Source organism: Monodelphis domestica, chromosome 1 (genome assembly GCF_027887165.1).
Source record: "Monodelphis domestica isolate mMonDom1 chromosome 1, mMonDom1.pri, whole genome shotgun sequence".
NCBI lineage: Eukaryota > Metazoa > Chordata > Mammalia > Didelphimorphia > Didelphidae > Monodelphis > Monodelphis domestica.
The window spans coordinates 717413151-717482611 of record NC_077227.1 but is presented as its reverse complement, the minus strand read 5'-3'; the positions used below and the strand labels follow the sequence as shown (position 1 = coordinate 717482611).

At 47.9% G+C, this 69461-nt stretch overlaps 3 protein-coding genes across 10 annotated transcripts; 2 read left to right on the top strand and 1 right to left on the bottom strand.

The window, feature by feature from the left end:
• The first annotated feature begins 11789 nt into the window (after window positions 1-11789).
• SPMIP8 (sperm microtubule inner protein 8) lies at window positions 11790-22693 on the top strand. 3 transcript variants are annotated; one of them, XM_007477496.3, is made up of 9 exons: window positions 11790-12091; window positions 12654-12912; window positions 14927-15160; window positions 16185-16246; window positions 17137-17311; window positions 19689-19750; window positions 21007-21071; window positions 21159-21191; window positions 22444-22693. In XM_007477496.3, the coding sequence occupies exons 3-9, from the start codon at window positions 14938-14940 to the stop codon at window positions 22475-22477; spliced, it is 654 nt and encodes a 217-aa protein (XP_007477558.1). In that variant the 5' UTR covers window positions 11790-12091; window positions 12654-12912; window positions 14927-14937; the 3' UTR covers window positions 22478-22693.
• A 13207-nt stretch (window positions 22694-35900) lies between these two features.
• ZNF319 (zinc finger protein 319) lies at window positions 35901-43181 on the bottom strand. 3 transcript variants are annotated; one of them, XM_007477556.3, is made up of 2 exons: window positions 42761-43181; window positions 35901-39702 (listed from the first exon to the last, which is right to left on the bottom strand). In XM_007477556.3, exon 2 carries the CDS (start codon window positions 39398-39400, stop codon window positions 37661-37663), a length of 1740 nt encoding a protein of 579 aa, XP_007477618.1. In that variant the 5' UTR covers window positions 39401-39702; window positions 42761-43181; the 3' UTR covers window positions 35901-37660. The 3 variants fall into 3 exon arrangements, with proteins under 3 accessions (XP_007477618.1, XP_056667775.1, XP_007477619.1); XM_056811797.1 differs by lacking the exon at window positions 42761-43181 and adding an exon at window positions 41846-42706; XM_007477557.3 differs by lacking the exon at window positions 42761-43181 and adding an exon at window positions 40862-41188.
• A 6098-nt stretch (window positions 43182-49279) lies between these two features.
• USB1 (U6 snRNA biogenesis phosphodiesterase 1) lies at window positions 49280-60689 on the top strand. 4 transcript variants are annotated; one of them, XM_001376285.4, is made up of 7 exons: window positions 49280-49482; window positions 50991-51151; window positions 51694-51877; window positions 53980-54033; window positions 54749-54854; window positions 55823-55906; window positions 56075-57179. In XM_001376285.4, the coding sequence occupies exons 1-7, from the start codon at window positions 49370-49372 to the stop codon at window positions 56177-56179; spliced, it is 807 nt and encodes a 268-aa protein (XP_001376322.1). In that variant the 5' UTR covers window positions 49280-49369; the 3' UTR covers window positions 56180-57179. The 4 variants fall into 4 exon arrangements, with proteins under 4 accessions (XP_001376322.1, XP_056667755.1, XP_007477617.1 ...); XM_007477555.3 differs by lacking the exon at window positions 56075-57179 and adding an exon at window positions 60260-60689 and having other exon boundaries at window positions 49287-49482; XM_016428071.2 differs by having other exon boundaries at window positions 49287-49482; window positions 56040-57179.
• Window positions 60690-69461: the final 8772 nt, after the last annotated feature.

The following is a 69461-nucleotide window of genomic DNA, read 5'->3' as shown; positions in this document are numbered from 1 at the left end:
GAAGTGACTCATCTACAGTCATATTGCGAGCAGCCAAGTCAGCTTTACTCGTTTAAAGCCCAGAATCCAACACACTGACACTAGTGTCCCAAGTTTTAACAGAGCTTTATCTAACTGGACCTCCACTGCCATGCCTGTCTCTCAATTCTGCTAAGATTCCCATTAGGGAAGAGGACTATCATAAATAATGATAACCATTCCCCCATCTGAAATTTCACTTTCAGCATTCCTGCCCACTCTCCCAAGGTAGGCTGGTAATGGCCTACCGTAGTGGATAACTTGTCAGAGAGAATTGGGGTTTAATTTCCACCAGAAATCCTGAACAACTTGGCAGGTCTCTCATCCTCTTGTAGCATCCACTCCCTCTTCTACAAAATACATTAATAGTCCTTTAGTGTTTACATAAAATATCACAAGCTCTCATAGCTTAAAACTGTACTAAAACTTTGGGAACATCCTATGTATCTGGAACAAATATAGTAAATAGAAAATGGGCTGAGTCCAAAGCTGGAGAAAGGAAGCAGACTGAGTGGCCTTTGGGAAATTACACAGTTTTGATCACAACCAATCATGACTCAGGATGAAACATGCCACAGAGAGATAATGGACTCCGTGTGCAGACCAAACACAATTAATGAATAGAGAATTGGGCTTGGAGTCAAGAAAACATGAGTTCATATCACCTCAGATACTTGCTAGCTTTGTGACCTTGGGCAAGTCACTTAATCCTCATTTGCCTCAGTTTCTCCAAATTTAAATATTAACACCTAACCTCAGAGAGTCATCGTGAAGATGAAATATAATAGTATTTGTAAAATGCTTAGCACCATACTTGGCACATAGTAGGTGTCATATAAATGCTTATTCCTTCCCTTAACCCCATTCTGAGACCTATATTTTGGGGGATGTGTGTTTTGCTTGACTGTATATGTGTTCCAAGAATGTTTTTTCTTTCTTTTTCAATGGGTAAGGATGAGAGAGAAAAAATAGATTTGTTTATTAAATAAAATTAAGTTTCCAAAAACAAAGGCCCATCTTTTCAACTCTAGTATTGTATCCTCCATCCTGGTGATGTGTATGTATTGTGCATGCATGTGCATGTGTTTGTACATATATACACGTGTATACCAAATAACACGTGTCTGTGTATATACATGTATGCACACATGTACATGTGTGCATGTGCTTATGTCTGTGAGTCATGGATAGCTATCTTCCATACAGAATTTAAAGTTGAAGATGTCCCATGGAGCAATGGAAAAGTGTTGGGGAGGGCTGAGAGGGATTCGGCAGATTGCAACTGAAAGAATTACCCAGAAGTCTCAGAGAGAGAAGAAAGGGTATCTGCTGGACAGTCCTCTCCCTCTGTTGGCATCCAAGGAAGGCTTATGTAAACTCAAGTTTGTCATGATTTGGGGTGAGCAGGTACAAATGGAATGTGATACTCAATCTCCTCTTCCCCCCCCCCACCCATCCCCTGGTTATTGTGAGGCCCAAATTTGGTCATGTATGTGAACAGTTTGACAAATTTTATCCTAAATTTCAGTTATTTTTATTTTAGGATTTAAGAAAATTACTTCTTGTCAATAGGCTGAAGACCCGAGACCCGGGAGTAGACTCCATCTCCCTACCTCCCCTAAGCAAGTCAAAACCCTGTTCCCTAAATCTCCCTCAAGTCTCTCTCCTGAGCTCCTCTTTAAAAAAAAAAAAAAAACACCCTTTACCTTCTGTCTTAGAATCAATACAGAAGAGTGGTAAGGGCTAGGTTAAGTTAAGTGACTTGCCCAGGGTCACACAGCTAGGAAGTGTCTGAGACTAATTTGAACCCAGGACCTCTCTCATCTCTAGACCTGGCTCTCTGCCCACTGAGACACCTTGCTGCCTCCCAGAGCTCCTCATTTGAGAAACCTTGCCCTGGGCCATACCTCCAGGCTCAGATAGCAGCGATTCTGAGGATGTGGTCAGGGTCTGTATCCCAGAGACAAAGGGCTGAATCCAGTGGAATCTTTCCCCAAAGTATCCAAACCCCCCAAGCAGAGTAATTACTCCTCTCTGTGCCCCTCTCCTCCAGGAGGTGTATTCTGCCCTGCCTGGCTTTGCCTGAGGGGATGGGGGTTCCCCTGGGTTCCTCTGTCTGTTCCCCCTTTGGCATTCTCTCCCACTCTCTGAGGGTTCCATCTCAGAGAACAGCAGCTCCCCATTCTCTGACTCTTGTTACAAGGGAATCACTTTAAAAGACTGATATATATTAATTTAAGGTCGCCAAGGAATCAGCTATGTAATTCCTAAATGAAAAACTCAAGTCAGCCGTCAGCCTTTTTTTGGAGTTTAATTACAATAGGAGCAAGAAAGGAATTAGAGATATATATAGAGAGAGAAAGGGGAGAGAAGGGAATAGGGCTTAAATACCCCTTCTGTTTAGGCTGGGCCAAAAGGCCCAAGCCCTTAGATAGCTGGGGCAAAGAAAAGAGATCAGTCCCTTTCACTCACGTGTCCAAAATGGAGAAACAGTCTCAGAGGCCCCCCACCTTCAGCTTCCTTCAGAGCAAGCTTCCTCAGAGTCCAGGAACCACACCGACCAAAAACTCAATCCTCTCCCCCAGTCTCCAGACCCTCCTATCTTTAAGGACACCATCCAAGTTGCCTCCCCTCAGTCCTCACATCTACCAATCACTCTTCATCAATTTCCCTGTCAATGGAGGCTCTCGCTTAACCCAGGACCGCCCAGAGGTTTCTGGCTTTTGCACATGTCTGTTGAAGGTCATATTTTTCAAATGATTAAATCTTTACTCTTTTGTTACAGCCCTTTCTAAATCCTGTTAACTTGAGTATGGTAGAGATTGGAATAATTAAATTTTTGATCTAGGCTGCAGCCCTTACTCAATCCTATTAGGACTGAATAGGGTGGAGTATCTCCATTGTATCAATTCTAAAATCAATCAAGACTCAAAGAAATTCCTGTTCTATGCTCAAGCATAGGTCAAAGTCCTTTCCATTGTTCAGCAAAAGGTTTCTGTCCTAAAGTAATCTTAAGAAGGGAAGAGAAGGAACCTCCCATGCCAATGGAGTTCCCATTCCAATAGACTATCAGTAAGAAATTTTCCAAGTATGAAATATCCCAATGGTGAAATTTTCAACAATTATAAGTCTAAGGAAATTTGAGGTTTACAATCCCCCCTGATGATCATTGGGAGACTAGTCTCCCCATTGATCATTTAACATAATCATTTTGTAGTTCTAAATTCACTTCTAACTAAAGATATACACAATATTCAATTTTCTAAGAGAAATTAGAATAGTGAGAGAGGAAATAGAAAAGAAAAGAAAGCAAAACCAATGTTTGCTAGGCGCATTGACAGAAAGCCAAATTAGGGGCAGTCCCTTTTGGCATAAATGTTACAATAAATGTTCAATCAAAAGTTCAGTCCAATCAATCACATCCAAAGTTCATTCTTGATCTTCTTGATGAAGTGTAGGTTTTTGGCATCTTTCTGCAACAGTTCATTCTCTGGATATAAAAGTTTCAAGCTTCTTTCTTGAAGATCTTTTCTTGAACAAAATCAAAATCTTTGAATTTTTTATAAAAGTAAAATCTTAAACAAAAGTCTTGGATTTTTATAAAAATAAAATCTCAAACAAAAAAAATTCAAAAATTCTTAGATTTTAAATTAAAATACAATCCCCCCTGAAGTAAGTATTTAAAAAAAAATATATCAAGTTTAGCTCAGAATGCAATGTTCAGTTATGGGGGTGTATGTGTCAATTATCAAAAGGATTGAAGAATAATCAAAAACATAAGAAAAATTCAAAATAGACCTTGTATAGGTCCAGTTTAAAGTAATTTCTATCCCACAAGTATGTAGGACAGAATGCAGTAATATTTCACTTAGCCATTTGTAGCCAAGACTACAGGAAGTTGCCATAATATAAGAAGAAAATAATTAGAATTCTGTTTTGATGGGGAAATGTCATTCCCTTGTCTGATTTTTTTCCTTCAGAGATATAGGGAGCCAGCATGATAGTCAAGCTTTGTACTTGTTTGAGTACTTCAAAAAGAGTGTAGATACAAGGAAGTCCTACAACTTAAACATAAGTTAAGCGTCGCAACCTCGAGTCTCACTTTAATATTTCTAGTGTGCTCTATTGGCACTATTCAGGTTTAGTCTGTGCTCCTTGTTTTTATCCCTTTTCCTGGAATCAGACACAAACATTAATCACAGTCCTATAATATTTTATCAATAAATGGCAGGTTCCGATAGTTTAAAGCTTTTAGGCATATATTGATATTATAGCAAGAGTATATATATTAACTTGTATTACTGCAGGGAAAAAAATATTAATATTAATTATGTGTACCTTCAGTACAAAAAATGAGAAAAAAAATCAGTAATTCAATATATTCTTGAAAGAAAAAAGAAGCATCCATTTGTCTATGGATTATTATCTCCAATTTATATGATAAGATAGAGTCACAATTCATATGATAAGATAGAGTCAATCAGTCTCAGCAGAAGATGCTTTCTTCACATGTGAGCAGTGAATCCAAGAGTCTCTTTCTCCAATCTTTATAGATGTTGGAGTAGTTAATAATATTTGGAATGGTCCTTCCCAGGAAGGTTCAGTTGCTCCAGTTCGCTTGAAATTCTTGATATAAACTTTATCTCCTGGGTTCAGGTCATGCAGAGAAAAGTCTAATGGTCCAGCTTGTACTGCAGCTCCAGATTCATGAAGTTCACGTAGTTTGTGCTGTAACTCCTGTATATAGGAAGCAATAGTAATATCTCCCCCTAATAGCAATGTATAAGCCGGGGAGAAAGGCTTAGCCTGTATAGGCGGATGTCCAAAAAGCATCTCAAATGGTGAAATATGTAAGTCTCCTCTAGGCCTGCTTCTAAGATAAAATAGGGCCAGAGGGAGAATTTCAGGCCATTTTAAATGGGTCTCAGTGCATAATTTGCCAATCATAGTCTTAAGTTCTTTATTCATCCTCTCCACTTGGCCTGAGCTCTGGGGGTGATATGGAACATGGAATTTTGGAGTTATCCCCAAGCAAGAATATATTTGATTTAAGACAGAATCGGTAAAATGACTCCCTCTATCGGAGTCAATACGTGCTGGTAGGCCAAAACGAGGGATAATTTCTTTTAAAAGTATCTTTGCAACAAAATCTGCTGTGGCTCGGGTTGTAGGAAATGCTTCCGGCCATCTGGTTAGTTGATCTACAATTACTAGACAAAATTTATAACGTCCAGCCTTTGGCATTGTTATGAAATCTATCTGTAGGTGTTCAAAAGGTGTGTAAGCCAGAGGACGTCCCCCAAAGGCTTTTCCACGATATGCATGTTGGTTATATGCCTGGCAAATAGGGCAGGCTGAACATACTTTAGAGGCTACAGTAGTTATACCAGGGGCTATCCATACTCTCTTGACAGAGTCCACGATGCCCTGGGTGCCAAAATGACCATTTTTATGAATAGATTGGCAAATTTGGTTATAGAAACTTCTAGGGAGCAGGGGTTTTCCTTCAGATGACACCCATACTCCATTAATTTGTTTTGCTTTAAATTTTTGTTTCCATTTTTCCACTTCCTTTTCATTATAGGAGAGTGATAAATTTAAATTATCAGTGGTTGTTAATGTTAAAATTAATCCAGGTCCTTCTATGGCTGCTAGTTTTGCAGCGGCATCTGCTCGGTCATTTCCTCTAGAGACAGGGTCAGAGCCACCTGTATGGGCAGAGCAATGAACTACAGCTAGGGCTTTAGGCAGTTTGAGAGCAGAAAGAACTTCATTAATAATTTCTGCATTAGCTATGGATTTTCCAGCTGAGGTTAAAAATCCTCTTTGGAGCCATAGCATCCCGACTGAGTGACAAATGCCGAAAGCATATCTAGAATCTGTATAAATTGTTGCCTTTTTATCCTTGGCAATTATACAAGCTTGTTTTAGAGCTATGAGTTCTGCTCCTTGAGCGCTAATGTTAGAAGGTAGTGAAGCTGACCATTCAGTGGCAAATTCTGAGACTACGGCAGCTCCAGTGTAACGTATGCCATCCCTCATAAAAGAGGAACCATCGGTAAATAAAATCAGATCTGCATTGTCTAAGGGAGTGTCCAAGAGATTATCTCGAGGCTTTTCTGCCATGGACACTAATGTTTCACAGTTATGTAGTGGTTCTCCTGAAGTGGGTAAATCTGGAAGCAAGGTGGCAGGGTTAAGAGTTGAACAGCGTTTCAAGGTAATATTTTCACTATTTAATAAGGTTATTTCATACCTTGTAATTCTCTGATCCGAGAATGCCTGTGTTCTATGTTTTACCAATAATGCTTCAATCTCATGTGGGCACATTATTGTTAATGGACATCCCAATACTAAATCAACGGTTTTTGTTACTAGTAAGGCTGTAGCAGCTACTCCTCTAAGGCATGGTGGTGCTCCTGCTGCTACTGGGTCTAGTTGGGCAGAATAATAAGCAATTGGGCGCTGAGAAGGTCCCAAAGTCTGAGTTAACACACCAGAGGCTACTCCTCTTCGCTCATGCACATATAAAGTAAATGGCTTGTTGTAATCTGGGATGCCTAGAGCAGGGGCAGACATGATAGCCTTTTTCAGATCTGTTAGAGCTGACAAGTGTTCAGGCTCTAATTTGAGGGGTTCAGGAACTGAATCCTTTGTTAATGCTATAAGGGGTTTAGTGATTTCCCCATAGCAAGGAATCCATTGTCTACAAAACCCTGTTGCTCCTAAAATTGCTCTCAGCTGTTTCTTAGTGGTAGGAGCACTCAATTTTTGAATGTTCTCAATTCGTTTTGGAGAAATATAACGAGCACCCGCAGTCAAGATGAATCCCAAATATTCTACTTTTTGGAGACACCATTGAACTTTATCCTTAGAGATTTTATGTCCTCTTTTGTGCAATTCCAAAAGAAGGTGTTTGCTATCTTCTTGACATGTTTCTGCATCTGTTGAAGCCAAGAGTAGATCATCTACATATTTGATTAATTTGCTATTTTTAAATGTTATATTGTCTGTGTCTTGGCTCAAAATTTGCTCAAATAAGCTCGGACTTTCGACATAACCCTGTGGCAGCCGACACCAGGTGTATTGTGAGCCCTTCCAGGTGAAAGCAAAAATATGCCTGGAGTTTTCATGTATTGGTATGGAAAAGAAAGCTGAACACAAGTCTACTACTGTAAAGTATGTAGCTGTGCTAGGAATAGATGAAATAATAGTATGTATGTTAGAAACTACGGAGTGTCTCTTTATAACGTGATTATTCACTGCCCTTAGATCCTGTACGAATCTATAGATGTGTTTGCCATCGGGTCCTTTTTTTGGTTTTTTAATTGGCAGGATGGGCGTGTTGTATTCAGATTTGCAAGGGATTATTATTCCCTGTTCTATTAATGAGTTAATAACTGGTGTAATACCCTCAATTGCCTCCTTTGAGAGGGGATACTGAGGGATAGAAGGAGGTGGGCTAGATTTAGTTTTTATCTGCACAGGAACAGCAGATTTAAGTAAGCCTACATCAGAAGAAGATGTGGCCCAAAGAGACTCTGGTATATCTTTAGGTATTTCAAAAATGGAAGGTTCTTTTGCCTCCTGGTTTTCCGAGAGAAGTACAGGGAGTAATTTTAAAGATTCCTCTGGTACTTCTAATGATAATGAGCCATCTGGGGAGCAGGTTATTGTGGCTCTGAGTTTGCATAGAAGGTCCCTCCCCAGCAAATTTAAAGGGGAGTCAGGCATCAAAAGGAAGGAGTGTTGGACCTCTAGGGGTCCTACAGACACCATTCTAGGAGGAAGTCTTTTAACTCTTTGGGTTATTCCTGATACTCCCATTACATTCTCTGAGCCAATAGAATAACATTGTAAATCAGGTGTTCTCTTTAATACAGACCAGGAAGCTCCGGTGTCTAATAGACAATCATAATAAGTGTTACCCACTTTTAAGGTAACATGGGGTTCATTAGTATGGGGAGGGCAGTGGATAGGGACAACGGGTAGTAGGACATCAGGGTCTGGGAAATCAAAGGTTGTATCCTCTGATTCCTGTGCCCCAGCCCCCCCCGGGCACCATCATTGTGTTTGGGATATTCCTTGGGCACCCCCCTGAAGGGCACCTCTCTGAGGGTCATTAGTACCTCGAGTAATTTTTGGACGAGCGCCATTTCTCATATATTGTTGAGTATTATCATTAAAATTTTCTTCAATTTGAGCATTGTCATTAAATTCCCAATTCCTATTTCTATAATTCTGGTTTCTAAAGTTCTTATTTCTATATTCATTATAGTTATGTCCATAGTCATTATTATAATTTCTAGAATTCTGGTTTCTATAACCATTATCATAATTTCTATAGTTATTATTTCTAAAACCATTATTAAACTGTGTATTCCTTCCAAACATCTTAAGAAAGGTTCTACATTCCATCATTTTGTGGCCCTTCTTCTCACAGAAGTGGCAAGTAATGGATTGATAATTGGATTTCTGGAGAGGGGCAATTGTCGTTGGTTCATTATCATGCCCACTTTCTAATTTAGTTATCCTATCTATTACACATCTCATTTTTTTCTTCATTTCCTCCATGTCATCATTATTCTCTTTCTCCTTTTCTTCGTTTCCCTTAAAAACATATATAGCTGTTTTTCGCAATTCTTCAAGGTCCATATCTGACCATCTTGGGCATTGTGTTTTGAAATAATTTTTAATTACTTTGCAACAATTGTTTACAAAGATTCTTCTAACTTGTCTTAAACTATTCTCTTTATTTAAGTCCCAATCTAAGTATCTGTCCCCAAACTCGATAATTCTGTCCATAAATCTGGAGGGTGTTTCGTTTTCCTTTTGCTTAATTTTTTCCAGTTCCATCCACTTATCTGTACTGTCCGCACATTCCTTCATGGCCGTGAGGATGGCCTCTCTACAACGGTATAGTTGTAGATAGTCCTCAGGATTATTATAGTCCCATTCGGGATCCTGAGATGGCCAATGTGCTGCATTACGCCCCCGGGTTTTGTTGACATGAGCAATTATTTTATTTTTTTCACGTTCACTTAAAAAAGCCTGTAGTAAGCTCTCAACGTCCTTGTAAGACGGATTATATTGAAAAAATATGTCTCCCATCTTTTTTGTTACTAGAAAAGGATCTTGTTCATATGTGGGGATATTTCGTGTAAATTCATTTATTTCTTGGGGAGTAAACGGTATCCTATGTCTTAAAGTCACCACATCCCCATTTCGTCCTATTTCAGGTACTTCTCTTAGAGGAAACAGGCCTCTAGTTGAATTTTGCACCTGTGGGTCAGTTTGACAAGGACAGGTTTCTCTAGGAGGACAAGATCTCCCTTGCATTGGAATTTGGTTTTCTGTAGGAGAAGGAACATGAGAAGCTGGGATTGCAGGGGAAGGGTTTTGGGGATTAAATTCAGACAAGATTTGCACTGCACGAGAGAAGCAGTCTGTTAACTGGGCTATAGGGAAGGTGTTTTCCATCTCTATTTCAGGGAAGGAAATTTCCTCATTCAAAGGTTCAGAAACAGGTCTGTTTCTGGTAGAGTGGGTGTTTTCCCATTGATCCTGTAAGAAACATTTTAGATCTTCTAATTGGGCTTGCATTTTATCCTCAATTTTTCCTATTTTATCTTCCATATCTCCCATTTTATCCTCAATATTTCCTATTTTATTCTCAATATTTCCTATTTTATCCTCAAGTTTTTCTATTTTATTCTCAATATTTCCTATTTTATCCTCAATTTTTTCTATTGTATCCTCAATTTTTTCTATTGTATCCTCAATTTTTTCTATTTTATCCTCAATATTTTCTATTTTATCCTCAATATTTTCTATTTTATCCTCATTTTTTTCTATTTTATCCTCAATATTTTCTATTTTATCCTCATTTTGTTTTATTTTATCCTCATTTTGTTTTATTTTATCCTCATTTTGTTTTATTTTATCCTCATTTTGTTTTATTTTATCCTCAATATTTTTTATTTTTTCATCTCTAAATATAGTATTGAGGAGTACAAAAATGACAGTACCTATTAATATAAAAATTTGGAGGTATCCTTCATTCCTCAATGCCCCTACTTCTTCAGCTGCCATATAATTGTCAAAGAATGTAGTACTCATTTTTATATGTATATTTTGTAATTTCACAAAACACGTGGGGAGCAGGGCAAAGCAACAAACTTTCCACAGGGTTTTTTTTTTTTAAATCCAGGAAGTTGTTCCTTAAGGGAAAGGATATTTAGAAACAGTTCTTCCAGCCAGGACTTTAGAGTCCTGTTGCTGAGATTTAAAAACAGCTGTTTTCTGTCTATCAGAGTCACACAGCTGGGAAGTATCTGAGGTCCGATTTGAACCCAGGACCTTCTGCCTCTAGGGCTGGCTCTCAATCCGCTGAGCTACCCAGCTGTCCCTTAAGATTAAAGGGAAGAAAAAGAAAAAACTGCTGATTCCAATTTAACTTAAGGAGAAAAGAGAAAAAGTTTTTTATACTCACGTGTTCTAGCAGCTGTGTCTTTAAGCCAAGTTTTTTTTTTTTTTTTAAAAAGGACTAAGTGGTGAAACAGTATAGTAAAAAGGCAAGGAAAAAGTTTTATTGAGAGGATTCTTTAGACTCCCGTGTGGTCAGCCACAATGTTACAAGGGAATCACTTTAAAAGACTGATATATATTAATTTAAGGTCGCCAAGGAATCAGCTATGTAATTCCTAAATGAAAAACTCAAGTCAGCCGTCAGCCTTTTTTTGGAGTTTAATTACAATAGGAGCAAGAAAGGAATTAGAGATATATATAGAGAGAGAAAGGGGAGAGAAGGGAATAGGGCTTAAATACCCCTTCTGTTTAGGCTGGGCCAAAAGGCCCAAGCCCTTAGATAGCTGGGGCAAAGAAAAGAGATCAGTCCCTTTCACTCACGTGTCCAAAATGGAGAAACAGTCTCAGAGGCCCCCCACCTTCAGCTTCCTTCAGAGCAAGCTTCCTCAGAGTCCAGGAACCACACCGACCAAAAACTCAATCCTCTCCCCCAGTCTCCAGACCCTCCTATCTTTAAGGACACCATCCAAGTTGCCTCCCCTCAGTCCTCACATCTACCAATCACTCTTCATCAATTTCCCTGTCAATGGAGGCTCTCGCTTAACCCAGGACCGCCCAGAGGTTTCTGGCTTTTGCACATGTCTGTTGAAGGTCATATTTTTCAAATGATTAAATCTTTACTCTTTTGTTACAGCCCTTTCTAAATCCTGTTAACTTGAGTATGGTAGAGATTGGAATAATTAAATTTTGATCTAGGCTGCAGCCCTTACTCAATCCTATTAGGACTGAATAGGGTGGAGTATCTCCATTGTATCAATTCTAAAATCAATCAAGACTCAAAGAAATTCCTGTTCTATGCTCAAGCATAGGTCAAAGTCCTTTCCATTGTTCAGCAAAAGGTTTCTGTCCTAAAGTAATCTTAAGAAGGGAAGAGAAGGAACCTCCCATGCCAATGGAGTTCCCATTCCAATAGACTATCAGTAAGAAATTTTCCAAGTATGAAATATCCCAATGGTGAAATTTTCAACAATTATAAGTCTAAGGAAAATTTGAGGTTTACACTCTCCTTCCCTGAAGAACAGCTTCTCTTATCCTCAGTAGCAGCTGGCCAGAGTCCTCCCCAACTGGGACGGTTTCCTTTCAGCTGGGCTGAATAGGGGTCACCAGTTTCCAGGTAACTTTGGTGACACATCTCCAGTCACCTAGCAACCCTGCCTTTCCTGGCCAGGAAAGACTTGGGATCAGAGCTGTCCGTTGCCCTGGTGAATAAGGAGATCAGTAAACAGAAGGGCCAGGGATGGAGACCTCACAATAGGAGGAACTGAGAAAGGAGAGTTATTGTCTCTTCAGAGTATTTATTTGTTTTAATCAGGTTTTCTGAAGCACTGATCTTTCTTCCCTTCCTACTTCTGGGCTTCTCCCTCGGAAGACATATGGTGACCTGGATCCACGAGAAAACCCAACTCACAAGTGCAGCAGAACTAGTCCCCGGATGTGATCTCCCACTTTAGAATCAAGAGAAGCCAGCCTTTCTGAGGATTTCAAAGTAGGCAAGATTTGTTACTGGCAAACAACTCCCTTCTGAGTCCTTCTCTCGCCTCCCTTTCTGTAAAAGAGCTAGCTTCAGAAATAATGGAAAAGTGGGCAGCTGGGCAGCTCAGTGGATTGAGAGCCAGGCCTAGACATGGGAAGTCCTGGGTTCAAACCTAGCCTCAGACACTTCTAAGCTGTGTGACCCTGGACAAGTCACTTAACCCCCATTGCCCAGCCCTCACCGCTCTTCTGCCTTGGAACCCAATACATTGCATTGATTCTAAGGTGGAAGGTAAGGGTTTTAAAAAAAATAGTGGAAAGAACACTAGATTTGGAGTCTGCTATCAAATTCTAGCTTAGCCAGATTGGATCACTTTTTAACCCCTTAGACTTTATTCTCCCCCATTTTAAAACAAAGTTTAATGCTCCTTCCAGTCTCTCCCAGTTCTAATCCCATCATCCATTTTTTTCTTTTACTGATCACTTCCTCTGCCTCCTAGAAACTTCCCTTTCCTTGGCACCCTGGTCCCCTCAGTACCCTTTGTGATGCTCACTCACTTCCCAAAACCTTCCAGGAGAACACTCTGCCTCAAGACTTCTTCCCATGTTCACCTTCTCCCCCGGGGCCTCATGATCTGGATTTTGCTCTTCCTCCTTCCTCCTGCTTCAAGATTCCCATGTTTTTGAGTGCATATCCATCTCAGGTGGGATGGCAGAAGACTTCCGATGGAGAAGGACTTAGGAGATTCTCTATCATACTACACTGAGGGAAAGAACACTCAACTGGAACCAGGAGAAATGGATTCTGATTCAAATTCTGCTATCACTCCTGAAGTATTGCTCTGGTTTACTCTCTTGTTTTTAGAATTTGGGTGCTTGCCCTCTGCTGATTATCTCCTGTTTGTCTCGTGTATATAACATATAAGTGTTTGGATATTGTCTCCCTCATTAGAGTGGAAGCTCCTTGAGGGCAGGAATTGGTTTTTGCCTTCCTTCTGATCTCTGGTACTTAGTCGATAAATTGACTGCTCATACTAATGCCATGGTAACTGACACATAAAAAGCACTTAATAAGTTACTGATTCATTGACTGACTGACTGATAAAATATGTGTTGATAAATCCTAGTTAAGAATTTCTTCTTGCTGTTGTCTTATATTTTCTCTCATTTTAGAGCTGGAGATTTTTTCTCAATTCCCTAATTTCTTTTCAGTATCTTCCTCAACCTTAATTAATCTAATATTTGTACTTCTTTCTCTGCTTTCCAAATTTATTATTCTTCCAAATTAGTTTCTTCTATGCATCCCTCCACCATTTTTTCCCAAGTCTGTTGCTGCCTGTTTTCTCTTTCATTTTGTTTCCCCATCTACTCTACTGGTCTCTGCTTTATTTCATTAACTCTCTTATTTGTCTCCTGTATCAAAGTTTTCAGATCTTAACTACCATTTTGTAGTTTTCCCAGTTGGTGCTTTGTGTGTGTTTTTAAAAACTGAATGGAGTGCTCCTTGAGTTTCTTCAATATACTTATTATCCAATTTAATTTTTCCCCTGTTGTCTCTTCTGACTCATTGACTGATACTTCAAATTGGACTTCAGGAGGCCTTGTTTCCCTTAGGTCTTTTATGTTGCAGAAGCTCTTAATTGAGCTGAGTTTCCTTTTCTTTTTGAATTCACTGCTCATTTTTCTGATCACAGAGTGGTGCCTTAAATGTAAGCAGAAGTCCCAGTGCCAAGCAGGAGGCTTTAGTCCATCTTGGGCATGGGAGAGCCCAAGTGGAGCATTGGATAGAGCTCTGGACTTGGAGTCAGAAAGACTAGAGTTCAAATCCTGTATCAAATACTTAGTAGTTGTGGGACTCAGGCCTTAGATTCTCTGTGCCTCAACTTACTCATCTGTAAAAATTGGGAAAGTAATAGCACCTACCTTAAAGATCAAATGAGATAACTAATGTAAAGAGCTTCCTAAGCCTTGTTTTATATACTCCCAGTTTTCGGATGGCAGTAAAAAAAAAAGGAGAGAGGTAGCCTTGGAAAGAGAAGAGAGGAGTTGGAGAGGGAAGCACTGAGGAAGAGAAGCAAAGAATAAATAAGGATGGTCTCGGTCAGTCCTACTTGGCCTTCCTGGAGATCATGGCTAAGCCTATACTTAGGCTTCGATCTCCTCTCTCTTAGCTCCAATCAATGTTCCTGGCCAAGAGAGAAGTAAAAGTGAGGCTAGTGGGGCAGAAGGAGGCTTAGTCATTTTCAGGCCCTGGCCTTTGGAAGAGCAGAGATGTCCTACTACCCTCAGGACAAGCTGGCCAGTGAGACAGATGCTATCAATCTCCTCAGGCCTGGCTGCTCCATTTGGGCATCATGGAGCTCCTCAGGCATCCATTCCAATGTCCTGGTCCTGCAGAAGAGTCTGGATGTAGCTTGGGCTAGATGCCAGAATCTTAAAACCAGATTCCCAGATTCTAGTGTCTGGTCCTGTTCACAAGACTTTCTGCAAGACCTGAAGAACTCAGGTTAGCATGACATAGTAATGGAAAAGGGTCCTAGAAAACCACATTCCCCTACCCCCCTCTATCAAACCAAATCCGACAGAGATGGGAATTGATGGATAGAGTTGGGTGGATGGGGGAGCAATCAGCCAGGTCTACCCCAGTGCTGGCTCTGAAATTTCAAGGCTTCTGGACTGTTCTTCCTTCTCTCCAAGCACTTCTCCGTCCTTTTTCACTTCTTTCTGTTTCTCCTCTTGCTCCTCAGTTCTTGGCGGGAGGGAAGGGGCCAAGACCTTGTGGATCCATGGTCTCACAACCCTGCCTTCTTTACTACATATCTGTCATCTGGTTTTATCCATCTCGCAGGGTTTCTAGCCATGGCTCGGATAATTGACTTGGTACCTTGGAATGATAAATGTGTAGAAACTTTCGTATCTCCAGCCATCATGTTCCCCGTGATACCACAGAAGAACATGCTCTCAGGGGTGAAGCAGCAACTCTACCATCCCTACCTGCCCACCCTGAGGCGGATGGACATGGACTCGGTCATTGGCAAACTCCCTGAGCAGCACTGCCGGTCATCCACCTTCTGCAACAAAGGTAATGCCCGCCTAGGCCACCTGTGTGGAGTCTTCTGACCTGGCACAGTGGAGGCAAGGTCCCAAGAGCTCCCCGCTACTTTGCTGCCGCCACAGAAGATCAAATATGATCATGGCTGTGAATGTCTGGTTTAGACTTTATCGTCTTCAAAGTTTTGTTTTGTTTTCCCCATGTAACATGGTGTAATCAATATGGCACAGCGCCTTTCGAGCCATGGACCTGGAGTCAAATACAGGTGATCAACCTCCCTAGGCCTTGGATTCCTTCACTGTAAAGGGGCAGTTAGAATAGTGGCCTCTTACCTTCTCCATCTGGCAAAGGGGAAGAACCATACCTGGTCTTCCTCACATCACATCAAAGAAGGTCAGGGAGCTGGGAAGCTCTTTGAGGAGCCTGTCCACAATAGCATCTAGATAGCACCATAGTGCATAGAGCACTAGGCCTGAAGGAGTCAGGGAGTCTCATCTTTCTGAGTTCAAATCCAGTCTCAGACATTTACTAGCTGGGTGACCCTGGCCAAGTCACCTAGCCCTGTTTGCCTCAGTTTCCTCATCTATGAAATAATCTAGAGAAGGAAATGGCAAACCACTCCAATATCTATGCCAAGAGAATCCCAAATGGGTTCATGAAAAGTCAGATATGGCTGAAACAACACAACAACAACAACGTCGATAATCCAAGGCTCGATAAAATTCTCCAGAAACACACATGCCAATAGATCCTCAGAGCTCCGAACCACTATACACAGGGACACACACCTTCACATTTTAATATCTCACAGCACAAGGATAAAGGTTCAATTATAGAACTAGTCCCAGAGTTGTCAAAGGCCTTTGCCCAGAGCAAACACACATGTTGTACTTTTTACACGGGGCCAAATCCACCATCAGTCCAGACAGTACACAAGCACACATCCCACAAACACACAGACACACTCTACAAATACACACACCACCCGTAGACACACAAGCACCCATACTCCCACATACACACACCAGCTACCATTTGCTTCTCTTACTTGCAGATGACTTCACCCGAGCCCATTTCAACTTGTTGGGCGTCCCCAATAGAAGACTGAATAGTCTGGTGAGTGACCCTCCTAGACATGACTCCAGCTTGAAGGTGGAGGGAGAATGGTGGTGTGGGGAGCAGAGGGAAGATGCTTGGAAGGAGTGACTGGATGACTAAGTAGGGTCAGCTCCCTCAGCGCCAGCCCCAACTTCTCCTCTCTGGCTTATGTTCCTTCCAAAGGACCAAGTCCCACATGGAAATCTATTGTCTTGTTAATCACACTGTGGAGTTTTCCAGCAATGGGTCCAGTCACTGATGTGATTAATCCCTCAGACCTATTATTCATAGAGACATAAAGAACAGAAATGACTGAGGTGACACCCTTCCAGCATTCAGTCCCAGGTCAGGGTGGTCAGCAGCAATGAGTGTCTTCTCTCTGTGTCTAGCTAAGCAGAAGAGGAAGGGAACAAGCTCTCCCTCCTACCTGCTCAGGGGTGACCTTGAGTGGGAAGAGGGAAGGGTCCTAGGACTCAGCTCATAGCCATGCCCTTCCATCTACCAAAGGGTATTCTTTTGTGCAGTTGAATCCCCAGCACCTAAGATTGCACCTGGTGTGTGGTAGTCACTTAATAAATGGTTATTGATTGATTGATGGGGTCAGGGCTTGTCAGGGTGGGGAAGTGATATGGAACAGGAGAAGAGCTGAGCCAGGGGAAGAAGGATGGGACCCACTCCTGGGTCCTGTGACATTGCTGGTTTCAATCAGGGGTTGAGTTGTCCTGGCTGTGGGGTAGGTCCAATGGCAAACACTCCTCTGGTCCTGCGGGAGCCATATTTCTTCTACTCAGGTCCATGGCTTTGGGGACTGTCCTACCCCAACCCCTGCCTCCATTATCTAAGTATCTTAAAACCAGAAACTATCTTTCTTCCCTCTTTTACTTTGGGTCTTGGGTCTCTCTGTACAGGAAATCACCGGGACAGGGCGGATGCTTAAAAAGAAGTACCAGGGTGGGAAGATGGCACCACTAGCACCTGGCATTAACAAAATTGACTGGCCCTGCCACACCCATGCCATTGAAGATTGGTCCCGCTTTGTATCTGCAGCAGGAGAGTTCAAGCTTCCCCTTGTGGATAAGACTGGTCAGTGGGGAGTAGAGGAGGTCTAGGGTGGGTGGGTAGGAACAGGCCTGGAGGCTCACTAAGTGAAAAGTCGAGTCCTCAGACAAAAAGACCAAAGGTGTACTGTGGAGAAACTTAGATTTTGAAAAGAAAAGGAAGGAAGGAAGGAAGGAAGGAAGGAAGGAAGGAAGGAAGGAAGGAAGGAAGGAAGGAAGGAAGGAAGGAAGGAAGGAAGGAAGGAAAGGAAAGAAGGAAGGAAGGAAGGAAGGAAGGAAGGAAGGAAGGAAGGAAGGAAGGAAGGAAGGAAGGAAGGAAGGAAGGAAGGAAGGAAGGAAGGAAGGAAAGGAAGGAAGGAAGGAAGGAAGGAAGGAAGGAAGGAAGGAAGGAAGGAAGGAAGGAAGGAAGGAAGGAAGGAAGGAAGGAAGGAAGGAAGGAAGGAAGGAAGGAAGGAAGGAAGGAAGGAAGGAAGGAAGGAAGGAAGGAAGGAAGGAAGGAAGGAAGGAAGGAAGGAAGGAAGGAAGGAAGGAAGGAAGGAAGGAAAAGAGGGAGGGAGGGAGGGACAGACGGACGATGGAATAGAGGGAAGAAGGGATATAGTAAGCACCTATGACCTCTGGGTATTATGGCCAAAACCATAAACATGCCAAATTCTGAGTGTATCAAGTTTCTTGATGTCTAGTCTAGCTCCACTACAGATTATGGTTGACCCAAAGCAACATTCCATTTCTTCCTCTGTGAAATAAGGGTAATAATTCCTTCCCACTTCACCAGATGAAACAAGAGAATGGACTGTGGGGAGTATGAGGCTTCCCCTTTTTGTATTATCCTGACCCTGAGGCCTGGAATGGCTGGTGGTCTTGGATAATCTGGGTTCGCATGCCAAACAGGGCTATCTACCAGGCCCTTCGGAGGGCATGGCAGCCATCTCATCATAGAAGTCAGTTGTTTCTTAATAATGTGACATTTTATAACTGGTTTGGGTTGTTTGCTTTTTTAAGTTTCCAATTTAGTAACCTTAGTCCCAGCTATGACATTTAACCAACTATGTAGACAAACTGAGCCTGTTTTCCCCATCCATAAACCAGAAATGATAAAAGCACTTGGGGCAGATAGGTAGCTCAGTAGGTAGAGATTCAATTGTGGAGACAGGAGGTCCAGGGTTCAAATCTGGATTCAGACACTTACCAGCTGTGTAACCTTGGAAAGTCGCTTAACGTTAACCCCATTACCTAGCCCTTAGCATTGATTCTAAGGCAGAAGGTATGAGTACAAAATAAAATAAAATTTTTAAATAAAAAAAATAGTTGCACAGCATACCTCAGAAAAATATTGTGAGGAAAAGGTTTTGTGAAGCTGAACACTCTTTAGAGACATTAGTTATCTAAGTACCTTCATTGTTACAATCGGAAGAGCCAAATCCAATCTTCACATTATCATGAACAGATCCAATAGGAGGGAACAGGAAGTCTCTATGCAGTTGCTTCCCCCCACCTCCAGGTCCTGTGGAGCCTGGAAACCCAACCTTTCTCCCTCTAGCTGGTCCTTTCCTGTCCATCAGATCCCTAAGTGTCAGACTAAAATATGAAGGAAGCAAGGGCCTGGGAGCTGAAAGAGAGGTCAAGGAAACGCCTCTCTTTAGACAGTAGAAGCCTCTGCTTCAGCCCAGAGATTGCCTGGGATAGAATTAGTTGGTGGATTCCATCTTCCATTATTTTCAGGGTTCTACCCCACCCTCCACTAGGATTTTGGGGCCTTTGTTTTTCCCCAACTACTCTGAGGCCCCTCAACATTGGGTTTCCCCCATGGTCCTCTGATTAAAATCTACCTATTTTGTGTTCTATTTTCTTTTTCTTTTTTTTTCTTTTTTCTTTTTAAAAAACCCTTACCTTCCATCTTAGAGTCAATACTGGGTATTGGCTCCAAAGCAAAAGAGTGGTAAGGGCTAGGCAATGGGGGTCAAGTGACTTGCCCAGGGTCACACAGCTGGGAAGTGTCTGAGGCCAGATTTGAACCTAGGAACTCTCCTCTCTAGGCCTGGCTCTCAATCCACTGAGTCACCCAGCTGCCCCCTCTGTGTCCTATTTTCAAAGGGCCTGCTCATTGCTGGCTGAAGGGGAGCCATTCTCATCAAATGATGTGTAAAATTGGTCTATTCCCTTAACAGAACCATTTTAGTCTAGAATGGGGCAAGGTAGACTCTCTAGAAACAATACCATGACCGGAAGAGCAGGGTTTAAGGTTTGGGGCAGACATAAGGTCTGTGGGGTTGGAGGGTGTGTTGCACATAGACAAGCAGGCATCTGTGTAGGTTGGGCTCTCTCTCTTGTGTAATAGAAGGGATGGACCAGAACCTGGGCTTGGGGCACAACTGAGCATCATCTGCTTTCTCTTTCTACAGTTGAGGGTTTCAGTGGCTATGCTGTGAGGTACCTGAAGCCGGATGTCACCCAGTGCTGGCGGGTAGGATAACTTGAGTCATCTTTGTCCCCCCCCCCCCGTCTGGTGATCCTGGGTCCTGGCACAGGACAGGCACAGTCATGTTTCTACTGGTACAGGGTCCCTGTCAGCCTGGAAACCTCAAAGAGGGTGAGGTGGAGAAGTAGGGTAGGAAGGAAGATGATGGCAGAATGAGGCGGCTCCCACATCTCTCTCTCCTCTCCTCTGGCTGGAACAGAACATAGAAAAAACAATTCCTCTTCATCTATTAGAAGACCACTGGAGTGTTCTGGTGGTCCTCAATGGAGGGGATGAGTGGAGTCAGGGAACCACAATAGAAGCCCCTCATTCTGACTTCTGTGACAAGATAGGGTTTCTCAGGAGGTCTGGGAAGGAAGGAGCAGAGACTTTCCCAGCCTTTAAGCCAGTGAAGACCAGCTATCACCCCCAATTTACATCTCTGCTCCCTAGATTCCATTAAGTATGGAACTGGGAGTCTGAGAATCTAGGTGTGACCTTGGGCAAATAATTTTACTTTTATGAGCCTTGAGTTTACTCATGTATAAAATGAGGCTATGGGCGGTGATGTGAAGGAGAGAAAGGTGTTAAATCCATGATCTATGAGAGTCCTTCTAGGTCTAAGTCAATGATCTTATGATCCCAGCTCTTCCATGAACTAGCCAGTCATTTTGGGCAAGTCACTCCTTTCTCTTGGGCCTCAGTCTTCCCCATATGCAAAATGAAGATTGGAATACAAGCCTCCTTTCTCATAACCTTACATAACCACTGTGCCAACCCATAAAGTATCCTACATGCGTAAGGTGAGATGATGATTAATTGGGACAGAGAAATAGCCTTTCTTCCTGATGCCATCATCCCTCTCCAAGGCCTACCTGGGCCATTCTTTGCAATAGCATTGACTAGCGTTCACAACTGAAATACAGGCAGAGCCAATGGGTTATTCCACACCCAACCACCCCCAAATCCCTCCAAGGCCTCTGAGGAACTGGAGGATTCAACTTAGCCCCTATCTTAGGCAATTTATTCCAAGAATCCATGTGTCAAATAAGGAAACTAGAATGGGGGGAAAGGGTAATTCCCTTCTAGATCTCATGCTTTGCTTCCAAATCCAGTGACTGCAGAGGGCAGGAGGCAGCATGAACCCTTGGCCCCCATGAACACACAGCCACTGCCCCAAAGATCTCTAAGCTTCCATGAGGGCAACTGAGCCAAAAGGCTACTACTTACTGGTCTCTATCTCCTTTCTTGCCTTCTCTTAGTACTGCCTTAACCAGAACCCCAGCCTTGACCAGTATGGACAGAAACCCCTGCCTTATGACACCCTGTAAGTGATCCATCTGAGGTTGTCCATGGGAACCAGGGTATTGGCTCCCCACCTCAGATCTAAGGAGTATTGCTTTTCTCCCCACAGGAACACTTTCCGAAGCTTTAGCACTGCCTACAGGTAATGGAATGGGGACCCCTGCCCGGGATCCAGCCCCTCACCTGCCATGTCTGAGCCAAGTGTCCCCTCTCTAAGATTGGGCTTAGTTCCCACTGGTTAGGGTTTTTGGAGGCTAAGATGGATGATGGCTTCTATGAAGTCACTAGGACATAATGTCAGAATAGAAGGACTCACCAATCACTTAATAAAACAGTGCAGGCACATGGGAGCTGTCCAGTCCCATGAATGCTCTGGAAATGAGGTTAGGGTTTTTGCTGGAAGGAGAAACAGGGTAGAACAGGAGCCCCAGTGTAAAACAGTGGCAGAGAGGGCATTGGGCTGGAGGTAAAAAGACTTGGGTATGCCTTTGGACAAAAAATGTCACCTCTCTGGGCCTCAGTGCCCACATCTATGGAATGGGTCTGTGTTAAACGATTGTCAGAACCAGAAGGGACTTCACATACCATCTAGGCATTGGGACTCTGAAAAGGGTCACAGATGTTGGGAGAGCCAGAGAGAAAAGCTAGAAGACCTCACTCCCAGTTTGGGCAGAGGGAAGGGTTTGGGATGGGGAAAGGAGTACTTGATTCAGCCAAAAAAAAAATTGAGTGTTCATTCTATGCATACCCCCATGCTGAGCACCACAGAGAGATAGGAGAGAACTAGAAGAGTCATCTATGCCCTCAGGAAACTTATAACCAGCTGAGGAAATTAAATAAGCAGGAAAAATAAAGTGCTAGCTGGGTGGCAATAACTATAAATGTTGTAGAAGAGAGGGATCAGTTGGGATAGGCTTCCCAGAGAAGGTGGGGCTTGGAGAATGGAGGAAACAGGGTTGGCATTCCAGGCAAGAAAACAGCATGAGTTAAAGCAAAGGGGCGGAAATGAGTGTGGTCTCTTCAGGGGATAGGGAGGAGGGCAGAGTGAAGGGAAATTTGGAGAGCAGATATGATGGCAAATATGGAGAGAGAGAAGGAGGCTAGAATGTAGAGGGGGCTTTGAATGCCAAACAGAGAAAAAGGGAAGAGGAAGAGGGGGAGGATATAGCCTGGCTCCTTACAAAACACTTTCAATAACCCCATTTGGGGTCTTGGACTTCGTGTCCTTATCTTTAAAATGAGGGGGTTGCCCTATGTGATGTCCAAGTTCCCCTTCCAGCTCCAATAACCCTTGACTCTATAAAAGAGGAAGTCATTGGAGAATCTACAGCAGGAGTGTGTCATAATTATAGAAAGTAGGACTCAGGATGAGTGTCGTCTGCTTCTCTCCCCAGACATGTGAACTACATGGAGCCCTGGCATACCTAAGAGGATGAAGAGGGTCTGGAAGTCTTGGCCAGCAGGTCTGGTCTCCAATTCTCCAAAGGTAGAGATGGCTCAAGCAAAACCTTCCATTTTCCTGAGGAATATGGAATCTATGCAGGAACAATAAAGTAACCAATCCACCCAAGAGAGCTTGGATCTCGAAAGGACAGAGGAGCATATTGATGGGGAAGGGTGGTTAGTAAAGTGCCTCAGAACAAAGGAAGCCAACTCATGACTCTTCTTGGCCTCCTGGGAACTAGTGTACCCTTGATTTGATTAAGGTGAGGAAAACCCAGCTTGCCTTCTCCTCCATAGGGTTGGACAATATGAGGGACTCTTGGTGGAAGGCCTAAGTATTTCTTATGTGTCATTGCACGAAGAATAGCCGTTTGGGGAGTCAAAAGGACAAGGGCTCAAATCCTGATTCTGCTTAGTGGAGACAGCTGGGTGGTGCAGTGGATAGCACTGAGCCTGGTGACTAACTTAACCTCAGATACTCCCTACCTGTGTGACAAAGGTCAAGCCATTTAATCTATTTGCCTCTGTTTCCTTTACTATCTAATGAGGACAGCACCTCTCTTGCAGGCTTCTTTTAAGGATCCATTGAAGTGCCTCATAGATGCTAGCTAAATGCTTATTATCTCCTTCCTCTGCCCTGAATGTCAACATGAACTCTGGGCTTTGTGCTCCCTTCTATAAAATGACATCAGATGAGATGTTCTCCGAGACCCTTTCCAGCTCCAGATGCTATGATAATTTAGAGGTCTGGTCTTATCAATCCTTTCAAGTCGATTATTAAGCACCCACCATGCACAAGGGTCCAGGTAAATCATTTCCCCTCTCTGAGTCTCAGTGTTCTTATCTGTAAAATAGGGATTATCCTGCTTATATTATCTAGGGCTGAAGAAAGTGCTCTGGAAATGTAAGCCTCTGATATTTTGCTTAGCCGCTCCTCTCTCAGGCTGAAGATGCAGAGACAGACAAAACTACCTGCCTTGAGAGAACTTAGGGAGTCCCTCACCCCATGGGCCAGCCCTACGGATCTGCTCTGCTTATTTCTGGGGAGGGTATCTGGCCCTCAGGTGCTAGAAGCGGGGGATTTCCTAATCACCCGGTTTAAGATGGTGTCTCCAAGATCGATTATCTCCCCAGAGCTTCCCGTCCTCATTGTTGGCCCCCCTCCAGCCTTCCCCATTCACCCACTAATAACAGTGAGGCCTATTATGGTATGGAGCAAAGTGGGTGAGGCAGCCCTGGGCTGGATGGGGTTAGAAGACCTCACTCCCATCCTACAGCCACAAAAGAAATGGGGAATGTCAAAGGATTCTTGGAATGGTCACAAGGGAAGGGTCTTTTGAACCCTGTCTTTGGGGAGCTGAACACTCTGTCTCATTGCTATGCTATGTCCTGCTCCCCACATCCTTGCTCACCTTCCACCCAACTCCTATATACATAGTCTGCCTCTTCTCCCTCCCCTGCTCCTTCCTTTACTTCCCTTCCCTTCTCTTCTCTGTCTCTGTGTCTCTGTCCATCTGTGTCTTTGTCTGTCTCTGTGTCTATCTCTGTCTGTCTCTCTCTGTGTCTCTGTCTGTTTCTTTGTGTCTGGTTGTCTCTCTGTGTCTCTCTATTTGTGTCTCTGTCTGACTATATCTATCTGCCTGCCTGTGTCTGTGTCTCTCTGTGTCTGTCTCTGTGTCTCTGTCTTTGTCCGTCTCCCTCTCTGTGTTTCTGTCTGTCTTTGTGTCTGTCTGTCTGTCTGTCTGTCTCTTTGTCTGTGTCTCTGTGTCTCTGTCTGGCTGTCTCTCTGTCTCTCTCTTCCCCCTTTCTTTAGCTCTCACAACTCCTCTAGAATCAGCCTTGGCTGGGGCTCCCTCTACTGTACCAGGGCCAGGATAACTGTTCTCCTAGCCCATATCTACCTCTATAGGCCAAGTCATGGGGACACAGATGGATGCCAAGCAAGTAACAATGGTGGTGCTATCCAGCCAGAAGAGCCATGAGAGGAGGAAGAAGGTGCCTGGCAGTTAATCCATAGGGCTTCTAGGGACCTTGGGTCTAAATTCTCCCCATCCTTCAGGAAGGGCACCCGAAGGAGCTTCGTGCTCTTTCTCTGAATGCAGCATCAGTTAAAGGAGAGCTGGCTCCTATTTAACAGGTTTCTATTAAATGCCATGTGCCTCACATCCTGATGTCAGGCAGAGAAGAGAACTGGCCCTCCCATATCTGTGCTTTACAGGCACAGAAGCCCTGGGTGACTTTAGCATCTCTTGATCTGTCTGAGCATCTCTTGTGATCTGTCACTCCCTCTGGGTGGTGGATGAAGGCCTTCCTGGACCCATGGTGTCTTGTCTCAGGGCTTGGCTTCCTAGCAAAGCAGAAGATAGCACAGGACACAAGGGAAGAGGTCAGGGATGGGAGGAACAAGTGGACATGCTGTATTAGGAAAGGCTGCCTCAACTGTCACTCAGAGCGAGTCAGCAGGGTGTCAGGATCCTTGGAATCTTCAGTGGGAAGAGAGGGAGGCTGTGTCAACTGAATTGCCCATGTGAAGAACAGCTGGAAAGCATAAGTGACAACAGATGCTTCAAAGCCACAGGACTGGAGGTCAGAGTCCACCATGGCCTTCACTGCTTCTGAAAACACATTTGTACAGAGTTCTGGGACTGCATAGGAATAGCAAAACTACCTGGGGGAGGGGAGGGGGAGGAAGTTCACCTCATTGAGGAGCTAATACACAAAATGTGCTTGAAATCCAGTCCTACTGGACTAAAGGTCTCTGGAGCAAGAGTGTTGAACTCTGGGAAAGTGTGACAGACCTCAGTAGCCATCAAGTCAAACCCATAGGGAAAAGGGAACCCCTTCCTCTTCCAACCTTCCTGATAAGTAACCCTTCAACCTTTTGGGGGGGGGGGGACTTCTAGTATGAATTTTAAAACTACTCCACCCTACTCAGACCATACTTTAGAAGATTTGATTTAGCTATTTCCTGATTTGTAACAATGGAGATACATGGTCTAACAGAATCAGGTCTTGGGAACTCTACATTTCTCTACCCTACTTAGTTTAATAAGGTCAGGAATGTCTGCACCCATACTCAAAGATTAAGTATCTAAGAAGATGGCTTTCAACAGACATATGCAGAAATAGCGGACAGACCCCTGGGCTGTCCTAAGTCAAGCTAAGCTAACATTGGTACAGATGAGACGCAGGAAAGCGATGTAAAACTGTCTATATAGGGCACGTGACTTCCTCTCTTCACTCTCTTTCCCTGGAGAGGCGACTCTGGCTGGCAACATGCTAAGTGTTTTGACATCTTGGTGTGGTGGCAGCTATTTGTCTGGGTTTGGGTGGTGAGTTTGCCCTTGAGCTAATTCAGGTTCAGGCATCTTGGCTGAGCCCTCTTGGAATTCAGGCTGATTCCTTCCTCCTTTACTCTCCAAAACCTTACCTTCCTAGAGCCTCTAATCTTCTTCCTGGCACAAGCCAGGCGGGAGAAATCCTACACCCTTTCCTTCTCCCTTCTTCTTAATTTCTTTCCACTATATTAATTAAATCACCATAAATTTCCAGCTGACTTGGGTATTTTTTTTTAATTTGGGATATCCATGGTGACCAAGTAATATAGTTTAGGTCACAATGCTAAAATTACCCTTTACACTAGAGAGGTTGGATACCTTTCACACGGCAGAGCCTTCCCTGACATCAGGCTTCTTTGTATTGTCCACCCATGATTTCTAGCTCTGCCCTCATAGGCTAAAGAGAACAAATCAGGTCCTCTTCCTCAAGGCTATCCATCACATCCTTAAAAATAGCAATCATATTCCCAAGGTTTCTTTTCTCCATCCCCAGTCTCTTCAACCAGGGCCCATTGGCAAAAACTTGAGGTTCACCATCTTACCTTCTGCACTGCCCACCTCTGAGGAGTCTACAGTTTATTCCTAACCTTCCTGGCCATACTCTAGAGCAGGGATGGCAAACCTTTTAAAGGCAGTGCCCAAACTGCAACCCTCATGCTACATGGGAGCCTCCACCTTACCCTAGACAGGGAAGGGAGGAAGTGCTCCCGTTGGGCTGCTGGGCAGAGAGGCGGGTGACGAGAGAAATATCTTCAGGCACTCGCAGAGAAGGGAAGGGAGCAGCCCCTTCCAGCATACACGGCATAGGTTCCTCACCACAACTCTAGAGGTATCATTGATAGAGTGCCAAAACTGGAGTTGGGAAGACCTGAGTTTAAATCTAGCCTCATCTACCTCCTAGATGTATGACTGTATGTATGTATGTATGCAAGTCACTTAAGATCTAGTTGCCTTACACCTCCTCTGAAAAAGGTGATAATAGCATCTAACTCTCAGAGCTATTGTAAAGATTAAATAAAATGTTTCTAAAGCTCTTTGTAAGACAAAATTACTATATAAGTATTATTTAAATGCCAGTATGGCTAGAGCCAAATCTATGCCTCTCAGTGTAGCCCAAGATCATCCTAATTCCTCCTCCTGCCTTATACCAGTTATTCTGTAAGCTTCTGACTGTCTTGGCTCTGGCCACCCCCTTCTTCCTGATTCCATAGGGGGCACCTCCATGCTTCTTTTTCTTCGAAATGCCAACTGAATGATAGCTTCTTCGTGCCTTGGAAGTAACCTTATGGTGGTGGAATTGATATCCTGAGATCCCCAATTGGGTTTTATTTCCTTCTATAGGCAAGCATGATGAAGAATAGCTAGGAGGGGCAGTTGGGTGGCTCAACAGGCCTAAAGATGGGAGGTCCTTGGTTCAAATGCAGCCTCAGCTAGCTGTGTGACCCTGGGCAAGTCATTTAACTTCCACTGCCTGGCCCTTACCTCTATTCCGCCTTGGAACCAATATACAAGATGGAAGGTAATGGCTTAAGGAGAAAAAAGAATAGCTGGAAAATGGCACTTAACCTGTCCCTGATTCTAGAACCATACTTAGGGTTAGAATATGCTAGTTATGCATTTAGTTCATATTTGACACATAGTGTAGGACAGAGTATCAAACTCAAGGCTTACTGCAAGAAGCTCATAAAACTCTGGAATAAGGCCAAAATCAGATTAGAGTGTTATTGGGGAGAGGGAGGAAGCTAGGTTGTTCAGTTGCTTGAGAGCCAGACCTAGAGAAAGGAGGTCCTGAGTTCAAATCTGATCTCAGATACTTCCTAACTGGGTGACCCTGGGCAAGTCACAACCACCCCCACCCCCTCCATGTAGCCCTTACTATTCTACCTTAGAACCAATACACAGTATTGATTCTAAGATGGAAGGTAAGGGTTGGTCTTTTTTTTATAATTGGGAAATGTTTAACAAAATGAATTATAGATGATGTTAATTTGTGGTTTTCTAAGTTGATATGTTCCTGGCCAGCAGAGATCCATTTCCAGTTGAGTTTGATACCATTGGGTGGTGGATGCAGAATAGGCTCAACTATTTATGTAGAGGCAAGGGAGGAACATAGAACCAAAAAAAAGTTACCATTCAGATACTCCTATGGATAATTCCTTGTCCTCTTGGCAATTAAATGTGTCCACAAAAGAAAGAGCCAAGTTCTGGTCAAAGGACTAAAGACTCAGTAATAGTGATTTATTCAACAAGCTTATTATATGACTATATGATATCATTAAAGCAAATTTTCAGTTATTAGGGAGTTCTAGGGACTTGCCTAAGGTCACATGATCATATTCTTTTGCTGAGAGAAGGCCAAAGTAGGGTACAAGCCACAAAAAAAAATAGACTTCCGTTAGAAAACTTTATGTTATGGAGGCAGCTGGGTGGCTCAGTGGATTGAGAGCCAGGGCTAGAGACAGGAGGTCCTGGGTTCAAATCCGGCCTTAGACACTTCTTAGCTGTGTGACCCTGGGCAAGTCACTTTACCCCCATTGACTAGCCCTTACTGCTCTTCTGCCTTGGAACCTATACACAGTATTGATTCCAAGAAGGAAAGTAAGGATTTAAAAAAAATAAATTAAAAAAAAAGAAAACTTTATGTTTCCAAAGAGATTAGAATCTCCTTAAGGGCAAGGACCAAGTTTCATATTTCTGGATCTTTCCTAGTGGCTGGCACAGGACCCTGTACATAGTGCTTAATAAATTCTGTTGGATGGATGAGTAAAATGTAGAGACAGAAAGAGATGTTGACCCACCCCCAAAACATATCCATAATGAACAGAGAGGAGAACCCAGTTTTCAAAAGCTGCCTGTCCTTTCTGTTGGACAGCCACTATTCAGAAGCTGAAAAGGAGCTTCTTTGGGGAACTAGTTGCTTTGATGATTAGACAAAACACATTTTAAGAACACCAAGGACTTGGGATCTGATCAGAAAAGCTCTGGGGCAGCATTCCAAGGACTGATCTTTGAGGACTAACTGTGGAATTGGTCCATGGGGAAAAGGAAAGAAAGGTGGGTGGTGTGAGATTAAAAGTACTAGATTTAAAGTCAGATGACCTGGATTTAAATCTTTACACTGTATTCCCTAGAAGACAACAGGCAAATCATCTCTTGGAGCCTTAGAATCATTAGATGTGATGGCCTCTGAGATCCTGCTCAACTCTAAATCTATGTTCCTTCTTTCAGGGAAGCTAGAAAATCCAGGTTGGCCTCAATTTAGAACTGCCATGGCATGTTTATAGGAAAGGACCTATATAATTCAGAAAAAAAATGGCCATTCACTTTGCCATGGTCAAACCTCCTATCCTTTGAGCTTCTCTTCCATCATTGCCTCTCATTTCTCCTTTCTCCTGCCCCTTCCTCTTTACCTGCAATCCTGTAGAGGTTTCCCTCAGGCTTTAAACAAAACAACAACAACAACAACAGCAAAAACTGCCCTTTCCAGGACCCTGAGGTTCCCCAAAGCTAACATCTTATCTCTTCCTTTTCACTGACATACTCCAAAAAAAAAAAAAAAATTGGTCTACATTCATTGCCTTGTCTTGCTCACTCCTTCACTTCCCAGTTCCTCCAATCTGGCTTCCAACTTGACTGAAATTACTTTCTTCAAGGTTGCCAGTGGCTTCTTAACCGCTAAATCCAATGGCTTTTTCTCCATCCTCAACCTACTGAATCTCTCTGAGGCTTTTAACACTATCAACCACTTCCCCCCACCCCACCCCCCACTGGACATTCTCTTGGCTTTATCTCCTACCAGACAGGCAATAGTTTTTTAGTTTCCTCTAATGGAACACCATCCATCTCACACACTTCCTCAACACTCCCTGCCCACCCCCCCCCCCCAGCCCCTTCCGCCCTTTGATTGGAAAGAATAGATATCAGAGCACTCCTCTGAAGTCTTCTATGGAGAGAGTTCAGCCACCTTGGCATTTCCCACCTGGCTGCGGGACTCCATCATGCCCCAAGGCAGGGTTCTTTCCTTCCTTACCCTCCTCCCCTTTCAGCTTCTTTTTCATGGTCTCTCTCTTCCCTCTTAGTAGATTGTGAGCTCCTTGAAGGTAGGGACCATCTTTTCTCTTTCTTTACTTCCCCCGTGTTTAATCTTTAGCCTGAGTGAATTGAGCCTAAAAATGGATGTTGCAAAAGGGCTCTAATTTCTTTCTACATTCTTTTTGATTTCATCATCTCCTCTGGATTCCACTGCCTTTACACAGATGACATTCAAATCTATACTTCCAGTCTTCAACTCTTTCTAGTTTTCCCAGCTATCTGCTGGATACCTCCACTTGGACATCCCTTCGGCATTCAGTGAGTAGGCTAGTATTTAGTAGGTATCTGCTATGTGCCAGGCACTGTGCTAAGTGCTGGGGAGACAAAGGAAGGGGGGGCAGTTCCTGCTCTCAAGTAGCTCACAGTCTAATGGACTGTGATCATGGAATGCAGCAGCCCCTTCCCCATCCCTACAACCAACTTCCCTATTGGATTAAAGGCACCACCACTGTCCTTTTGGCCAACTGGAATCAAAACTTTGGAGGCATCTGTTAAATTTATGGTTGGACTGAATAATTTTTAGTTGGTCGCCAGGGATTTAATTACTAAATCCCAAATGAGAGCCAAATCCAATCTTCAGGCATCCTTGACTCTCTCCTATCCCCAATCTCTCAGATTTAGCAAGGTGCCAGATTTTATTGGGTCTGTGTCCGCATCTGCCCTCTTCTCATCACCATCACCAACTACTTCATCATCCCTTGCCTGAACCATGACAAAAGCTCTCTCATTGATCTGGCTTTTAGTATCTTCCTTTGAGTCAGGCTGCAAGTAGCTGCTAAAGTCATCTTTCTCTAATGTCTGACCCTATCACTCACCTGCCCACCAATCGTCATTGGTTTTGTTTATTGGTTCGAGAATAACGCTTCTGCCTCTACACATTCTGCATTGCACCCCTTCACATATTGGGTTTGGTTTTGGGTTTTTTTTTCCATCTGAACTCAACCACTTGTCTCTAAACTCAGCATCCCAGCTCAGGTCTCCATTTTTTTTTTAACCATTACATTCTGTCTTGGAAACAATACTACATATTGGTTCTAAGGCAGAGAAGAGTGATAAGGGCTAGGCAATGGGGGTTAAGTGACTTACCCAGAGTCACACATCTAGGAAGTATCTGAGGTCAAATTTGAACCCATCTCTAGGGCTGGCTTTACCCACTGAGCCACCCAGAGCCCCTAGGTCTGTACACTTTTGCAAAGGCTGCCCCTCCACTTCTAAGATACACTCTCTGTTCAAATTAGAATCTTTAGCTGCCTTCAAGGCTCAACTGATATGCCATCTCCTCTGTCTCTCCTTACTTCTGTGTTCTTTCTCTTCTCAAACTGGCTTGCATTTACTTAATGTGTATATGATGTACACACACACACACATACAGAGAAGACTATAACCATGCTACTTAGCACAGCTAGTGCTACAGTGTTTTGGACTTGGGTCTCAGTCTTAGCTGTATGACCCTGGGCAAGTCACTTAACTTTATAGAACGATCTATCTCCTCATATGTAAAATAATAGCACCAATCTCAGTGGTGAAGTTACTAAATAAGATTACATATGTAAAGAGCTTTGCAAAATCTTAAAATTCTTCATAAATGCTAGCTACAATGCCTTGCACATATATTTAGACGTGTGTGTGTATATATATATATATATATAAACATATATATGCACACATCATTGAGTTGAGAAAGCCAAATGAGGGTGAAAAGAATGCTCTCTGGTGTTCTGGGGATCGTCTCTTCTCACCCTGACTCCGGCAGCAAACGTTTATCAGTGGAGAAGCTGAGACACAGATTATGATCTGTTTTTGCTTCCAAAGTTGAAAGAGTTGACCTCAGGGCTCCTGACCTACTTAGCAGCCTGTCATTACTAGGCCTAGTCCTACCTCGGTTTGCCTTGTTGCCCTCAAGAGGAAAACCAGGGTGGAGTCACTCTTCTCCTTCCTCCTCAGGTCTATGGCTTTCCATAGCCTCGATCCTCAGAACAATTCCTCCAGGTCCAGCCAACCTGAGGCAGGAATATGTGACCTCTGCTCTGCTATTGTTTCCGACTTCCCCTTCAAAGTCCTGACGTCTCAGGTCACAATCTTAACCCTTGACAATCGGGTAGTGTCCTCAAGGAGAACTACCCAAGTTTGGGAGAACAGAAAGGGACCCTCGACAGCTCTAGCATCCAGCAGGGAGCCGTAGGAGGAAGAGGGAGCAGGGAAGAAGTAAATTGGGCACCACAAGATAGAGAGGAGTTACCCTGGGGTTGGTAGACAAATATGTTCCCTGGCTTTGTCATCAAGTGCTTAGCTGGAAGGGCCGGTACAGTGGTCATCTAGCCTCCCCATATCTAGTGTCCGTGTCTAGACGAGGTGTGAAAGATCCACAGAGTTCCATCTAGAGTTCAATGGAGTCACTACAAATGCTAGAATACTAACCAATAGAAGACCGGAAAAACTCTCCAGGGAGCCCCTTGCTCAATCCAATATTGACAAAGAAGGCTGGAGAGGCATTCCCTGGCTGAGGGCAGACCCTTATGTCTGTATGACCTTAAGCAAGTCACTCCACCCTCAGTTTTTTTTTTTGCCTCAGTTCCCTAATCTGTAAAGTGAGCTGGAGAACAAAATGACATACCCATACCACTCCAGTATCCCTAATGGAGTGACAGCATTGGGCACAACTAAACAACTACTGAACAACAAAATAGGAACAAAGGCATCGACTTCCCAGAGCTGTGAGAATCAAATGAAATAATTTATGTAAAGCACTTAGCCAGTGCCTGTTACATAGTAGGTGCTATATGTTAGCTATAATTATTGTTATTAATAATAAAAATGTCTACCCCAGGGATAAAGTAGTTTCTTCAATCAGTCTTGTCCTAAGGAAAAGATAAATCACAAAAAAGAAATGGTCCTTGCCTCAGGGACTAAGAGAATCCTGGAGACCCACTGTCCATGAGAACGTGCCTCGGATAATTTAAGAACAAGAGCTGTCCCCATTGAGCATAAGGCTGTCCTATCCATTTTATAATACCGTCCATGGATTCTACAGTGGAATCCCAGATCAAGTCTAACTTCCTGGCCAGGGGCAGGTTAATAGCCTGTTCCCATGGAGCCATCTGCCCAGCTTCACCTAATGAAGTAATGAGTGGCATTAGGCAGGGAAGACCTGAATCAACAAGTGGAAATGCAGGATCTCTGAATCCATTACCTGAGTGCTGAGTAGTTCTAAAGCAGGATATTCACACCTGAGTGGAGCTAAACAGGTGAGCTTTCTCGCAGGGGTTCTGAGCCAGAGCAGGTCGGGTCTGGGTCAGTGTAGGGTTTTGTGCTTTTCTGGGGTCTCTTCTGGCTCTAAATCTAGGACTGAATTCTCCAGCTCAGCTGCAAAGGGAGTCCACAGCCAGCTCTTCCCACCCTACTCAGGTCTGTGCCTTAACAAGAGGGGGGAGGAAGATAGGAATGGAATACGACAGCTCCAACATGATTGAGCCACAGTCACTCTTTAGTTCTAAGTAAACTAGACAAGATCCTTTCCACATCTTACCTGTTTTCCAGGCCCCATCCATGCTTCCCTAAGAGGGCTTCACCTGACTACTTCAAGCCTTGTTCTTTGCCTTCTTTGATCTCTTAAAGTCCATTTCATTTAGCAATTGTTCATTCCATGAGAGAATGGAAATGAGGGAGGTGCAATAGAGACAGCATTGGCTCTAAAGCCAGAAGGGCTGGATTCAAATCCTGCCTCTGCATCCCCGGGTGAATCATAGCCTCTCTTGGTCTATTTCCTCATTGGTGACACCAGGAGGCTGGACTCCTCTAGCTCCAGACCTCGGATTCTAAAGTGTCTCCCCACCAAGGTGTTGGGATGCTCCAAGAGACTGCCTTCCATCTCCCACATGGTACAACCTAGCAGAAGGCTGGGCACAGAACTGGGGCTTGGTAAAGAGCCCCCTGGCTCTCCTTCCCTGGACCCTCGGTCTAATCCCTTCATTTTGCAAAAGGAAACCAGGCAAGGCTACCCCACTTCTCTAGGCCTTGAAGTCATACAGCTGCCAATCAAAGAGCGAGTTGGGATGACTGCATCGGCCTGCCCAGCAGAACTGTGCCCTCCTACTCCGTGGTGAACCGGCCAGCTGGGCTACAAAGACCTTGCTAGCACCGAAAACCTGCCCACCGGGGGTAGGGAGGAATGGCTCAGTACCAGAGTTTTAGCTATGCCATCCCAACAATGCCTTTTGCTAAAGAAATTAGAAATCCAAACATAAAGTGAAATGAATATGCTAAGAGCTGAGTCACCTGCCCAAGACTGTCCCATATGCTAGCTCTAGATACCTTGAAGTCCATCATCAAACATTGATTTGGTTGAATGGCTTAAGAGTCTATGAATCTAGGAGGCTTATTAATAAGATACACATGACAGGGCGGGGGGAGGGGGGGCAACTAAATGCTCAGTGGATGGAGAGCCAGGCCTGGAGATAGGAGGTCCTGGGTTCAAATCTGGCCTGAGACACTTCCTATCTGTGTGACCCTGGGCAAGTCACTTAACTCCCATGGCCTTGGAGTGAATACATAGTACTGATTTTAAGATGGAAGGTGAGGGTTTTAATTCAACAAGAATCTATGGATCTAGAAGGCTTATTAATAAGATACACATGCCCAGGAAAAGGACATAACTTGCTGCTTTTAGTGACCAGTTAACCTTGCTCGGGCTGCAACTCTCTATAGAATGGGTCTGGAAACTTGGGGTGAGGAGCCAGTATCAGAGGAGGGGAGAGAAAGCACAGAAAGGGAGGCTGGCAGGTACTCAAGACCAACCGAAAGGCTTCAGACTGCTTCTTTAAGTCCATCTCCCAAGGAAGCCAATGTAGTGGCCGAGTCGCAGCTTCCTGCCACAGGACAGGGGAGGCAGCTCCAGACTCCAGCCTCTGTCCTCAGTGACTGCTACGAGGGCTTTAAAGGAGGATGCAGAGCGACCAGCGGCCCCAGACAGCCAGAGACAAGATGGGGGCGAGGCGTGAGGCAGCCCAGGAAGGCTTCTGTGCCAGGGGAATGGGGAGGGCTCTGCTAAGTGCGCCATCGATCAGGAAGGGAGGCCCAACACCCTTTATCCCTGCCTCTTGTTGGGATTGGGGGATGCCCAAGAGAGAAGGAAGGGGGGAGACCCCCGGGACCTGCCTCTGGCAGCTCGGCCCGGGGCCTTCTTTCCAGGAGTCCCCCAAGCAGTTTCCCTCCATTTCAATCTGGGTGTCACACTAATATGCCTAATGCCCAGCCCTGACCACGCGCTATGGACTGGCAGTCACCCATTGGTTGCCCAGAGGACAAACCACAAGCTCATCTTCCCCCTCAGGGCTCCAATCCTTTCGCCCTCCTTTCCCTGTACTCCATCCGGTCTTGCCTGATCCTCCTAACCCCAAGGCCTGCTGCTCACTAGACCGTCCTCCTTGCAGGCCCAGCTCAGCAGCGGGCAGACTGGAAGCTGGAAGATGCGGCTGCGTGGCCTCACCCACGTCCTTTACGCTCTCGGGCATCCCTAAAGGGAGGGGAGAGGCAAGCCCGTGCCTAGGGTCCCTCCCCCCGGCCTCGGCTCAGGAGTCTGAACTCCCAGGAGCCCCTGCGGGAGCAGAGCATCCCTGACCCTTTCACAGTGTGGAGGCTGCCTTGGGTGGTCATCCCCGTAGCTGGAAGGGCCGGGGCCTTGTCCAGAGTGGGCCCTGGATGAACATTCGCTGAATCCACAAGGCCTGGGACGCTGGCCTCATTGGCCCCCCCTGGGGACAGGGGGAGGAATGAACGGGTTTCAGATCATTTCCTGATCTTTCCTTTGTGCCAGGCACAGTGCCACCTAGGGGAGGGAAGTGGCCTTCAGCTGGGGTGGCTCTGGGCCGCCTCCCCCCTGAAGGTTCCCTTTGTCCCCTAGGAACAGGGATCTGAAGAGCTTCGCTCCCTCCCCAAAGCCCCCCTGGGCCCACGTGGCCATAACATCCGAAATGGCTGCCTAAAACCAAGGACATCTTTTTTGGCATATCTTTTTTATAGAAGATCCAAAATGACAAGAAATTAAACTATACAACTTTGTGAATATTAACAAACTGCTTTCAGAAAGCAAAATGAAAAAGAGCAGACAGCGACTTTTGTAAGATCCGGTTCTAGTCTCTGGAGGCAGCTTAACAGTCAGGCGGAAGAGGAGCCCTTCCCTGAGGGCTGGCCCGGAGAGGAGGAGGACGAGGAGGAGGAGGAGTTTCCACTTTCACTCCTTTATCCGAATGGCTTCCAGCCCCACCTCCTCCACAGGTAGAGTGGGAGTGAGTGGATTTACAAAACAAAAGCATGGAGTCTCTCTCGGGTCTGCACCAAATCTCCTGGCATTCTCTAGGGGCAAGAGCAGGCCCAGCTGGATCTCTAACCAGTCCGTCTGGACCCAGGCTTCCTGGAGAGAAACTGAAAGGCCTACCATACCATTAATAGCCGGAAGCATGCATGGGGCCAGCTCTAGCCACGTGGTTATCAGGTTGGTTATTTGTCTTTGTTCCTTTTAACTATGTTTCCCCTTCTTCTATTCCTCCTATTCCCAACTCCCCCCTCCCCCCACCCCAAGTCTCAAACTGCCCCCCCAGCAGCCAGTCAGTTAACTCCAGGAATCACCCCTCTGACCCAGGAAGTGTCCAGACATTGAATGAGGCATCCTCGGCTGGGTGACATCCACAATACAGGTGGCATCAGCTCAGACAAATCGGGCCACCCAGGCTGCTGGCTACGGAAGGCTCCTTTCTCGTCCCAACTCAATGGAATCATTCACTCGGAAAGGAAAGGAGGGGTCAAGTGACAAAAGGAGGACCCGGGCCCAGGCTCACTCCCCAGCCTCAAAGTTTGCCCTTCCTCTACCTCCAGCCATACTTGGTCTTGATCATGAGGCCGGGGCTGGGCAAAGCGTAGCTCCCCCCATTCCATGGAACTAGAGGCCCCCTAACATTGTTATTTAAATAAGAAAGGGGCATGAGAACGGATGCCCCTCCTAAAAAAAAGGCAAAAAAACCCAGAGCTCATGGAGGATGTTCTCTGCCCTTGGTCTTTCCCTCGTCCGCTGTAGTGGCCAAGGAGCCCTCCTGGTCTGCACACAGCGGTCCTGTCCTGCCAAGGTCTGCCACTTTAAGATGGCTTCATGACGGGCTAAGCAACACCAAGATGGCCGGCTCATGCCGCCCTCCAACAGGGAGATTGATCTTTGAACTCTCAGTTCAGAGCTCCTTCCTCCTCCCTCCCCAATAGGGAAAGGCTCTGGAGCCTTCTGTCTGCGTCCCTTTAAACCAATGGTCATAAATAGTGCCCTTGTGGCAAGCGCATGGACAGGCCCCCGGCTGGCCGGGCCGGGGTGCTCCCTGCTGGAGAAGCGGAGGGCGGGCCCTCGTCACGGACGCCCTCCCTACAGACACACCATGGCGGTGCTGCGGCAGGCAGGCTTCTCCCGGGCCGCACTAGCAGGTCAGGCTCGAGTTAGGCTGGAAAGTGCGGAGAGGGGCGGCGGCCCGAGAAGAGGACCAAACTGGTCTCTGGCGGTGTGGCGCTGGCTTTGTCTCACCTCACGGAGGGGCCGGCTGCAAAGCTTCACGAAGGAAGGAAGGGGGCCTCGCTGAGGCTCTGCCTCCGCCCTGCCCCAGGCCCCTGTGGATGAACACCGCCCTGAAGACACTGTCGGGGTGGGAGAGCCGCAGCGAAGAGGAAGGCCTGGCGGGCTGGGCAGCCGGCCTGGGGCTGCCGCTCAGGGCAGGCAGGCAGCCACCTGGTAGGCCCCCTCGGTGGTGTGCTGGGTGCTGTGCTCCTGCAGCAGCCCCAGGTCCAGGAAGCGCTCCCCACACCACATGCATTTGTACTGCTGCTCTCGGGCGTGCACGCTGTGGTGTTTGTTGAGGTGCTCGCGCTGCTTGAAGGCCTTGTCGCAGGAGGGGCACTTGTAGGGCTTCTCCCCCGTATGCACCCGCCGGTGCCGCTGCAGGTCCGAGGCGTACTTGAAGCGCTTGTCACAGTCCGGGCACTTGAGGGGCTTCTCGCGGGCCGGGTCGCAGCGGTGCTGCACGAATTCCGAGGAGGAGAAGAAGCGGCGCTCACAGAGCGTACAGCGCAGGGGCTTCTCGGCGCAGTGGGCCAGCTGGTGCTTCTGCAGGGCCGAGGCGCGCTTGTAGGCCTTGGCGCACACGGTGCACTTGAAGGGACGCTCGGCGCTCTGGGAGCACTTGTGCCGCAGCAGCTCGGACGACTGGTCGAAGCCCTTCTGGCAGACACCGCACTTGAAGATGCTCTCCAGGCTGTGGACGTGCTGGTGGTAGACCAGATGGCCTGGCTGCGCGAACCCCTTCTCACACAGCGCGCATTTGAAGGGTTCCGCCGCGGCGGCTGCAGCTGCCGCAGTAGCGGCAGGGCTCGGAGTCTTGTGCGTACGCCTGTGCCGCAGGAGCGCGTACTGCTGCTTGAAGCTCATCTCGCACAGGTCGCACTGGAAGGGCCGCTCCTCGCTGTGCGTGCGCTCGTGCTGCCGCAGGTCCGAGGGCCGGCGGAAAGCTTTCTGGCACTCGCCGCAGCGGAAGGGCCGCTCCCCGCTGGGCGTGCAGGCGTGCTGCAGCAGCTCGGAGGACTCCCGGAAGTGCAGCTCGCAGGCCGGACACTTAAAGAGGTGCTCCCCGGAGTGAGCGTACATGTGGCGCACCAGGTGCGAGCGGTGCTTGAAGGTCTTCTCACACACGGTGCACTTGTAGGGCCGCTCGGAGCTGTGCGTGCGCTTGTGGTGCACCAGGTGCGACGACTGGCTGAAGCTCTTGTCGCACAATGTGCACTTGTAGGGCTTCTCGCCCGTGTGGATGCGCTCGTGCCGGGACAGCTCGGACAGGTGCTTGAAGGGCTTCTGGCAGATGGAGCAGCTGTAGGGCTTCTCCACGGGCTCTGGTGCGGGGGCTGCCGACTGCGCGGTCTCGGCCTCCGTGGGCTTGTAGGTCTTCTCGCAGATGGAGCACTTCATGACGCTGCCGCTGTGCACGTTGTGGTGCTGCGCCAGCGAGGTGAGCAGAGAGAAGCCCATCTTGCACACGCCGCACACGAAGGGCTTCTGCTCCACCTGAATGCACTGGTGCTCCAGGAGGTCCGTGGCCTGGTGGAAGATCTTCAGGCACTGGGTGCACTGGAAGGAGCGGTCGTGGCCCGGCAGGCACTGGTGCTCGTGAGGGCTCGAGAGGTGAGTCAGGTCATGGCCGCACACGCCGCACTTGTGGGACGGCTCGGTGGGGGCCTGCAGCGGCGGGTGCTGGTGGTGCTGCAAGTTGGGATCGGGCTGCAGGAGAATGCCGTAGACGGCACAGCCCAGGGGATTCTCCGCGGCACTCGGGGGGATCGAGTGTTCCGCCAGGGCGGGTGGGGGCTCTGCATGGTGCTGCTGCTGCTGCTGAGGCGGGGGCGGGGGCTGCTGCGGTGGAGCTGGAGGGGGAGGGGGCTGCTGCCAGCTTTCTGACATGCTTGGGAAGAAGAAACAGGGTTTGGACAGTAACGGCTTCAGTTTCCCGCTTGAGGTGACTCAACACACAGAGACAGTTGCCCACCAGGGGTCGGGGCAGAGGCCTTGGCCCAGAGCTAAATCTCTAGCACCTTAGAGGCACAGCAAGAAGCTCTTTATTAAACCAGTTCCCACGTCATTGACCAAATGGCTGTGAAATCACTGGGGGTTGGCCTGTAGCTGATTGGCAGAGATTCCCCAATCAGTGGTGTGACCGCCAGCCAGGGTGAGCACAGAGCGGTAGGCTCTTAGGATGAACAGTTCTGTAGGGAAGAGAGAAAACCCAGTCAAAGGACAGGAACTGGGAAAAATCCGGCTATCCATGGACAGTGAGCCCTCTAGCACTCCACCTTCCTCGGCTTGCCCAAATGAAGAGTCTACCTAAAATCACAGCTGCCGTCTCTACCACAACACAAGTCCTGTGGGAGAGCAGACACATCCAGCTCTCCCTTTTGACTACCCAGCCTGTGCACTATAAACCTGAGAGCAGCTGCCCTGACACATGCCCTCATTTCACCATCCTAAGGCCTCCTAGCAGCTTCCTTTGCAATCCACACATATCCCCTTTACACTTCCCTCCTGCCCTCTTAATCAGCTGCTCTACAAATCAACGCCTGGGCTGATTTGGCTAGGATTCAGAAGCCCCTGTCTCCTCTTCCCCCTTCTTATGCTCTAATGGGGGAGCTATCAAGACTGGAGAATACCAGGGCCCATTAGAGTCTGAGGAACAACCTAATCAGTCTTTTAGCTCTGTCTCCTAAAGTCCAGGATCTAGATTGCCACTACCATAATAATGGTTAAGATTTAAAAACCCTCCAACAAAGAAGATCCTCCAAAGCCATCAGCCCCCCTCAACTGGCCACACATCACATCTGCTTGCTAAACAAGGGCTTGGATCTTGACTTCCCATACTATCTCTCCAGAGTGTGGGATAGGGGCTGAACTGAGTTGCAAATTAATAGGACCTCAGCCAAAGTGATGTCCTGTTTTAAATGAACCTGTCTAAAAGGCTCATCTGGAAAACAGACTTCCTGGCCTCCTCCAACATGGGCTTCTCAGCTGGAGAATCAGGAGGTTAGACATTCATCTTGAGGGTCCATCCCCATCTAAATCCTATGATGCAATGACAGAGGCTCTAAATCTATTCAATGCCACCATCCCCATCCTCCTTGACAGTGTCCAAGCCTTCCCTATGTACCCAAGACTGAAAGCTGAACCACAACTGCTGCTGACTGCTGCAGCTCACTTTGGGGCAATAAAGGCACTAACAGTCTATTAATTTGCCTCCTCAGTGTGGGAAGTAAAAGACAAGCCACAGCAAAGGAGGGTGAGAACCCCTTTCCTAACATTCCATCTATCCAGCTTCATGTAGTCACCAAAAAGAAGCAGGAAACCTCGAGCTAAGACTAATGCAGAACTCACCACTTTGTGGCGGTCTCGGGCAACAGCCAGAGGAGAGAAGAAATTTCATATGGGGAGAACATCACACAATAAGATGAAAACATTCTCCAGCTCCCAGTTCTCTCTGGCTTCTATAGACAAATATTATCCATTTTGTAGTGAGGGGAACAGGGAGGTGAAGCCTTCAATGTCAGTTTGACTTCCCACTCAGTTGTGAAGGAAAAACAGAACCACCAGACTTCATTCTCATATATCAGATAGCTTTTTTTTGGGGGGGGGGGGGGCAGGGACAGAGGATTGCAAATAGGAACCAGTACTGAAACACAAGGCAGAAGCAGTGGCAGCAAGCACAGCAAAAAGGGGGTTGGGGAGTGGGGAGGGAAAAAGGAAGACTGTCAACTAAGGACTCAAAATTCTAAAAACTTCCCAGGAAAGAAGAGAATTAAAGGAAGCACCTAGCCCAGGAAAGCCTGAGTTCTAAGCGATCTGCTCTAGTTCTCAGATCTGCTCCAACACAAACATTCTTCTGTAGTCATGAGGTTACACATACCTTTTCTCCCTATTTAATAAACATGCCAGTTCAGAATTGAACCCTGGGAGAGCCTATGGCTAACCGTGGATGCACCCAAGCAACTGGACAAGCTTCCTCTTAAAAGGTAAAACCCAGACTCACACACCCACCCCAGAAGAATCCTTTTTTCTCTCCCTTTGAATTCCAGTGAAAGCTGAGCCTCTGCTCCCCAGCCCCCAGCCCTGCCCAGCCCAGCTGAGCTGCCACTGGGACAGAACTGAAAACAGGGGACAAGGAATTCAATAAACAGACAGCACCGCTGGCTCCAGAGAAAACCTTCGATGAGGAGGTAGGGTTTGATGCTTTGTTTTTTTTTTTTTAAAGAAGAAAGCAAAGATTTGCCACTACCCCATTCAGGCCTTGCCCCCACCTCCAAATTATCTGTCACAATAAACAGTAGGAAACTAGGGCCTCCTCTCACCCTGGATACCAACCTTGGCTTTTTCCTGGCCAACTCCCTGGAGGGGAACAAGACCAGATAACACAAACCACAGCAGAAAATACTGCCAATTTATGGGGGAAATGCGAACTTGGGTTCTGCTGCCTGTGCTAAGAGCAGTTTCCTTTTTGGCCTGGGCAGGCAGGAAGTTCCAAAGAGGCAGTAACTGGGCTTGGGAAGGGGTGCAGGCAGGGCAGGGCAGGGCAGGCAGGGAACTGATGGAGTCAAGTCAGAGGACTGGAAAAATGAGAAGGGGGAAAGCAGGGATAAGGCTTGGAGTCATGAGGGAAGGGGATGTTTGAAGAAGAGGTCAAGAGATGAAAAGATTACAGGAGATGTAGGGCAGATGATGAGTGAGGAAGGGGATGGGCAAAAGAGATGGGACCAGGGATGAGGAAAGATGAAGGTTATAGGGTATAGGATGCATAAGGAAGGAGATGGGGAGAGAGACTTAAGATGGGACTTGAGGTGATGGCGAAATAGAGGACAGGGCTGGGAGTTAGGGGCCAGGAGACAGAGGTTTCTCCCATACTGGGATCTCTCTAGGGCTTGGAGTTTGGGGGGAAAGGGGGAGGCGGGGTTTAGAAGGGGGCTAGAGTCTATGGGGGAAGGAGGACAGGATCTCTCTAGGGAATCAGGATCACTTCCTAGCCAGGGTCTCTCTCCAGAGTAAGGTCTCCCTAGGGACCAGGGTCTCTCTCTTGGAGACCAAGGTCTCTCTTTGGGGCCCGAGGTCTCCCTCCCGGAGGTTGAGATCTACAGGCCAGGGTCGGGGTCTCCCCCAGTAGTGGGACCGAGATCTCTTGGGGCAGGGGGGGGAGTGGGGGAGAAGGGGCATATCAAGGTCTCTCAGGAGGGGGGGCAGAGCGGCAGGGGGGGGCGCTGGGCCGGGCGCCTCTCTCAGTCTGACCTGCTCCCCGCCAGGGGTCCGGGGAGGGGGGTCGCTCTCCCCTTCGTTCTACTCTCGCCGCCCTTTATTCCGGCTCCTCCTAGTTCTCCTCCTCCTCTGCGGCGGGGTCGGAGCCTGGGCCGGGCCAGGCCAGGCCGGGGTCGGGGGCGCGGCCTGTGGGTCCCTCCCGATCCCCGGCCTCGCGTAGCGGCAGCGGCGGCGGCGGGTCCCGGGCGAGGCTCGAGAGCGGTAGCGGCGGGTCCGCGGGCTCCGGGCTGGGGGGGCGGCGTCGGCAGGGGTGGGGGCGGGGGCGGAGGGCGAGGGCGAGCGTGAGAGGCGAGAGTGAGTGTGAGTGAGTGTGCAAGGCAGGGTGAGTGACGGGCGCGGGGCCGGCCGGGCCGGGAGGCGGGGCCGCAGCGGCAGGACGGGGAGGAGGGGCGGGAGGCGAGCAGCGAGGCCAGGGGCCCGGGAGGAGCGGCCGCCCCCTGCCGGGCACCCGGCGGCTGCACAGGCCTCTGAGCAGGGGGCGGGGCCGCTGCAAGGACTGTCCCCAAGGCCGCCCCTCCTAAGGCCCCGCCCCCTTCTCTGAGCCGACTTCTCTTAACTCTCTGCTTCCACCTTCCAAAGAGCACGCATGCAGCTGGACTAGGGTCCAGCCAGAGGATTCTCACCCATCCGCTCACACAAGTAAAGCAGGTTTTCCTGGATATAATGCTCTGGACAGGTCAATTACTGGCCCATCCACACCCCCATGGTAATCCCCGGTAAAAGGTTCAATAAAAGCACCTAAATCTCATTGTAGCAATACCTGATAGCATGGAACTATCCCCTTTCCGGCGATGTTTTTGTACTTAGCTATTTGTGCATAGAAACACGTGGGTTTGACCTCCAGCCATTGAGAGCCGGCATTGTCCATCGTATTTTTAGGATCATAAAGATGGGCAGAAGGGAACTCAGAGGCCCCCTCATTTAGAGAGAAGATGGGGTTAAGTGACTCAGAACCACAGCATCCCAAGTCTAAAGTCGGCAGGGACTTCACCAACCGTGGGTCACCCCTTGACCCCTATGGACACAGAAATTGCCCGGAAATTGTAAAGAGTTAAGAGAGTTGCTGGGCTGGGATTGGAAGCCTGCTCTTGACTCCAAATCAAGCATAGTTTCTGCTGTGCCACTTTGTTGCCTCTAGTATTATCCTTAGTAACATTATTGTCATTGTTACACTTTGGGTTCAGTTTTCTTTGGTCTGTATCTATTTATATTGGAGGCAGCTAGATTGTACAGGAGATGAAGTCAATATTTGTGTGACCCTCTCTTAACTTCTACCTGGTGCTTCCCCAACCCTACATCACTATATAAATGCTAGCTATTTTTATTCACATGATTTTCTGAATTCATACTTGTCATGCTTCAAAGGGCAATAGTATTCCACTTAGCCCAACTTTGTTGGCATATCACAAATGCTGAGGACACAATTTGTTTCTCGCTTTTTGAGCTGGTGTTTAGGTACTGTGGACCTCTGTCATTGGAATCCTTGGCGCATAAATCCAGTAACAGGATCATCACTGAATTGCTTTCTGGAAGAGTTCTACCAATTTATCATAGTTCCAACAGCATAGAATTATCATAAGATCATAGGTGCAGAGCTACAAGAATCCAAGGAGTTGATTCAGTCTAATCCTCTAATTTCATAGTTCAGGAAACAGTTACTGTATCTATTTCCTCATACCAAGGTTGCCTTTTTCCATCTTTTACTATATTTGTCTTATAACCTCCATTTAGGAACTATATACCAATTAGGCAACAAGAGATCAATCTTACTACCTGAGTTAGGGGATCTGTCTATTATAATCCTAAATTCTAGGAATAAAAAAAAAGGCTGCCACCATAAGTCTCTCAGTATATTTTTTTAAACCCTTGCCTTCCATCCTAGAATCAATACTGTGTATTGGTTCCAAGGCAGACGAGTGGTAAGGGCTGGGCAATGGGGCTTAAGGGACTTGCCCAGGGTCACCAGATTTGAACCTAGGACCTCCTGTCTCAAGGCCTGGCTCTCAATCCACTGAGCTACCCAGCTGTCCCCCCCCCCCCTCAGTATTTTTTTTAAAGCCCTTATCTTCTGTCTTAGGATCAAGGTTCCAAGGCAGAAGTAGTAAGGGCTAGGCAATTGGAGTTAAGTGACTAGCTCAGAGTTCAGATTTGAACCCAGAACTTCCTATCTCCAGTCTGTGGTTCTCTATCCACTGAACCACATAGCTTCCCTCCCTGCCCACCCCCCACCCCCATCATTTTTTTTTTCTTTAGGCCTGTGGTTAAACTTAAAAGATTTTTTTTCTATTAAATTCAGAAAATATTTAATATTCGTTCAACGCTGTGTTGATTACTAGAAACATAAATAATAAAGATCAAGCAACTACACACAGCACACAAGATAGCCAGGGGTTCCGAATTTAGGTTTTCTATACTCTTAGCCTTATATCTGACTTATCCTTTTCTTCCCCCAAGTCTCAACAGTCTGAAATCAAGAGATATTGTAAAAGAGAATTTTATTCCCTTTGTCTATTTTAATTAATCAAGAACTTAAAGTACCCCTATTTTAACACTTAGTAAGTCACTAACAAAGTTTACGCCCTAAAAGGCCACAAGCACAACACTCACACCCCCACCCACCCACCCCCAGTGCTAGGCAAATTGAAAGGCTGTGATTTATTCCTGAGATGTGAGGAGAGCTGATGGATGGAGAAAACTGCATATAAGCAGGAGCCTGAGAGAGATATTCTTCATTCTTGGTGGCTCTTAGCCTTAGGAGTGTGAGCTCTGGTGGGATTCTTGGTGCTCTTAGCCTCCTGTGCACTGAAGGTTCTCATTGGTTTTCAGCGTCTTTTTGCTCTTCAGATTTCAGCTTCCTGATCCGGACTTTGGATTCTGGTGAAGATTTGGCTTCCTACATTGCAGATTCAGACTGAAGAGAGACACATGGTTTGGTTGTTGGAACGCCTGACTGGAGACACTCTAGTGGACTGGTGGGATTCACATTCACAGTCTGGAGGCACTAGGATTAGAACTTAGGGTATTTTTAGCTAGGCGATATTTTCTACCTCCTTCCTATGTTTCCAACTTTAATATCTCTACCTTGTTGTAAATAAAGCTACTAAACAGCCTACTGACTCATGGTTTAATTTTTATAAATGGCAACCATAACAATTTAAAAAATTCTTTTATTTGTCAAACCTATTTTAATTATTACAATTTGTAGCATGAACAGAAACATGTGAGGTCAAAAACAATTCCTGACAAGATAACTGGCCAAAGGTTATGTACACAGTTCTCAAAAAAAGGAATGCAAACTGTAAACAGCTATATAAAAGAATGTCCCCAAAGAAGTAAGAAAAAGAATGGGAAGGGACCTGTTTAGACAGCAATATTTATTGCTACTCTCTTTGTGGTGGCAAAGAATTGGAAACTAAAGGGTTGTCCCTTAATTGGGGAATGACTGAATAAGTTCTGGTATATGATGTGTTGTAAGGAATGATGAATAGGATGATTTCAGAAAGAAATGGAAAGACCCATACAGAGTGAAATAAGCAGAACTGGAAGAACATTATACACAGTAACTGCATTATTATGGAATGATCAAATGTGATAGACTTTGCTGCTAGGACAATTCTGAGGGATTTATGGAAAAGAATGCTATCCAGTGCCAGAGAAAGAACTGTTGGAGTAGAAATGCAGATGGAAGCATATCATTTATCACTTGTTTATTTGGGTACATTTTAGGGTTTGGTTTTATAAAATTATACACTTATGTTTTGCATGATAATATATGTATAACCCAGATTGAACTGCTTGGCAGCTCCAGGAGGGAGGAAGGAAGAAAGGAAGGAGACAATTTTGATTGTATAATTTTGAAAAACTCATGTGGAAATTTATTAAAATTTAAAATATTTTAAAAAAAGAAAGTAAAAGGTGAGAACCAATAAAAATGACCAGTTATGACAAAGGAAAAAAATAAGTGCCCCAAATTACTAATAGAAGGAAAAATGAAAATCAAAACCCTGATTTTACCTCATTCCCAGTAAATTGACCAAAAAATGGATAAAGTCAATGTTGGATAGTAGTGGAGTTGGAAATATTAAAGAATGATTGATGATCAGTACAACCACTGGAATTATGCAAAGAAGGAACTAGAATATTCATGTAATTTAGATACTCCATTGCTAGGCCCATATTCTAAGGAAGTCAGCCACAAAAGAAAGGCCCTGTTAAGTCTACAAAAATATTTATAACAGCACATTTTGGGGGTGTTGTATCAAAGAACTGGAAAGTAAGGAATAGCTGAGCAAGTTGTGGTACAAAAATGTAATGGAATATTTTGTTATTCAGTCATTTCATTCATGTCTAATTTTGTTGACCTCATTTGGAGTTTTCTTGGCAAAAATACTAGAGTGGCTTGCCACTTCCTTCTCTAACTAATTTTACAGATGAGGAAACTGAAGCAAAGAGGGTGAAGTGACTTGCCCAGGAAGTATCTGAATTGAACTCAGAAAAATGAGTCTTCTGACTCCAGACCTAGCACTTCCAGACCTAGCACTCTGTCCTCTGTGCCACCAGGTTCCCCATAATGGAATAATATTGTATCATAAAAATTGACAAATAGGAAGAATACTGAGAAACATGGGAAGACTTATATGGACTGATACAAAATGAAAGTAGAAAGAAGGCAAATAATATATGCAAAGAGATATTAGAAGATACTTTCCCCCAGGGATGGAATGTTACATGTAGCAGCAGACTTTTCCCCCCAACATTGATTAGTTACATGGTGTTTTTCTTCCTCCATCTTTTTTTAAACACTGGCAGGACCAGGCATGCCAAATGATACAAAAATTATTATAATTTACTTTGACATAAAAAAAATCTCATCCTACAATTTCTATTTTCTTTATTTTATGTATAAAAAGAAATACACTGCGTCAAATAATGCAGCTTGGTCCTTCAAGGTATTCCTGATTCTTCATTTTCAGGGAGGTCTCTTGAGAACAGAGGATACAGTGGTAAATGGAGGTGATGTCAAAACAAAAGCTATTAATAATAATTTACTTTTGAAAATTGGCATCTGACTTGTCTCTTATGTCCAGGCAAAAGTATAATCCTGGGCATATCACTTGCCATCTTTGGGGCTCAGTTTCAGTTTCTGTAAAGTAAAAAACCTTAAACTAGGTGGTATCTCAGGTTCCTTCCATATCTAAACCTGGCACCCAATGAATGAAATCAATTGAACAAATAGGAACTGAAAAAAATGTAGAATTTAAATATAAGAATATTTAAATAAATAACCAAATTTTGGATGTAGCCCCTTCTTTCATGGAGCTCAGGAAAGAGGTTAGGGCTGTATAGATCTGAGCATAATCTGCATAAAGATGATCATTGAATATGTGGGAGTTGATGAAATTGCTAGAGGGAGTATAGAAGGAAAGTGGACAAGACAGAGCCTTTGGGGGACATTCATAGTTAGAGGGTACAACCTGGATGAAAGTCCAGCAAAATGGACTGAGGAGAACCAAGAGTTATTTTATGAAAACCTAGAGTTAAGAATGTAACAAGAATGATATCAATGGCTGCAGAGAGGTCAAGAAGGATGAAGGTGGGAAAGGGCCATCAGATTTGGCAAGTTGTTTTGGAGAGAGTAGTTTCAAGTGAATGATGAGGTCAGAAAGTGAATGGTGGAGAGTTAAGAGAGAGGAAAGAAACTGGAAGCAACAATTATCTAGCTCTTATGGGTGGGGTTTAACAATGAAAGTTAGAAGAAATATAGTTATTGGAGTTAAACTGACAGAATAATAGGAATTTGAAAAGGACTAAACTCAAGCTTGATGTAAAAAAAAAAATCGTCCTAACAATTAGTACAATCCAAAAGTAAAATGTGCTATTTCAGTAGGGTGGGACCTCCCATCCCTCACCCACTGGAATATTTGGACAGAGTCTAGATGAACTCTTGTCTGGTACCTTGGAGAGAAAATTCTTATTGGTTTTGGGTTGGAATAAATGCTCTGATCAAGTGGGAAAGGACAAATGTGGGGTGGGGGGGAGAGAGAGAAGAAAAGGAAGAGAAATCGATATGGGAAGGGGAGAGAAGAGGGTAACAGAAAGAAGGGGAGGGAAGAAGAGAGATAGAGGGGAAGAAGTGAAAGATGTGGCAGGAAGGAAGACAAGGGGAAGGAAGCAGGGAGAGAAGAAAGAGGGGGAGGAGAGAAAGCAGGGGAGCAAATAGAGGGAACGGGAGAGAGAAGGATGGAGAGGAGAAAAGAAAGGGAGGAAGGGGGAATATAGAAGGGAGAAGAGGGAGAAAGAAAGGGAGGGTGTAGGGGGAAGGAAGGGGAGGAAAGAAAGGGAGAAGAGGAATGAGAGGAGAGAAGAAAAGGGAGAAGGGAGTGAAAAGGAAGACTGAGGACCGTGGGAGTTAATAATACTGAGCGGTTTTATCTCTCCGAAAAGGGAAGGAGCGAAGGGGAGGAGCGAAGGACCGGGGAGGCGGCGCGGGAGCTTAGAGGCGGGACTTCCGGGGGAGACCCAGGTTTCCGGGGGAACAGGGAAGAGCTCGGCAGTCTCCGTGCCCCTGAGCAGTAAGGGTCCATGTGCGCCGCACTCCTAGTGGGCTACAGCAGCAGCAGCAGCAGTGGCTCAGAAGACGAGGATGAGCCCGGGCGTAGGGCCGAGGCGGAGCATGAGAAGGACGGTGACAGTAGGTGAGAAGCCGCCTGAACAGGAAGCCGTTTTACCAGCAGTGAAGAAACAAACGAGGGTCTCCGCCCCGGAATCGGAAGTGGCTCTCTGACGGGGGGCGGGGAGGGTCGGTGGTAAAGGATTGGCGCAGGCGCACTAGTGAAAAGAGAGCCCTTACCCCGCGCTTACGTGATCCAGAGCCTCTGAGCTCCGGGGAACGGGGGCTGCTGGGATTGTTTCCCCTATCCTGTTGCAGGGCAGGGGAGACCGAGGCCAGCCTTCCCCTTCCTGTCGGATTCTTCCCCAAACTTATAGCCCAACCCATAAGCTACCCTCCCGGATTCCCTGATTTTCAGGGCCTCCCCCAAACCTCCATTAACCCTTTCTTTGCTCTCTAGGGACCTATCACTTAATTTTTTTTTTTAAACCCTTACCTTCCGTCTTGGAGTCAATACTGTGTATTGGCTACAAGGCAGAAGAGTGGTAAGGGCTAGGCAATGGGGGTCAAGTGACTTGCCCAGGGTCACACAGCTGGGAAGTGTCTGAGGCCAGATTTGAACCTAGGACCTCCCGTCTCTAGGGCTAGCTCTCAATCCACTGAGCTACCCAGCTGCCCCCCCCCCCATCACTTAATTTTAGCTTTAAAGTGAGGTGCGTTTGAGCCACCTTCCCAGCTAGATAGGCCACCCCCTTGCTGAGGGGTCCCAGGACTTGCCCACCATTTAGTATCAGAGGTGAGATTGGAACCCAGGGCTTTCTGCCTCCAGAAGAGCCATCACTGTTGACCTTGACTCATTACCCGGGGAGCAGGGGGCTAGGAGCATCAATTCCTTTTGAGACCTACCCCCCACCCCCAAACACTAGCATCAGGAGAGCAGGTTCTCAGGCCCCTGTGAAGAGATCAGTTGGGCAGGGAGTGGGGAGTTCCTATATCTTTTTGTATCAGAGATGGACAGTTCTGGAAAGGAAGTTGCTCTACTCAGGGAGAGTGAGGCAAGCTCATAAACTAAATACAAATCACTCAAACCAAATCCTCCACGTCTCTTAGATTCCAAGCTTGAAGCAACCTCACAAAATATTTGTATCTCCAGTATTGCTTTGAGCAGTAGAAGCCTTGCGCTTCCTTCTCCAGCAGCCTCAAAACATTCTGGACCTTTAAGGACAGCATTCTGGGGCAGTTAGGTGGACCAGTGGATAGAGCGCCAGGCCTAGTGATGGGAAGTCCTAGGTTCAAATATGACCTTAGACACTTCCTAGTTGTGTAATCCTCATTGGCTAGCCCTTAGCTCTCTTCTGCCTTGGAACCAATATACAGTATTGATTCTAAGATGGAAGAAAAGAGTTAAAAAAAATAATACAGCATCTTTCATCCCTTAGTATCTTCCCTTTCTCTGGTCTGAGGCCTCATCCCAAACACTGACAGTTGAGCAAGTCACCAAAAAATAAAATAGTTTTTTCTTGTGGATAGAGCTAGAAGAGATTGATTATGGGTAAAGATTAATGTATATACTGCTTTTTTTTACACCTGTAGATGTCCTCCTCCTCCCCCTCGGCTGCCCATTCCAACCAGTGTGTTGAACATGTTTCCAGATTCAGAAGATGGAGTTGTGGATGACATTGAAAAACATGGTGGCAGAATTCGAACCTTCCCCCATGAAAGGGGCATTTGGGCCACTCATGTCTGGGTGCCTTGTAAGTGACTGCAGATAGATCTCTCCCACCTAGGAGAGGGTCAGGGATACTAGGAAAGACCAAGAGAGTGTTTGCTAAGTGAGGCAAACCAGGGAATAGAACCCTATAAAGCTCTTATTTTTCGAGCAAATAATTATGAGATTTCTCCATGATCTGGCCAGGGCTCTGAATTCGTATCCTGAAGTCATTTTTGCAGCCCTCCTTAAGTAAAACATTTTCCCTGTTCACAAGTAAGCAACCCAATAGGATCTCTCAAAGATAGTCTGAGAATGAATTCGGCATGGCATGGCAAGTCCATCTTTGGTCTGGACTACCTGGCTGGCTCTCATCTCTTCCTTCCTTTTTAGAGAAGATGTCTTTTCATCAGCCTTCAGTGACATCCTATATTTGATATCCTTTCAGTTAAATAAAAATGGTGTCTTCTAAGTGTCTTCTTTCTAAAAAGAGAGAGAGAAGTAATCTCTCACACCTAGGATTGTATTCATTTGTTCTGTGACGGTCCCACACTAAGCAAATGGCACCTTTGTTTCCTTCCCCTCCAGATGAAGCAAGGGAAGATTTTTTTGACTTGCTCAGCCTCCTCATGACCCAGGCCCGGAGGGTCTTGCCCAGGCTTGTAAAGATGGAGGACTTTCACCTCAGTCTGTCACAGAGTGTGGTGCTACGGTACCATTGGATTTCACCTTTTGTGCAGTCCCTGAAGAAACATTTGGCCTCCTTCCACAGGTGTACTTCTTTCTCCATTTGCCTCAGCCTTTTCTCTCTCCTCTCTGACTCCCTTACCTGTCATCCTATTTTATGCTGGGTCTTTAGCCCTGAGAATATCCTAGGAATCAGCAAAAAGAACAAGGACTGGGGGCAGCTAAGTCACTCAGTGAATTAAGAGCCAGGCCTAGGGATAGGAAGTCCTGGGTTCAAGTATGGCCTCAGCTACTTCCTAGCTGGGTGACCCTGGGCAAGTCACTTAACCCCCATTGCCTAGCCCTTACTGCTCTTCTACCTTGGAACCAATACATAGTATTGATTCTAAGATGAAAGATGAGAGTCAAGAAAAAAAAGAACAAGGACTTTCAGGTCCCTACAGATACTTATCAGTTCTCTCATTCCCCAGAGTCAGAGAATGTAGACCAAACTTAGAGGTTTATAGGAACCCAAAGGACTTGATGGAATTTGTTGCTAATGTTGGTGGGAGTCAAAAAGATGGGCAGAAATTGCCTCTGCCCACCCCTGCCCCAGTCCACATGCACTCTGCAAAAGGTGTTGGCAAAATTGCAGTGATTGTTTCCTGCTTGGACCTAAAGGCTCCCAAATTCTTCAAAACACTAAAGAATCAATCTCTTAAGAAGGCTGAGAGAAAGATTTTGTGTGTGTGTTTTAACATTTAGACAAGAAAAAGGCAAGGCAAAGGTGAGAATACAAGAGATTATTTCAAAGGCAATAAGGATTGTTTCCTTTGTGAATTATGCAAAAGCAAGGAGGAGAATTTGGGGTTCTGTGGTAGGTTGAAGTCAGTGGGCATGGGAGTTTGGACAGATGTTTCTGGCCCACCCTAAAATTGTATCATGTAGGCTTCTACCTACTCATAAGAAAAGTCCTCTGTGTTGGCCTAATCAGGGGACAAAAGGGCCTAGAAAATGAACCTCTTTCTGCCTTCTGTCCCCTGGTCCTGTCCAGCCCCAGTGTGAGTCTGTAGTAGGCAGTAAACACCAGAGTATGAGGATCCCAAGGTCTCACTGGACCTAATGAATGGCAGTGGTTGAATTCTAGAAAAGAGTGAAAGGTTATCAGACTGGGGAGTGTCAAGTCTCTCTTCCCTTCTCCCCTTCGCCCACATTGGGACCACATAATGTAGCCATTAACAGCAGGGATTCCCAAAATTCCCAGCCTGCATAATCATGCAGGGCAAGACTTCAGCCCGTCCCTCTCAGGCTTCTTGCTTCATACAAGTAGGACAAACAAAGCTGTAAGATGGAATGGCCTACTTAGCTCTGTGACTGATAAAGTGAGTAGCTGGTAATCCCTTTGGGGTAATCTTCTGTTTTCTGATCTCCAACTGCTAAGTGCTCCGAACCTGAGTTTCCTTTACTAACCCTGCCTTTTCTTGGTCTGAATTGGTAATATCTACTCAGAGAAACACATAATTTCATATCATTTTTTATACAGGGTAAGATAAATATGTTCTCCTTTATCTCATTGAGGATCATTTATCCAAATTGAATCTTTATTATCTATTTCTTTTTTTTTTTTAACCCTTACCTCTGTCTTGGAATCAATACTAAGTATCAGTTCCAAGGCAGAAGAGTGGTAAGGGCTTGGCAACTTGGGTTAAGTGACTTGCTCAGGATCACACCACTAAGAAGTTTGTGAGGCCAAATTTGAACCCAAGACCTTCCATCTCCAGGCCTGGCCCTCTATTCATTTGGCCACCTAACTTCTCCCATTTTCTATTTCTATTAACCTCCAAAGAACAAATTATTCTCTTATCTATGTTATTACCAAGTAATGGTAGATTCCAACATCTCTTCCCATTGATCTACTCATAAATCCAACCTTTCCATGTTTATTGAAATATTATAGAAGGAGGAGGTGGTTCCCACAGAGTCCCATTTCTAGGAGTCAGAACAGACTTAATGACATCAGTGGGACTGAGTCCTCCAGACCAGTACACAAACCTTCCCACGGATTGGCTTCCTGGGCCTAATATGACCATATGTGTGAACTCGGGATACTCCAGAACGCTCTGTTTAATTGTGTACTACTAGATTCCTTCTCTTGCTTGCTTTTTCTTGTACTAAAAAGTGATCGTCTTTTTTCTCTTTAAATTTCAGGTTCTTATTCACAGCCAACCAGGTGAAGGTTTACACAAATCAGGAGAAGACAAGGTGTGTGTGTGTGCACTCACGTATGTGTATGTATGGGTGCATGTAGGTATTGTACCTATGGGAGGGATGGAGAGGTGTAGGGGGAGTGCACACACGTGTGTTCCAGTGCAAGTGCCAAAGGAGGGCCGCAGGACAGGCCCATTGTGTCGGGCCTCTTTTCCCCAATGTTTGGATCCACCCAGAAACTTTCCAAAAGAAGTCCATTGCTTCGCTAAGAAAGCCTGAAAGCAGCATGGGACAGTGGGGCTGCCCCGAGGCTCATGGGAAGACCCTGGCCCCGGTCTTGTTCTCCCAGGAGCTGGATGGTCTTGGACAAGTTCTTCACCCTCTTGGCGCCATTGGAGGAGGCTCGGGAGGACCCCCCCTGCCTGCTCCAGGAGGGGAAAACGAAAGTTGTTAAACAGATAGGATGGCGCTAACCCAGGCTTTCGCACGAACCTGCTGAGCCCTCTGGGTGCTGACGAGCAGAAATGGTCACATCTGTAAGAGCAGGCAATGCTGGTGGAGGTTTTTTTCCCCTTTACTTTGAATTCCCATCTTGCCCGGGACCAGAAGGGGCTTAATCAATGCTAGCTGCCATTTTGCACCATCCTGCAGCTAAGGCCAAGCCTTCCCTTCCCTCCGACCCTTAGAGATGCCCCTTGTCCCAGGGGCCAGGCCCAGCCCTGCCCCCGCTGGATGCGAGGCCTGAGGCCCTCCGCCCTTCTCTACCCAGGACCTTCATTGGCTTAGAGGTCACTGCCGGCCATGCTCAGTTCCTGGACTTGGTCTCTGAAGTGGACAAAGTCATGGAGGAATTCGATCTGTCCACTTTCTACAAGGTGAGACGCTTCTTGCTCCCCTTTCAGTACCACCTCTGGAAATAGGTCTAACCAAAGGGGAGGTGGACTGGCCCATCGGGACTTGTGGTCCCCTTGTTGTGTGGCACAGGCACTAAACAACCCCAGGGCCAGCTGGGATGAGTCTGGGTGACTGGCGGGGCCAGCCCTGGCCCTGGAGATCAGGGCTCCTGGCAGGCCCCCCTCAGCCAGAGCTTGAGCCTGGGACGCGGGTGGCTGCCTGTCCTGTTTACAAACAAACAGCAAGTGGCGGGTCTGGTGGTGCGGGTGCTCCATCCCCTCAGACGGGCCCCCAGCCAGTGCGTGCCTGAGCCGGGGTCCCCTCCTCCGCAGGGCTGACCACCCACCCCTTCCCGGTCCTTCCTGACCCTGGCAGGCGGCTGAAGGAGCGGCATCGACGCGGGGGCAGCCCTCGGGTCCTAACCCTTTGGTGGCCAGTGCTGGGGAGCCCTTTGAGCGGGCAGGACCTTCGCGGCAGGGATGAGGCCTGGTAGAGGGTTGGCCTTGAGGTTGGCAACTCACCAACTCAGATCCTCCCAGGCCCTTGGCCTCTCAGGCTGGGCTCCCCCTCTGCCTCCTGAGGTCATGGGAGGATCAAGGCGGATCCCTGAGACTTGTAAATGGTAGCTCCTATTGGTCCCTGGTCCGTGAGTGCCATGGGACGGGCTCACGGTGAACCCGCTGGGGAAGCCTGGAGTCTTGTGTTAGGGGAAAAGAAACTTGGGAAGGCTCCTGCATGTGCAGCCATTGGCCTGCTGGACAGTAACGTGAGCACAGGTGCCGGCGTGCCCAGGCTGTTGGGCCCAAGGCAGGCTCCAGCCTCGCCCCACTGCTAGCCACCAACCCAGCAGAAAGCCAAAGGGCCGCCCGTCCTTGGGGAGGATCCCGCGTCGTTCGGCATTCACAGGGGCGCGGGCCTGCCTGACGGGGTCTTGGGGCCTCTTTCCCAGGAGCCTTCCTTCCACATCAGCTTGGCCTGGTGTGTTGGAGATGGAAGATCCAAGCTGCAGGCGCAGGCCATCCAGGAGCTGCAGGTAGGCCCCTCGGGCCTGGGGAAATGGGAGCGGGCCGTCCGGGTCAGAGAAGGCAGCAGGGAGTACCGGCAGGCAGATCCACCTGCCCAGGCCTGCACGGGGGTCCTGGCCACAGGCTTCGCCCCTCCCCCAGGCTGGGACCTTCATGTTGGCCGTGCCGTGTTTTAGGAGATTGTGGACGGCTTTGAAGACTCGGCTCGGCTGCTGTGTGTGGGGGCTGAACAGGTCCGCTGCAAGTCTGGGAACAAGTACTTCTCCTTCCCACTCAAGTGAGAGCGAGCGGCGGCCGGCCTTTGGTCGTGGCCCTCCTCTCGGGCCTGCGGCTGGCCGGAGAACAAGCCTTCCTCTGCCGGACACTTGGGAGCCCGGCTCTGTGGTTGCAGCCATTCTTCCAGCCCCGCCAGAGTCCCAGGCAGCGCCTTGGAGGCTCCCATCTCCTGCCCAGTTTGGGGGGTGACTGAGGGACTGGCTGCAAGGCGGCCATTTCCACAGGCGAACCAGCAGAGGGCAGGGCAGACTGTGATTCCCAGCGCAGGAGCCTCTGGGGTCACTGAGCCGAGCTCCCCCTCCCAGGCCCTCTCACAAGCCTCGGCCCAAGTCTTTTACAGTTCTTACTTCCACACTTGCCCCATCCTGCCCTGGCTGGCCAGGTGTCTTCGGGAGGCGCTCTCCCTGCCCTTCTCGCCTCTGCCCCAGCTTCCTCCAGCAGCCCATGAACTCCCTCCCAGGTGCCCGGGGAAAGCTTGGCCAGATGTTTCTGGCGAGCTTGGCTCTCTGGGAAGAGCTGCCTAGATTCCCAAACGCCCAGGCCTCGGGCTTCCCACATTATCCCCCCACCCCCATAGTCCACAAGCCATTCCCACAGAGGCCCTTCTGGTTATTCAGTCACCATCTCCAGTGTTGTCCATTCTGCCTGATGAGCGACAAGAGCCTTTTTTTAAACCCTTATCTTCTCTCTCACAAGCAATACTAAATATCCATTGGGTTCCCCAGGAGAAGAGAGGAAGTAAGGGCTAAACAATGGGGGGTAAGTGACTTGCCCAGGGTCACACGGCTAGGAGGTATCCACCTAGTTGCCCCAACGAGATATTTTGCAGGAAAGCATTCAGAGCCAGCTGTGAGGAGGCGAGGGGTGGGGGAAACCCTTTTATTTTTCCTTTAGGCCCTCACTTTTTTTTTTAAAGGGTTGTCCCTGGATTTCTGGTCCTAGTGATGGGACTCTATATGGATATTTAAATTAAGTTCAGTGAAATAAATGTTTCTATTTCTGCTTCTCCGTTTCCAGTGGGAGTATTTCTCATGAACAAGGGTGAAAGGTGGGATTTTTTGCCTTCCAGGGCTGCCATCCCCAGGGCAAGGGTCCTAGGCACCAGGAGTCTGGGGGTGGCTTCTTTACAGCCCACTTTTTTTTAAGACCCTCAACTTCTGTCTTGGAACCGATCCTGAGTATTGTTCCTAAAGCAGAAGAGCTTTCAGGGCTGGGCAGTGGAAATTAAGTGGCTTGGCCAGAGTTGAGCCCAGAATGTCTCATCTCCGCCTGGCTCCCCGTCCTTGTCCACCCTTCACAGCAGCATGGGGCCTAGTTTCTTTGGGCCAGCACGGTCTTGGTGTCCTCCATTTAGCAATGCTACCACCAGCATTCCTGCTAACACCTTGCATTTGTGCGGAGCTCAGACCTTGGCTTGAACTCGGACTGCGCGGCTCACTGCCTTTGTGACCTTAGACACGTCGGAGGGTTTCCTCATCCATACATCAGGAAGCGCGGACCATTCGACCTCGGCCCCTCCAGCTTTAAAACTCGGGTCTCTGCCCTGTCTGAGTTCCTGTAACATCTAGGTGAGGGGAGCAGCGGGAGAAAATTGGGAGGACTTAAAGCGGTTGTTTCCTCGCTTGCTCATTTGCTCAACATCGTAGCGTAAGGTGCGTCTTCGATCTGCATTTTACAGTGGGAAGGCCCGACTCCCCCAAACAAAGGCCCTACAGGGATACAGGCCCTCTTGACTAGTCCCCCATCGCCTCCAACTCCTGGCCAGGTCACCTTTGTTCGATCAGCACAGGTCTGCGCATCAGGAGACAAACGTGCTCCCCGGCCCTCGCAGACAGTGAATCGGGTCTCCTCCTTCCATCATATCAGAATCGGGCACTGCCCCCGTGCCGAGGATGGCTCAAGGCTCACTGGTTACCAGCCCACTCCTTGGGCTTGTGCTGGAGAGAGACAAAGCTGGGCCTTTTCTCTAGTCTGGGCAAGCTAAGCCTGCCCAGTTCCCACAGCAAACGGTACAACCCAGAAGGCCCCAAACCAAGAGAGAGAAGTCCCAGTTGACCACTCGGGTTGATTCAGACCCATCCTGGGCTCCTCCTGCGCCATATGATGAAACCAGAAGCTGACAATTCATTGATGCTGGTGCTTTTCCACAGTCACTTATGGGCAGTTACTGGGAACACGCCGTCTGCAAAAGACAAACACTCTTAGAGTGTTCTAGGAAACGGGGCCCTTTGGAGAGGCCTGCCTGATGTTATTAGGCATTTCCATTAACCATCCCAAGGATGGATTTTACTAATCAAATTTGGGAAGCTGGAAGCCAGCTCTGCTGAATAGGGAATTAGAGTGCGGCATGACTTTGAGAAATGGGCCAAAATCAATAAGATGAAATTCAATGGGAAAATGGAAAGTAGCTGATAGAGGAAGGAAATAGGAAATTCACTGAGATGGGGAGGCTGGGCCGGCAGAAGAATGACAGAGAATCAGTGGGGGATCTTGGCTTTTACCCAATCCAATGTACCTCTGGAAGAGACTTTCAGCTTACTATCTGAGTAAAATAAAAAAGACTTAACAGAAGAAAATAAGGGCTGGGTTGAAACTGGTCAGGCTCCCAGCAGCAGGCCTGAAGAAAGTGGAGAAAAAGGAAAAAGGAGAGGACAAGACATCTTGATCTGTTGAGGGATCACCCCCCCCCCAAAAAAAAGAAAACCTTAAATTATTTAATAGCCTTTTTATTGTCTTCAGAACCCCTTTGTCATTGTTTACTTTTTAAAACGGCCCAAAAGGAACTATAAAACATCTTAGTTCTGGGTCCTCAATGTTCCCTGCAGGGTAGGAAAATTATCCTTGAGTTTTGGGGGTATCTGGGGGGAGAGGCCCTCATGCACCTGGTACATGCCATTCTCACATCCAGCCTCTCTGGACCATCCCCAGCCCTGGATCCAAGAGGGGACAATTAACACAACCTACTTGTTTATTCCTTCTCTTGGAACCAGAAGCCCTAAGGTTTATTTTGCCTTCAGTATTGACCCTGAAAACCCAGTAGGGGTGCTTGGTAAGCAGAGCTCCACAAAGGTTTGGATTGGGCCAGACCCCAAGGCAGACATATTTCTCTGAAATGGTGGTCCTCAAAGTGAAAACTGTGGCAAATGCCTTCAGAAAGAGAGACCCTGTAACCCATAAAGCAAAGGTTCTATGAGACCCTGCATATCATCCAGGCAGAAGTTACCAAAGAATGACATCTAAACCTGATTCTGCGCAGGACTTTCTAATAATAGAGGGGAGGCTTCCCTCTTTGAGGATCTTTGGGCAAAAGCTAGCTGCACACTTGGGCAGAGCGTAGAGGGGATTTTTTCCCCAGGTATTGGTTCCATTAGATGCCTGAGGAGCTCCCTCCCAGCTCTGAAATCTGGGATTCTCCCAAGATATTAATTCATTCCAGTGACCCTCTCATCTCATTTCTCAAGTACCCCAGCCTAGGAGTTTGTTCACCAACTCCTACCCCAGTGATCTAAAGAGCCACCTGAATCTTCTTTCTGTCCCAGGAAGCAAGAGAGCAATACCACCGATGTGGGAGACCACGTGGGGAGCCTCCTTTAGAGGAAGGCATAGAGACAGGCTTTTCCCTGCACCCAGCCCCAGCCCCAGATCACAGAATTCAGAGCTGGAGAGACCTGGGCAGACATGTATGTCTGTGTCTGTGTTCCTCCCTGGGGTGCCTTTTGGAAAACACAAGTCATGTTTAGTGCTCCCAGGGACAGCAAGAAATCACTGCCCTTGTTACTGACTGCCTGGCCATGTTTGCTAAATGTTTATTCTGCCCAAGTGTTGTGTTCTTTGTTTCCTCCAAACTAGATTACAGAATCCTTGAAAAAAAGACTATCCTAGAGTTAGAGCTTCAGGGGACCTTAGAGTACAACTAGTCCAACCCCCTTATTTTACAGATGGGGAAACTGAGGCCCAGGGAGGTCACCCAGTTTGTAAATGTCAGAGTTGGGATTTGAACTCAGGTCCCTGAGCCCCCAAATGAGCACTCTTTTCCCAGTACTTTGGGGACAAGTTGCTCATACTTTGTAATCTCCTCCACCTAGGAACACTACAGAAATTCTGCTCTGGCATTTCCCTGCTCATTGTCAACCATCTGAGAAATATTTGTTTAATTTGAGTGAAACTGGCCTCCACTGATACAGCTATGCCTAGGTGCTCCCACTTCCTGGGCCCTCCAGACTGGCCAGAGAGGGAATCTGGGCGTCTGGCAATGGTTGGCCTGTTGAGAAATGCTCCGTCACAGAAACCAACGTCACCCAGAGTAGAATGAACTCCAAGGGAGCATTCCACCATAAATAAGAACTTGGCAAACTTGACTCCAGGCCCTGAGGTACTCTGTTTATCGTATTCAAGGCCCTCTTCGGCAGTATAAATGAGCAGCTTCCTTCAAGCCAAATGTTTTTGTCAATGTGGTGGATTTTGAATAAATGTTATTGTTAAAGATTAAAACATATTTCAGTCAAGCCTGGAAACAGAAATGGCCCATTTCGGATGGTCTCTGCGCCAATTCCAGAGCACTGAAAGGAGGGGCTGGGCGAGCTGGATGACCAAAGAGACAAAGACTCGGTCATTCCCCCTCCTTCATGAGAGGCCCCAGAGGAGTGGCATGGGAGGGCGCAGGCAGGATGTGCCATCCTGCGCTGGAATCCTTTTCCTCTTGACCTATTCCAAGGATTTCCCCAGACCCAGGCCAGCTCCAGTTTTAGGCAAGTGGGCCCTGCTGGAGGGCTGCCACATTAAAGAAGAATGCAGCTCTGAGGGCAGCAAAGGGTGCCTTGTGGAAAGTGATGCCTGATAGAAAGGTGGCACTCTTCCACCAAGTCAGTAGTGGGCAAGATAGAGGAAGACGGTAAAAGTCTCTGCACACTGTCAAACCCTTCTGGGGAAGGGGCGGGGGCTCTGGGGAGCGCTTTCCCCTTTATCTGCCCAGGGCTGGGTTTCTAATTGGCTACGATGGCTTTGAGTCCCCCCACCCACCCCCCTTTGCCAAGGAGCCTCTGCAAGGGTAATGTGGGGCAGCAGCCGCTGATTTGTAAAGCCAGGATGTCATTCAGAGCTCCTCTCCGAGAAAAGTGGGTGGGTGGATGGATGGGTGGGTGGGTCAGTGGAAGGATGGGTGGGTGGATGGATGGGTGGGTGGGTCAGTGGAAGGATGGGTGGGTGGATGGATGGGTGGGTGGGTCAGTGGAAGGATGGGTGGGTGGATGGATGGGTGGATGGATGGATGGAGGGAGGGAGGGAGGGAGGAATGGATGAATGGATGGATGGATGGATGGATGGATGGATGGATGGATGGGTGGATGGATGGATGGATGGATGGATGGATGGATGGATGGATGGATGAATGGGTGGGTGAATGGATGGGTGGGTGGGTGGATGGATGGATGGATGGATGGATGGATGGATGGATGGATGGGTGGGTGGGTGGATGGGTGGGTGGATGGATGGGTGGGTGGGTGGATGGATGGATGGATGGATGGATGGATGGGTGGGTGGATGGATGGGTGGGTGGGTGGATGGATGGATGGATGGATGGATGGATGGATGGATGGATGGATGGATGGATGGACGGACGGATGGATGGATGGATGGATGGAGAAACGTATGGATATATTCCTTCCCTCATTCCTTCCTTTCCTTCTTTCTTTTCTTTTGTTTTTGTCTTTCCTTCCTCCCATGACTGCTAGGGGGCGCAGTGGAGACAGCACCGCACCTGAACTCGCAGCCCTTGGTTCAAATACAATCTCGGACGCTTCCTGCCCCAGTGATATCCCTATCCCAGTCGCTTCACCCAAGTCCGCCTCCTTTTGCTTACTGACAAAGGCAACCTGCCTGGCGTTACTATGGCTCACTTTAAAGGGCAGCAAAGGTCAAGGCTTTTATTTTTTTAACGCCCCCAGACCTCTGTCGGCTTCTGCCCCGACCCCCACAGAAAGTCCCGGCGGGCCGAAAGGGGAGGGGAGGATCTCGTTAGTTTCGTGTTGAAGCCCCGCCTCTCTCTCGGCTCCCCGGGGATCGGGGTCAAAATAAATCCCCCGCGCCCACCCCTCCCCCAGGTCTCCCGGGGAAACTTAGTGGAGAGTTCTCCTGCCGAGTAGCTGGAGGAGAGTGGGCTCCCGCCTTACACCTGCTTTGGGGAGGCCCCAGGCGTGGGGCTGCGGCAGCTCCGGGTGCTGCCTTCCAGGCCGGAACGACCGCCCCCTCCCCGCAGCCCCTCGGGCGGGCCGGCCGGCGCACTGCCCCTTTAAGAGGCGCGGAGGAGAGGAGGAGAGGGAGGGGGTGGGGAGCGGGCCCCGAGCACAGGAGCTGGCTCAGAGCTGCGCCGATCCGGCCCCAAGGACGAGCGGCGCTCGCTGGGCTCGGGCTCCCCTGCCCTACCCCGCCCCGCCGCACGCCGTGGGGGGCCCCCTCGGCCCATCCCCCTCCCGCAGACCCCCGCGCGAGGGGTGAGGTGCCCCGGGCACGGGGAGGGGGCGTGCGCGCCGCCTCCGCGGGGCTCCGGGTGCGCACGCCTCCGCCTCGCCGGCCCGGGGCATGGACAGCAGCCGCAGGCGCGCGGCGCGGAGCCCTGGAGAGCACAGCGGCCCCGGGCAGCCCTGAGGCTGAACCCGACACAAAGGCGACGTCCGGCGGGGAAAGAGCCCCGAGCGCCGCCCACCCGCACCTGGCCGGCCGTCGGGTTCACCCCCTCGCCGTGCCCTCCACAGGACTCTCCGCGCCGAGCCAGGGGAACTTGCCCGGGGGCGCCCGAGACGCTCCCCGGAGGAAGGAATCAGAGAGGAGGAACGGAGGGGTGGGCTCGGCCCCCGAACGTCTTTCTCCAAGTTTCCGAGCCCCCCGCGAGGGCACCTCGAGCCCGGGGCCGGCCGGGGCAGCCAAGGCCAGCTAGCGCCGCGGGCATGAGCGGCGGCGGCGGGACCGGGCGGGGCGAACCCCGGAGGCCAGGCTGGGCCGGGACCCTCCTGGGCACCGGGGAGCTGTTGCTGCTGCTGTTCGTGTGGCTGGGCCCCCTGGGCTGCAGCGGGGCTACCGGAGACAGCGAAGTCAACGCCGAGGTCAGTAAGCACGCTCCCCTGGGCGGCGGTGGGGGGGCCCTCCAGCCCCCCACCCCGTTTCCTCCTTCCTTCTCTTTGATTGTCTTCTTAGTCAAACTTTGCATCCTGCCCCTTCCCCCCCCCCCCCCACTCCTCCCTCTTCTAATAAATGTTTGGACTGGACTGATCGGGCGGGGACAGTGCCCCCTCCCTAGGGTCCGCAGCTTTCCCTGGGTTGGGGCTGGACCCCTGTGCGGGTGCCCACCCGGGCCGAGCCAGCAGGGTCTGCCTCGAGGGAATGGGCTGAAAGATACCTCCGCCCTTCCCCGCCTTCCTCTGGACCATCCTGCCCTCGGGGAGGAACTCTTCCTAGCCCTCTGGGGGCTGCCTCGCCCCGTGAACCCGCCCAACCCCGGAGTCTGCCCTGGGCCCGAACTGCCGAGGCCAAGGGCCAGCATGACTTAGGAGCAGGATAGGGGGGCTCCTGGGCAGTGGCTGGCTGGCATCGGAGCTAGGGCCGGGCCTGCGGCTGTTGGAGTGATCTGCAAAGGCCCTCCCTCCTTAGCACGGGGCTAGGCACTGGAGGACCCAGGGGAGAGCCGGAGAGATGGCAAGGTCTCTGAGAGCCTCAAGGAAGCGGGGCCCTGAAAGCTGGGAGCACAGGTGCCCAAGGAAATGCCCGGCGGCCAGGGTGGCACAGCGCAGGGCTCAAGCCACTGCCTTTGGGACCTAGGAGGAAGCTTAGGAGCAGATAACCTGCAAATTGTGGCATCCTGGGTCCAGGAGGAGCACCGAGTGCCGGCTCCCTCCCTCCCTGAGGAGGGCGCATCCTGGGGGCTGGAGAATAGTCCCCATTCAGGGGGGAGAGGAAATGGGGGCAGAGCTCTGGAAAAGCCATTGGAAGAGGAGGCACCGCGCGGAATGAGGGCCGGCAGTCCGCTGTGGGCTGGAGGGAGCCATAAAGTAATTAAAAGAGCAGCAGGGCGAGAAATGCCCCCGGGAAGCTGAAGAGAGATTCAGGGGGATCCGGGACGGGGGTCCATCCCTGCTTGCCTTGGAAGAGGAAGGTTTCCACAAGCAAAGATGTGAAGGGAGGGAGTGTCAGATCCAGTGGATGCCAAAGCTGGGAGGTGGGAAAGGGGTCAGACCAAATTGACCCAGTTTGGCCGGAAACTAGGAGCGCCATAAAAGGAACGCTGAAATGAGTCTGGCCAGATGGGCCCATTCCTATCTTCCCCAAGGCTCCCGCTAGCCACCCTGCTTAACTGCTGTTTCTTCTGCTCAGGGATGTCATCTCCGGCCTCCAGGTCTTTGCACAGGCTTTTTCCTGTGTTTGGAATCTGCTTTTTTTTCTTTTTAAACCATTGCTTGTCACCGTCAAGGTTTAGCCCAAGTACCAGTGCCCCCCCCCCCTTTCTTGATCCCCCCCACCCGTCTGTGCTCTCTTTTTCCTCAAGTTGCAGTTAGTTACTTATTTCCATGTCGAATCTCTCTTCCTGCCCTGCCCCCTCCAACTTGTAAACTCTTTGAAAACAGGGATTGTCTTTCATTTGTTGTCTCCCCCTGTTCCTCCCTTAATTTCCTGCCCAGAGTAGGCGTTGGAGGCCCTTGAATGCCAGGGTAAGGTCTTCTCAGCAAGCTAAGCAGGGCAGGCTGTTAAGGAGGGGAGGAGGAAGCCTACCTGGGTTTAGACTATTTGGGCAGTTCTGAGCATATCCCTGTGGTCCAGGGGCGGTGGGGGCCTGGAGGGGGCTGGGGCTAGGCTGGGGGGGCCAGAACAAGGACCTGCCTGAATCCTCCTCCAGCCTAGGGCCCTCCCAAGCTTCTGCCTTTCATGCTGCAGGAAATAAGAACAGAGAAAGAAAAGGACATCATAGCCCCTGTCGGGATCACCCCAGCCCCTTAGCACTGAGCCCTCTTGGGGGACAGGGGGGGCGTCCTTAGCACTGAGCCCTCTTGGGGGGCCCCAAGATTCCGAAAGAGCCGGAGAGTCCCAAAAGGCAGGAATCTGGACGGCCTTCGGGGACTGTCCCGAAGGGCTCCAGGGTTTCTTTCCTTCTTTCTGGTGGAGAAAGCAAAGAGAGCGCATGCAGGAGGGCAGTGAGGAGCCGGACTGGAGCGGGCGGGCTGTGCAGGCCCACTTTGAGGCTCTGGGGCTCAGCAGCCCCAGGCCAGGAGGACTTCCCTGGGTTCTGACCAGCCTTTGCCCATTGGGAGCCCTGAGCTGGTCTCTGGAGAGCAGCCCAGTGTGGGCTTTGGGATCTGGGGCCTGGGAACTGTTTCTATTTTCAGCCTCCTCCTGGGCGCTCCCTTCATTCTCTGCTGCCTGACTGCCCGCAGTCCCCTTAGCCCCATTCCCTGCCGCCCCACAGATTTTTCCGATCGAAGCCAGCTGGTTCCTGACCTATTTTAATAAACTCCTCTGGGGAAGGGCAGGGAATTCCTCTTGAGCTCCGGTTACACCAGGGAGCCAGCTGAGGCTTGGGGGGTGGAGGGGAGGATTCAGCGCCCCACTGGGCACTCTGTGTGTCGTCATGGAAGTCCAAGCTCCGGACAGGGCCCGAAAGGGAGGCCCGGCTCGTGCTAAGAGGCTGCTGGACTTCCAGTCTTGGAACTGGATAAGATTCGGGACGTTCCCCGTGTCTTCACGTAGAAGCTGGCAAGGCAGACCTCTTAGAATGGACGCTGTCTCTCTACGCGGGGTCCAAGCCTCGGGGAGAGGGTGCTGGATTCGGAGTCTGGGGGCCCCGGGCTTCCCCCCAGATCCTCTGGAGCTCCCTGGGCCTCCTCTACATCTGCGAGCGGCTAGGATGGCCCCAGACCCTGCTGGGCGCCGGGGAGGTGCTACTAGCCCAGTCAGCCCACCTAGAGCTTACAGCCTCACTGGGGAAACAAGACGTATGCCAGCTGCTTGGACAATAAGATGGTGTGATCCTGGCCCATTTGGCAGCCCCAGGCTTCGAGTCAGGGAAGATCTGAGTTCAAATCCGGCTTCAGACACTTACTGGCTGCATGATCCTGGGCGAGTCACACAACCTCTATAGGTCTCATTTTCCCATCTGTAAAATAGGAACAATAATATCACCTACTTCCCAGGGCAGCTGTGAGGTCAAAGGGCCTGGCACACAGTAAGTGCTTTATCCCGATGATCATCTTCATTATTACTAAAGGCTCCTTTGGACCAGTCCCCCAGTCACCCCCTAGTTCCAGCCTTCCCTCCGCAGCTCGGGTCTTCTTCTAACCCATCTTCTGTTCAGTGGTCAGAGGGATTTCCCCCTAAACAGCCAGCTCTCAACTCCAGAAGCTCCCCTGGCTCCCAGTGACCCCCAGGATCAACTAGAAACTCCTCCTTTGGGCTCCGAGAGCCCCTCACTCTGGGAACCCTTCCTCCCCCCTCCACGGTCCATCAACACCAGCCTTGTTCCTGGTCCTGGACCCTCCATTTCCTGCCTTTTGCCTTTGTCCTGGCAGCCTTCCATGCCTTCTCCCTCACCCCTGACTCCCTCCCAGGCTCAACTGAAACCCTACCTTCCTTTTCCTCTCTCTCAGCCCTCTAATCCCACCCCCAGTGGCTAATGCCTTCCTTTCCTTCCGAGATTACCTTCCATTTACTCTGTAGAAATACCTATTATTTATGTTGTCTCCCCATTAGAATGTGAACTCAGAAGCAGGGAAAGAAAGAAACAAGCATTTATTGAGTGCCTGCTGAATGCTCAGTGCATTACAAAAATACTGTCCCTTTGGCTCCTCACAACTGTCTTGGGAGGTAGATGCTGTTATCTCTATTTTACAGAGCAGGAAACTGAGGCAAGGAGAGGTGAAGTGACTTGCTCAGGGTCACACAGCTAGGAAGTATCTGAAGAGAGAAAAAATAGGATCTCTTTGGGATCCTCACAACAACCTTCGGAGGTAGATGTTATTATCTCCATTTTACAGAGGGGGAAACTGAGGCAAACAGATTAAAGTGACTTGCTCAGAGTCATATAGCTTGGAAGTGTCTGAAGAGGGAAGAATATAATCTCTTTTGGAGATAGATGCTGTTATCTCCATTTTACAGATGAGGAAACTGAGGCAAACAGTGGTGAAACGACTTACTATGGGTTACACAGCTCAGAAGGAGTTGAGGCTGGATTTGAATTTGGATTTTCTTGACTACAAATGCAGTACACTCTCCACTGAACCACCTAGCCATCATGATCCCATGTTTTTGCCTTTTTTTTGGACCCCAAGCCCTTGGCACGATGCCTAGCACATGGTATGCATTCATAAGTGCTTGCTGGCATCAGCATTATATTTTACAGCTGGTTGCCTACCTAATTCACTGAGATAGGAGGCATCATCAGAGCCTGCTGTTTCCCTCTTCTGACTTCTAGATGACAATCTGCGGTATTCCCTTCCTTTCCCCTTTCCTGAATTACGAAGAAAAAAAAGAAAAGAATGGGCAGCTGACAGTTCCCTTTCTTGCCCAGTGCCCAGGATCTCCAGGAGGAGAGAACCTTGGTTCAGGAGCTGGAACTTCAAGCTCAGTTTCTAAGTTTAGTCAACAGTTACTGATTGAGCCTGCCCTGGGCACAGCCTCTAGGATACCCTAAAAAGTGACAGGATAGACCGGTGCCATGGCAACCACATTACACTTGGATGCAGTCAACAAGCACGCCCTGTCCTAGGTGCTGGGCATGCAAATACAGAGTGAGACCATTTCTGCTCTCCATTCTGTTTCGTGATGCTACCATTTAATATCAGTCTGTCATTAAGGAACACATTACCCTCATTCACAAAATGAAGAGATTGGACAAGGGGGGTGATACCTAGGGTCCCCGACTGCTCTAAAATCCCATCATCCACTACATCGGATCTGGGTCAAAAAGGCAGCTGTAGCCCTCGACAGTCCACCAACTCAGGACTCGGGATGAAAACCATAAAGCCTTTGACAAAGATGTTGAACAAGAAAGATAGCCCTACCTTCCCATAGGACATCCTTCGGTGACTCTGCCAGAGAGGGGATGCGGGGACGGAGGGACCCTTCCTTCTAGATAGCAGGCTAGTCCAGAGGAAAGCCAAACCACAGGATTTCCATGATCTCAGCTAGGCAAGAGTCTCATTCCTGGAGCTTTTATGGAACAAGACTCCCTTCATCCCTCACCTGCTCTTAATCCTTTCCTCCCCAGAATGCAATCTTTTCTGTCCATCTTCCCAGCCTCCCCAAGAGGGAGGCTCTGGTTCCTCTCCCAAAGGACTCCTGAAGATCTGATGCCTCCTCTGTGGAGCTGATACGGCCACCCCCTCCTTGCCCTCCCTAGAGGAAATAATTAAATACGCATGCTTGACTGAACAAGAAGAAGGGAGACCTAAACCACAGGAGTTTCACAGATTGCTAAGAAGGGAGCTTTGGGGTAACTAGGCAGAGGAACAGAGAGAGCAATGACTTCGAGGCAGAAGACCTCCATTCAAATCCTGCCTCGTAATTTTCTGTATGGTTTTGGGGCAATTAATTTAGCCTTTGAGCGTCAGTTTCCTCATCTGAAAAATGGGGATAATATAGCATCTCCCTCCCGGGGGGTTGTAAGGATCTAACGAGATAATACCTCTAAAGAGCTTTGCAAACCCTATTAGCCTGCTGCCAGAGACTGAACCCAGATCCCTAACCCTAAATTCCTAATCAATAGAAGCATGGCTCCTGTGGGTCCGATGTTGAGCCTAGACCAAGGGCCTGGGGAAAAGGGCAGCTGGTCCATCAACGCTGGCCCTGTGCTTCCAGGGCTTCGGTCCAGGCAGCTCATTTTCCTTTTTGGCAAAGACCTCTGGGAGTGACTTAAGCTTCTCATGTTTGGTTTTAGTTTTTTGTTGTTTTTTTTTTTGCCAAACCAAATATTTCCTTCTGCCCCCCCCCAAGAGGGGGAGAGAGGACCCCTCCTTTGGCTGTGCCCAAGCCACTACAGACCACCCCCCTCAGCCAGGTGTGACCTGCCCGGTGTGTCTCTCTCTGGGTGGAGAGCCAAGATAGGAGAAATGAGAACACACCTAGCCACCTTTAGATGACTCACCCAGGGAGCTCTGGGAGACCAGCAACCTTTGAAACTGGATAACGCCACCGAGCAACAGGGCAGGATCTGTTTGTTTGCCTTCTGTTTGTGGCCGCAAATTGCAACCGTGCCTCCAAGCACATGCCCGGCTTCTTGAAAGGCACCCAACAAAGAGGACTGGAGATGGG

Bases quoted from the DNA above. Each gene is read 5' to 3' on its own strand.
- SPMIP8 (XM_007477496.3), top strand. From the start codon at position 14,938: ATGGCTCGGATAATTGACTTGGTACCTTGGAATGATAAATGTGTAGAA. The intron at 15,161-16,184 runs GTAATGCCCGCC...TCTTACTTGCAG, and splicing joins ATCCACCTTCTGCAACAAAG to ATGACTTCACCCGAGCCCAT. The intron at 17,312-19,688 runs GTCAGTGGGGAG...CTCTTTCTACAG, and splicing joins TCCCCTTGTGGATAAGACTG to TTGAGGGTTTCAGTGGCTAT.
- ZNF319 (XM_007477556.3), bottom strand. From the start codon at position 39,400: ATGTCAGAAAGCTGGCAGCAGCCCCCTCCCCCTCCAGCTCCACCGCAG.
- USB1 (XM_016428071.2), top strand. From the start codon at position 49,370: ATGTGCGCCGCACTCCTAGTGGGCTACAGCAGCAGCAGCAGCAGTGGC. The intron at 51,152-51,693 runs GTAAGTGACTGC...CTTCCCCTCCAG, and splicing joins CACTCATGTCTGGGTGCCTT to ATGAAGCAAGGGAAGATTTT. The intron at 54,855-55,822 runs GTGAGACGCTTC...CCTCTTTCCCAG, and splicing joins ATCTGTCCACTTTCTACAAG to GAGCCTTCCTTCCACATCAG.